A 60948-nucleotide genomic window follows, 5' to 3' on the forward strand; every position below is an offset into this window, starting at 1 on the left:
TACAGTTGACCTCCCGGCTTCCCACCACTGCCACTGGTCGCTCCCGGCCTCCTCAGGGAAGGGACAGATCCTCACGCACCTCCCGGCATCTGCTGTCCCCTCTGCGGGGCCCAGCTTTCCCCTGTGGCTTTGGAAACACCGGCAGCAGCTGCCTGGCGGGGTCGTGGCCCCCTCGGCAGCGAACTGCGGGCGGTACCCACGCCGCGCAGGGACACGCTCTCCTTCACAAGGAGACTGAGGGTGCACCCGTTGGGAAGACTTCTCCCCCTTTACACCTCAGGGGGCTGCCGGAGGGGAGCAGGTGACTCTGAACCCTTCTGGTTCAGTGGGGTGCGTTTAACAGAGAGAGGCTAAATAAAATCGCCCTGTCGTCACCGGAGAGCTCCGTGAGGGGGGAAAGCACTACCAAAACCTGAGCGGGTGGCATACCCGAGAGACGCCAAGCCCGACCCGGCCACCGAACAGGGCCGAGCCGGACCCCTCGTCTATTTACAACGGCGCTGTGAAACCAAGCTGCCGCCTGCTCCTGTCGCCGGGAGCTGCCTGTGCTGCGGCAGCCGGAGCTGCCCGGTCGTAGGGAGCTGGCTGTTCCCCACCGACGGGGCACAGACGTCAGGCAGGGACCTGCTCCCTGCAGCGCGCTCCGTCCAGCCCGCTCCTCTGCCCTTTGCCAAAGCCAGAGAAGCCGAGAAGGGGCACGGCCCGCCCGGCGCGGCAGGCTCAGAGGGCGCAGGGGCTGCTGAAGCAGGGGACGGGGCTGCCAGGCTGCTGAGGGGCCAGGGACAAGTAATTTTCGCTCCATACCCTAAGATATTCAGTTACACATGAGCCCAACAGCTGCTCTGGATGAGGATCCGCACCCCGCACCCCTACGCACCGCGCAGCCAGCGAGGCCTCGACTGGCGCTGGGGAAGGGAGGGGACATTTAAAACTTAAGAAACAGCTTGGGACATCGCTCTTAAGAGCGTGTCGAGCGCACATGCAACAAAAATATCAACAACAGGAAAGTCAGGACGGTTTGGAAACCTCGCGGACTCGAACGAAACCAGACGTGGGGCAGGAAGGTGTTGGCAGCGCTGCGCGGGGAGCGGAGCAGGGCGGCGGGGGCCCTGCGGGTGGCCGGAGGTGGACCATCCCACCTCACTCGCGATTTTAGCAGAAAACCGAAGCGGTGGGAGGCAGCCGGCGATGCTGACATCAGGCTCTGCTGCTGCGGGTGTCTGTGGAGCCGGGCTCCGTTTCCCCGAGTGTGCCCAGAAAATGTCAGTGCCTTCTCTTCCATAGGTGCGGCAGATCTTCCCCGGTGCCTTGGCTTTGAGGAGTGGTTTCAGTGGGAGAAAAGCAGCAGATGCCTTTCAGCTTAAAGGGGATATTTCTGGGGGAAGGGCAAGTCTGACACAGGGAAAGCGACGGTCTTTCCCACCTACACGCTATTACTTCGAAATCTGATAGTTATTTCTGTCAGTCCCTGAGGTGCTGTCCCTGCGGGGGACCTCCGGAGGTCGAGGGCTGCCAGTAGCTCTCACCATAATTACTCTAAATCAGGTGTATTTGTTACCTCAACTGGTGCTGGGCCATCGCAAATAAAGCCGCCTTGACACAATCACCCAGGCACTGCAGCCGCCACCATTAATTTGAAACAAACCCCCGGAGCCCGACGGGGAAGGGAAGTACGGGGCCCCGCACGGGAGGCGCGGCGGCTTGGACCCCAAGGAGAGCCTGGTCCTTCCTGAGGTGCTGCGGGAGAGGGTGGCGGAGGGGCTGCCCGACACCTCTCCCCGCATGCCCAGCGGCTGGGAAGGGGGCGCAGAGGCCGGTTCCTCCCTCCTCATCGCCCCGCTGGGGCAGACGTCGAGGGGCACGACGGAGAGCAGCGTCCGTAGGGTGCAGGTTCCCCTGCCTGCTTTTCACCGTCGTTGCCCTTCGAGGCCACAAAATGCTTCCGCAGTCGGTGTGCAGTGTAGGGGGATCCCAGTCCCCGGTAGATGCCCAGCGCCGCCTCGCCTTCCCCTTCCCCGCGGCCGCGCCGCTTGCATGGCCTCGTTGGAGCAGGGGCAGCCCTGCGAAAGGCAGAGAGGGGCTGCGGTGTTAGCACGAGAGAACGCTTAAGTCTGATGCCTACCAGCTCGGTTGGCATGCGTTACCATTTCGATGGTATCTCGCTTTTGGAGGCATTTTATGGATGGGGGAAATCTAATCCGGTAAAGAGAAAAGAAGAGAATACTGTTGGCATTGAATGAACTCCGTGTGGTAATCTTCGGGAAAATGTGCGGGTTTGCATGCCAAAGCAAAGTGTTTTCTCGTCGAGTCTGCTCACACTCTGAAGGGAGGCGAAGACACCATTTAAGAAATCCAGCTGGTTGCAAATCATACATTTAATCTCTCAGCTGGAATGATTTAATGGATCAGTATCGAGTAACAGTCCTGGAAAAGTAGCCTCCTAAAAAAACAGAGATAAATCCTGATTGCATAATAGTAAATGAAAACCGTGGATTACAGGGACTGCAAGACAGTATTTTCCTTGCCGTCCTCGAAGGATGACGCTTCAGAGGGGCCAACTGAGCCGACGAAGCCCAGCGTGTCGTTTTGATGTTGGCAGGGCAGGTCCCGGCACCCTGCAGTGCCCCCCTTACTGCCCTTGGGGCAGACTCTCCCTTTTCTTCTCATGTCCTGGGCACCTTCTGAAACGGCATCTCCGCGGTGCAGGAGGCAGGGACACAAGCTTTCCCTCCGGCGCTCTGAGGCCGCGCGAGCGCCGACGTGCCCGGGACAGAGGAGCGCCTCCGGTGCTGGGCACCGGCAGGGGCACCGGGTGGCTCTCCCCGAGGAGGCACCGGCAGCCCAGAGCCACGGCGGCGGCCTTACTGAAAGCCACCCCTCTGCCTTGTGCCGGCACTCACTGGGATTTTTTTTCATCAGGGAAGGAGCAGAGGCTGGCAAAGAAAGCGTTAGGCCGGTCAAAGTGGCATTTTATTCCGAAATGTGAAAAGCGAAGAGCAAACCCTTTGCCCCTCTCTGTCCTTTTGGGACGTGCTGGAGAGAGAAGCAGTACCAAAGAGATGGAGGGAGACGGGGGGAACTGGGGACAGCCCACCGCCCGGCGTTGTCGCAGCCCGCTGCCGGTGGGGCCCGCGGGGGTCGCTGGCGCGGCTGGGGCAAGGGGGCCCCTTCGGTCGCCTGGTCTGCGGGGGCTTTTTAACCCTCCCATTGCCGAAACTTTAACCAGGGTGTAGCAGCTCGAGCAAAGCCTCCATTAAAGTAAAAATCTCGGTCGTGAGATGCAAAAGCACTTGACTCACTCCCCCACTCCGCGCTTAATTAAAAGCACTTCCTCGCTGGGCAGGTGCTTTCCTTGCGGCAGCCTCGCAGTCCCCCACCGGCCCCTCTGTACCCTCGCTCGGGCCTCGGGGGTGGCTGCCATGCGGGACCCCGGCCGCTCAGCCCCAAAACCCCGGGGAGCCTACTCCCGCACCTCGCTCTGCCCTGCGATCCGGGCGAGAGGAGGAATAACCCTGCGGTGCTGGCGGCTGGGCCGGGCAGGCAGCACATGCCTGGCCGCTCCACGCACACTCGTGGGTGCTTCTCCTGCTTCTTCCCGTCTCCCCTCGCCGACCCAGCGCGTACGGCGGGTGCAGGGGCCCCGGCGGAGCTGCCCTTCTCCGTTCCGCGGCGGCTTTGGGCTGGGTTTTATTTGTTTGCTTTTGGGTTTTGAGTTTGTTTTTCAAAAAAATCATCCCTTTAGAAGCTCGAAGGAGCAGGAGTTTTAAGGGGAGAGGTGGGTTTGTTCTAACGTTTCCCGGCGTTTCGCGTGACCAAGGGTGAGGCACCAGCGGAGGGTGTCTCTGCAGTGGATACTGAGCCGCACACACCTTTAGGGGGACAATACACCTTTGCTTTAGGTTATTTTACTCGCAGCCAAGACAAAAGGGCAGCGAGGAGAGGGCAGGAAGGGTCGCCGCTCGGCCGGGCCGCCCCGCAGCCCGGCTGCCTGGATCAGGCAGCATCACCCGTACAAGGAATGTAATGCAAAGGCGAATGTCGTGAGCACAGCATTAACACATTTTTGTTATTAAAACTACTGGAGCCGTAATAGTTGTTTATATTTACAGGGCATTCTTGAACGCCAATCACATGCTCGAATCCTCCCTAGATGAATCTGGAGTCAGCGAAAGTCCGTACTTCCTAAGGACAGCTTTGGTGACAAGGGCAGCCCGGGGCAAAATCAATTTAGTTTGGTGTCACTTATTTATAGAGATGGAAAAATCTAAATAAAGTTAAAGAAATGAGACGTCAGGAAATCTCAGAAAGTATTGTGACTCTCAATCTATTTTTTCTTCTTTATTCACATCATTGTACATTTTTTTCTCATCCTGTTCCTAAAAATATTACTGTATATATGCTGTATATTGATATAAATTTCAACAAATTTAAAACGACTTCTCCATTTCAAAAAACCCCTACAAAACTTTTTAGCAATTTCAATGTCTTACAATATTTTTACATAGCAAGGATGCTAAAATTCTCATTTATTTTTCTACAGGCAAGAAGGAGTTTGACAAATGGGTATTTCATGTTTGCTATTAGTATTTCCCGTATTGCCTTCAAATTAATTAGTATAAGCTTTTGGAAAAATCTCCACCTGTTCCGTCTATTGAAATCATAGCTATTGTCACCCAGCTCACTTCTATGAGAAAAGATTAAAAAAAAAAAAAAAAACAAACAAAAAAAAACAAAACAAAAAACAAACAAACAAAAAAACCCCAACTATTCTGAAAAGAAAATTGTTCATGTGCACAAATGAGAAAACTGTTGGTTTTAAACACAAAGGACTCAAAGATGCTCTTTAGCACGTTGCTTTCAATCTGTGCAATCTTCATACGATTAATTTTTCTGTTAAGTGACTAATTTACAAGAAGCATGTAAGCAGATACAAGTAAAATTTCTAGGAATATGCTTTAAAACATAGATTCGTGAGTGTTTAATATTATTAAGAACAGTATAGCTAGAGAAATTCAACTAATAAATTATTTCTAAAGCATTTGAAAGGATTTGTGTCTTTTCTTTGCATTTGTTTTTTGGCTGAGAGCAAAAGCCTGGCCCTGTTCTTTTCGAAGACAGTGGCAAAGTTCCCACCTACACCCCAAGGGTCCATGAAGTCAGTTGGAGTTTTTCCGTGGACTTTGGATCAAGCCCATAGCATGAGTCAATTTGAGAAGTGATTACTTCTCTCTTATAGAAATGCATGTTGCGTTTGCTTAGATAACTGCATCTCATGGATTTTTTTTTCACCCTCATATTCTAGGATCTTAAATGAGGAAGTTCTTGAGTCAAAATTTCCTTGACACGAGTCCAACTCTCCCTGCCCCCACCCAGCACACACCTCCAGTTTGGGACTTGCTCTTGGTGACACCTCTATTCTTGTAAAACCATTCTTCTTATCCTTGTTCACCTTCTGACCTGCCTTCCCCACAATCTTTCTGTTTTGTGAAACAGAGAACCAGGAGCTTCTGGAAAAAGAGACCCAGGAAATCAGTGGAAACCTAATGGCAGCACCAGACACAGGGATGACATGGAAAGAAGGACCCATTTCTGGCACTAACCACCTCACCTGCCTCACTCCACAACCTATCCAACCTCCCTTTAATGAACACACTCCAAGATAAGTGTTTTTATATCAGTTGCAATGGCTTTCCTGCCCTCTCTGCGAGTGACAGAAAACCCACCACCCATTAGAAAAAAGGGTCACAGTGGAACTGTTTGGGGAAATTTGGGGAAATTCTGGTAAAGAAAACATCTGTCTCTGACAGGATCATCTGCTACAAGAAAGATCCTCCAAGGACAACAGTGCCTGCAGCCCTGCAGCCAGCACAGGCAGGCACTACATGGGGGGTGACAGAGCCCATCTTGCAGCCCAGTCACCCCCAGGTGCCCTCCAGCAGCTGGTGCACATTCATATTTGCCATACCCAGCTCGCTTAGCTCAGCAGCACCATGGGGGTGGAAAGGTGAGCCCCTCGCCATATTTCCAGCTTGCTGTCAGTCTGCACTATGTGTAGTTTGGCTGGACCCCAGAGCCCGCCTGGGAATCTTCAGATCACATCTGTGTTTGGTTATGTCTGTTTGCAGCATCTGTTTATGTCTATCTGCGGTATTATAAAGGAATCTCCAAGGCCTGTACTGTTATGTCATGAAGAAATGAAATGGTGTCATCGAGTCAGCGTTGCTGCACAGTTAGTGACCCAACTATCGACGGAGCAGACTGAGTGTGAAGGCAGAATCATGGCACAGGGATGGGCAGCCCCCGGTGCAAAGCTGAGATGGGGACACAAATAGGTGGGTGGGTTTTATCCACCCCACACCAGCCCATGGACCCACTGCCAGCAGCACTCACTGACATTTCGTCTGCGAAATCTGCTCGCCCTCATGTGTGTCAAGAAAAGACATTTGGGTAATTAATGTTTCCTTATTTTTGCAAATCCGTATTCTCCAAGGAGTGAATAATGCTGACTGCAGGGTAGGTCAGAAGAGTTTGTGAGACATTTGTGTGCATTTCTCAAATATGGACTTGGAAACCTGTGTTTGCTGGTCCCAGTGCTCCCCGCTCAGGTGTAAACCACCAACACTGCTGTCTCCAGCTGGTGCAGCAGCATAGGCTGGCTAAGGCTGGAGGGGACAAAACGCCAGACAGAGCTTTTAAATAGTCCAGCATTTTTTTAATGGCATAATAGCAATGAATTTTGCCTTTTAACTTCGTTACAACTGTGTCTAGTTTCTAGGTATATTAGGACAAAAATAAAATTGCTGCTTTGCATACAAGCAGATCACTGACATTGATATTTATCTAATCAGTTTTACTCTGTCACTTACAAATAACTAAGTTTTATTCAATTGAAATAGGTGGTAGAAGGCAATGCTGCTTTTTACTTATGATTGTGTCAAAAATAGTAGATTTGCCAATGCAGCGGGTTTTTTTTAACCAGATCTGGGGATCTAAATTAGAATGCTTTAAAAAAATTTAAAAAAATAAAAACAGGGTAATGTATTACTGAGATCCCAGTGTGACCTGCATGCATCAGAATACTCATACAGAACCTGTAAGTAAAAGCAATATAAGTGTTTTACAGCTGAACAATCTGGGACAAGGAACAGACTAGCAAGCCTGGAAATCCCAAACCATCGATAACCGAATATTAACTTAAATTCATTTTAAGAATCAGTTGTAGATCCAAACTCTCAAGCAAAAGAGCTTTATAAATCTCCTGGTCATCTGAGAAAGACAGGTGTCACCAACACATTTCATTGTGTCCTGGACCAAGTCCAGCATCTATTACCTGTCAAGTGTAGCCTCCTCTATCAAGGCTAAAATTGCCTGTGACTTCTGAAGAAAGTTGCTATTGATTAAACAGTTTTGTTTTCTCACTCTGCAAAGTTGTAAACCTGTGTTTTACCTGTCGTCAGCATTTTCATCTCAGTATGGTAGTAGTGCAGGTTTTGTGATCTGATATGACATAACATAGCATACAGTAAGCATTTAATCAGAGCTTGTTCTCCCAGAATCACTTCATCAAGGAAATAATGTTCGTGGCAGAGTTTCATGGGCAAAATGCTATCAGTAAGTCAGTTACTGGTCCTGCAATGACAAAATCTTGCCGGTGATGTACATGATCTCTAAAAAGTGCTAATATTATTTATCTACTGATAAACTTACTCATTCTAGAAATAAATGTGGGCTTGAGGGGAATACTGGTTTGCCACTTTCATTTTATTGTGTGGAATCCACAGATTAAAAGTCACCTGTCATAAGCTTATCCTTTACCTTTCAGTCTTATCAGTGACTGAACGGTTCATGTCCAAAATTAGAGAGGAGTCACCCATAAGTCTAAGTAAAGTATAACAAGCTATAGCAGAAGTAGTGTCCAGTGCTTGTATTATAAATCTTGTTGGCCCTATCTTCAGAACTGTCTAGGTATCTGTTTCACGTGTATAGGATTATATTTTACATTCTTCTGCCATTACTAGGGAAAAGGCACATACCTTGATTTGCTCCAGCCAAAGGCTAAATCCCCATAAATACATCTTACATTTTATGTAGTTGCATATATATACATTTCCGACTCTTTTCTGTTAAATCTCAGGTTGCTTCTGTCAATCTCTCCTGAAGTTTCTTCAGTTTGTCCCTACTGTTCATATACTACTGTCCTGAATTTAACATAATGTGCAGCAGAATAAGATGACATGAGAGCTACTGTAACTCTATGGCATAAACAAATATACAGATCAGTTATCACACTGTGGAGTGGCACAGCAATGTAGTGAAAGGGCATATGCACCCATCTTTCTTATAGGCCCCTTTTAAGTACTGAAAGACTCATGTCTGGTGCTACTCTGTGTTTTCCGGTTTTAGTTCTGGGAAGAGTGAACCAGTCCCTGCATTCTCCTGCTGGTTGGAGCACATTCATCGTGCAGGAGCTTTACCATTGTCTTCTCCAGGATACCCGTCCATGCCACGGTGTTCTTCCTCTTCAGCTCCTTCAGCAGCCACTTTCACAGCACATTACGTGAAATAACGCACGTGGGGGTGAACAGTATTCATAGTAAATACATAATGCAAATATTTGTCACGTCACCCACCCGTTCCCGTGAAGCCAGCCCTCTCCTCACCCACTCATTCCCCCAGACGTCACGCTGAAATCCACGCCATCGCCCTTCCTTCGCTTCCAGCCAGCTGGGCAACCGCACCCGGTGCCCTCCCCTCCTGCCGCCGCCCGCCTCTCGCAGCCGGTCCCGCAGCAGCCCCGCCCGGGGCGGGCGGGCATCAGGACCCGGGGGCGCAGCACGGCCCAGGGGCCGCAGGCGCTGGCCAATCACCAGTCTCCGCCGGCGACGCGACGGCAGCGCGAGCAGCGGCCCCGCCCCCTACCCGCGGGCCCAGGCTGAGGCCGCGGCGCCACCTGCTGGCCCGGAGGCGGCTCCCGGGCGCGTCCCGACAGCATCGCGGCGGGAGTCACCGCAGGTGACTGGAGACACCGCCGCGCGTCTGACGCTGTTTGAGAGACTACGGGAGGACCACTGCTACTTCTAATTTATCTCCAAGCGTTACCAAAAGCACTGTTAAGATAATGAGAGCTTCGCACTTCTAGAGATGGGTGGCATTTTATCGTAGAGAAGCGAAACTTTGCAATTCTCATTCTCCTTTATTAATAAATACCGTCTTTTATGACAGAATGATACTTTATGACATTAAGTGTAGTGAACTTGTTGTGTTCAGAACAGTCCCCGTGTTACTTAGGCACCGCAGGTTTATAACAGCAGGGACTGTTCCCCACGAGGGCTTCAGGCTTCCACGTTGCACGTGCCCAACATCCCCTCAAGTGGGTCTCAGTAGCAGCAGTGACAGGTAAAAGAGAAATGATGAAAGGGCCTTGGTTCTCATTTCACCTCCTCCAGTTCTGGGGTTGTCAAGCAAATCAGCTTCAGTGGAACCACTCCTCAATGGCCTCAAGTTGCACCAGGGAAGGTTCAGATTGGATATAAGGAAGCATTTATTCAGAGAAAAGGCTGTGAAGCATTAGAAAAGGCTGCCCAGGGAAGTGTTGGAGTCACCATCCCTGGAAGTGTTTAAAAGGCATATAGATTAGGCTTTTAAGGACATGGTTTAGTGTCAGAGTTAGGTTATGGTTTGATTCAATTTTAATGGTCTCTTTCAACAGAAATGCTTCTATGAGTCTATGATTCAAACCAACATGAAAGAGGAGCCAGCATCGCAGGTTTTCTGTCCCAGTGGTGAGGTTTGAGCTTGTTAAAACAGACAGGGCAGGCAGTGCTGGGGAGAAGGACCTGTTTCCAGTTCTGCAGCACTGGAGGCTGGAGAGGGAAGACACAGGGGCAGCCTTGCTACAGGGCGGGAAGGAGGGGTCAGGAACTGAACACAGTTCAGTGCAAAATGCTGCCACTTTTCTCAGGTGAGAAGGGTCAGCACCTCCAGTCTCACTAGATGGTGACTCTCAGAGCTGTTTTCTAAAGCACTTTTTTCCTAGGAACATGGGAACAGGCACACTGTATCAGATTTAGCATCCACCCAGTCTGCTGGCCTGGCCTTGACATGGACTCATTGCATGTTCTGCAGAGAGAGGTGTAAGTACCTTCTTGTGTCAGCACCCTGCAAATACCTGCCTCATTTCCATGAGCTGGGCAGCAGCTAGACCCCAAGGCAAGGGATTTATTCTAATCCATTATAGTAACTATGGATGTGCAGAAGAGCTATAGTGCTATCCAGTCCCTATCTGAGATTGATACCTATGGTTCTAGCTTCTCTAGTTTGCTCACGGAAGTCTAAGAAAACTTGAGTTCAGGCCATTTGTCCACACTCTTTTCAGCCTGTTTCACTAGTTTCCCAGCAACAACAGCAAATACTTTCTCTGTTGCCCATTGAGTTGCTGGATTCTCATTCTATCACCCATTTTCTATCCAGTGGGTGATGGTTCACATTGCACACTCTGGTCTTAAAAGCAGAAACAGATGCTGTTCATGCATATTTCATTGAGCTGACCTGTCATGCAAACCCAGGCAGTGACTGATAAAGCTTGCAAATTCCTTTGTCCATAGGTTCATGTTGTGCCCTACATTCTGCTACCATGCTGCTGTACACATTTCAGCTCTTCAGCTAAAAGTAGCTTCTCCTTGAACCTGGCAAGTGTGACAACTGTTAGAATATTTTACATTATCTGCAAGAGTCACATGTTCCGTCTTTCCAAATGATCTAATGCAGCTATGGTTTAAATTTTTTTAAATAATCCATTACCTGCTTAACTGATTAGGTGTTGACATTGATTTCATTTGAGCATGTTGAGGAGGTCTTGTCAGACCTTGTTAAGCTAGAAATGCTTCTGCCACCACTCATACATGACAGCAGCCTTGTTTTCTAACTTAATGGCATCAGCTTTATTAAGAGTGCATTTGCCATCCTTCATCTGTCCAATCAGAGCTCTATAGCACTTGACAGAAACTGTAGCGGGGAACATTTCTCTTCTTCTGTAGTAATATGTAGGTCAGTCAGACAACACAGTATTTAGCCTCCACTGGGACAGGTACAATGTCATGAAGCCAGCTGCTGGCGTTTGCTCTTACAGGCAATTTGAATAGAGCTGAGTACCCCATAGCCCAGCTATGCAGAAGTCTTAGGACCTCAGGTCCAAAGTCATAAGCATGATGAGTGTCTAACACCATCCTTCTTTAATGAAAGATGAATATCTCAAAATACAGTATATGTGGTGTTGGGTTATAGGAACTTTAAGGGATTACTTTCTTCAAGATCAATCTCATTTCCTATAAAAAATAGTCATAACATCTACTTTTTTTGATTCATAGTTCATTTTCTAAAGCTTGAATGGTTACGGTCCTATGAGATCTCACCTCAATGGTGAGTTCCCTTGCCCTCTTTTTAGAAAAGCAACTTTTTAACAACAAAGATCACCCAAGCTTTGCATAGGTCTTGTGAGATTAGGATTGGCTCCAGCATGGACCTGTTGTCCTTTCTCATCTCTCATGCTAGCACTCTCTGCACTCCTCACCCCACATACTTGGAGCCCACCCCAGTCCAGAGGGAAGAGTGGTCATGTAGGTATGCGACTTTCCTTAGATATATGCCAACAAAGTCAGTTTTAGCAGATACCATCGAACACCCTGATGTGCAATAGAAGATTTCCTCTTCACACTCCAAGCTTGACTTAGCACCCTTAACCAATGAATAAGGGCTCATCAAAAATATGTAAAAGGTCTTAGACACTTTGCTAGCAGATACACAGAAATAAGATGAAATGTTACAGATGAAACTTCAGTAGATCCCAGGTCACAAAAGCCCCTCCACATTCACAAAAAAAAAAAACCAGCAGACAATACAGTCCTTTGGTCAAGACACAGTTCAGGGAGGTTGGGTAAGTCAGCATGTGGTAGCAGAAGAGCATTCACAGTTCTTGCTAGATTCAGGTAAGAGCAAGGAAGACAAAGTGTCACAATGTGAAACCTCAGAAACGTTGCAGTCTCAACTGATGCAGACTCAGGATACTAAACTGCAAAATCTTGGACCTCTCTTGACACAAGACCAAAAGACAGACTGGGTTTTCCTGTGGAATCAATGTCTCCAAGACATATTTTGTCCTGAACACTCTCAAAGCTTGAACTCAAAGCTACAGACTTAAGTAAATTTTTGTTGTCTCCCTTTCAGTACTCAATGTTTTACCTTTCGTCATGTGGCCAACAGTTTGGTATCTTCATTAAAGCTGAGAGGATAAGCCTCTTCAGAGCTGATGTCTATATTACATCATACATTAATTAATGAAATGTTTGACTAGGAGGTGGGGTGAGCTTTGTAACTCAATACAAATCTAAATCCAAGATAAAGGTATCAGGTGACAACACTATTGGTAGTCAAATGGAGCTGAGTGGGAGTTCAGAAGACCCAAGGCACAGGACACCTAAATCCTACTGAAGTATACATACTTCTGTTACTTTGACTACTTAAAAAAAATGCCAGTCTAGATTCTTTGAACTAGATCCTGACAACCTAGCTCAGGAATGTATTGAAGTCCCAGAAGAAATCCCAGGTCATCTGTTTTCCAGCACCACTAGACCCTTAGGGCACCTCTGTGTTGTGCATCAAAGCATCCTGTCAGGCTCTGTATATGCTAATGGAGCAGAAAAAGGGCAAGAAAGAAAGGGACAGGCAGGAGCAAAGGGCAGGTGAGGGCTCTGCCCTTCCAGCTGAGCATTCTGCCTCTAGTGTGGGTCTGCCCTTGCTCTTGCCATCCTTCCTGGCCTTGTGACTCTGCATTCCCGGTCATGCAGCAGGCCAGCTTCAGCAACAGTGTGGCACTGGTATGAATGACTGACAGACTGGAGGTAGATTCTGGGATGTAGGGTGTCCTGGTTTTGTTAAAAAACAGGTTCTCTTTTAGTGAATTTGCCTGTCAGCTAAAGCCTTCTTATTAGCTGCATTTTCCTGAAAAGCTACCTACATGTTTTGGTAGGCATAGCAATGGAATGTGAGGTTACTGATAAGGATGGGTGCACATCTCATGAGAGTGAACTGAAACAGGTAACCAAAAACTGACCAACTAAGTATCCCATTCCATTCACGTGACACTTCATACAAAAGTGGGAGATTACGGGGACCTCATCCCTTTTCCTTATGGCCAACATTAGGAGAGGACCTTGCGAGTCATCCCTGCAAACTGAGGCCTAGTGACAGACAGAATCCAGTTGCGGCTGGCTGCAGAGTCCAGTCCAGGACTTCAGGTGCCAGCCTTACATCCACCGGAGCAGTTGCTGAGACTTTCAAGATTGGTTTTGTATATTTTGTATTATTTTCTCTATTTTAATTAGTAGCATTAGTAAAACATTTTTAAATTTTCTAAGTCTATTTCTCTGTCCTTCTTTCTCTCCCGATCACCTGTGCTGAGTGGGAAGCGGAGAGAAGGAGAGGCTGAAGGGGGAAGACAGGCAGAGGGGGTTAACGATGCATCTGCCACGGTCTTATTGTCACCCCACAATCAAACCTCGACATAGAGTCACACCGCTTCAACTTGGTAATGTCTTGGGGATGGTTTACTTTTTGTGCAAATGCCCTAACATTATGATCTAATATTTTCTCTGAGATTTTGGCGGGGGGCGGGTGGGGTGTGGGGTGTGGTGCTGACATCCTTCTTCACCTATAATCTCAGTGAAGCATTCTTGTTCCCAGGCTAATGAAAGAATCTGCTGTCCTGAAAGAGGAAGAGTTTTCAGATATTCTTCTCCCATGCATCTTGCATGTTTTGTGATTTGGCCCTTCAGAGTTCCCACCCAACACGCCAGCTTTCTGGATTGCCATTCAGAGACTCCTGCTTCCCTCTATTAACTGTATGCTTGGTCTATCTGACTCATTTAGATGCACTGGGTCATCTTCCTGGAGCTAAAGTGGCTTGTAGTTAAGTGCTGCTGTACCTATATTAGGTGATTTGGATCTGGTCACTTCTACAAATTTATTCTATTAGTTTACCTCCATTAGGATCGACTACTGCCTTGCCTTCCACTTGGAGGATAATGCTCAACCTGTCTAAGGAAAGTTATTTCAAATTGTTTATGGATTCTACCTCCCTATTGTAATTCTAAATAATGGCCCAAATTTACCATGAATTCAGGTTTGTAGTACTGCCGTCTTCAGTGACATTACACTGTGGGATTTTCATAGGAAGCCTATGAAAACACTTTCTTTATGTCAAGGGCTAAAGGTCTGGGAACTCACACTCTCAGAAATATCTTCATAAATCCTACATGATGAAAAGCCTTTCAGAAATACGAGCCCCTTACAAAGAAGATGAAAGTTTGCCAGGCAATGTTTTTCTCATTTTCGGGTGACTATGACCAATGAACAGTAAGGAGCCAGGAGAGGCTTGTGATTAACACTCAGCAGACCTTGTTCACTTCCCAGTTCTGTCTCTTATTTCTGTACCTCTCGGCCAGTCCAAAGGAAGTAACTGGATGTGTCTGAGATGTGCTGATCCGCAAAACATCCTTTTTGTCTGGGAGCTCTTGATGGTTGCCAGACAGCCAGAAATCCAGTAGATTCCTGATGGAATCTACATAGGGCAGTGGGCTGTCTTTAAAGGCGGTATAGTCCTACCCAAAGTGACATATCTGGCAGGTCTGTATTCCTTGTCTGACTGTATGCATCATATTGTATGCAAAATTTCTAAAATAGGGCCAGTTCTGAAATTTATAAAATAGGACAATAATCCTTTTTTTCTCTCATGTACTCAGGTTATACACTTTATTTCACAGGAGACAACCGCGTGCTACACCTACTATGGAGAACCTTGATCCCATTTGGGACCTCTAGATGGTACTGTAATATAATAATATAATAAACTGACAGATGGGTACTTCTAAAAAATGTTCAGTTTGCAGGAAAATGCCAAAAAAAGAATAACTGGGTTAGCCAAGTTCCAGCTCCCACGGCTGGACTGTATAAAATATATGCAATGAACAAGCACAGCCAGAAGGAGGGATTTTTTTGTTCATCAGACTTACCTGGCGGAAAGTCTAAACTACTGCTAACCTTTTCATGTCTTACATATTTGCTCTTTGTACCCATCATTAAATACCTTCTGGGTAAAAATACAAAACAACAACAACAAAAAAAACCCAAAACAAAACAAAAACCAAAACAAACAAACAAAAAAAACCCACCAAAACAAAAAAAAACCCAGCCAAGCACAGAAATAGGCCTCTTGTTATAGGAGGCAACGTATGTCCAATGGGTGACACAAACTTCAGTTTTCCCTCTGCATTGCAATGGGTTTTCTCTGGCAGACCCTTTGAAAAAAGGTAACTCTCAGCAGGAAGCTATCACACCCTACTCCAGACTTTCTGAAGAAGGAATGTTGGAGATTCAAAATCCCTGAGAAGGGAACACCCCTGTCAAGGGAAGGCTTTGAAGTGACACTAAACATATATTTATAATTACAGATGAGGTGGTATAGTATGCACAAGGAATAAAGACACGCAGCATGTCCTACGGGCATGGCAGGAGAGGTGACATGCATCATGAAGCCTTGTTAAACTGCTCACTGGGGCTGAGGAAACCTGAGGCTGGTGCTTCCTATCACTTTTCATGTCACAATGCAATCCTTTGGCTTTCAGGAGTGTGCACACTTCACATGCACTATTGATATCCCTTAAATACGACATAACTCTTAAGCCTACCTCAAGAAGGTAACATAATCTTGTTTGCATACCCAGCATGGACACCAGAAAGGATGAAGGGCAGATTTTTAGGTAGCTTAGTTCAGTGTGTGAGAGTCCTGAACTCCAGCAAAAAAGCCTCAGAAGGCTCGCTTGAAAAGAGTCAGAGCCTTGCTGCCATTTGCCTGGGAGGCTTGGAGAGAAACGCAAAGCCAAAATCAGCCAGAACATGTACGTTTCTATTTAGAGATACAGTTGTCTCCATCCCTTCGTGTGTGTGCTCATATGCATGCAAGAGTGATTATGATTTCAGGATGAAAGTGATTTATTAAAGCAGTCATTTGTTTTTCTAGTAGGAAAACATGTGTATACATGTATATATATATAAGCATACAAATATAAATACTTGTGCACAGAGGTTTTCCATGTATTAAAGTCTGCAGCACTTACTCCCCTATTTGAGAAAATTCATGGGTGCTATTTTTTATTGCATGGGAAGCCTGAGTGAGTGTCCCTAGACAGTCAGAGCCTCCCGATATCTGTTGGAGAAGGGTGATTTACCTCTTCTGTAACTGTGCTAGTAGGTACTTGGCTCCAAACCTAATGGGTAGGTAGATCCCTACTTACACGTTCAAAGATGATTTGAAAATACATGTGAATGTGTCCAGTTGTCCAGATGACAACTTTCTTCTATCCCACTAGGTAACTACAAGAAAAAACCTGATCTACAGCTTTTAGACAAACTGAGCTATAGATATGGTGAGTAAAAATTCCGGTAGATTGCGTTAGAGTCACAGCATTTGTCTCACTGAGAAATCTGCCTGTGTCACCGGCAGTGATTTCCCTTTCCTGGAAATGGAGAAGGCTGCAAATAGAGATATTTAGCTTCAGCAGCTAACATACATCATTATTTAAATCATGCTTTCCCAGTGTGCTTTATTCTGAGGGAGAGAAGACACACGATGCCTGAAAGTGATGCATTTCCTGTGTGAATGTGATTATAGGATCAATTTGTGGACATCTGAACCACACATCAACCACCACTAAACAATAGATGGCAATAATTCCTGACATATTGCTACTTCTTATTTATGTTTCATACATTCCTCTCCACCCATAGAGTTTAATTGACACTGCTCTTTGTATTTTGCCTGCCAGTTTTGATCAAGCCCATATAAAGAAGGATGCATGTTTAAACTACCACAGCATGAGTAATTTGAATCAAATACAGGTTTGCATTAAAGCTTTGGTGTATTATTTGATTGTAAACTTGTTCTAAATCTTCAGGGCTGCCATTATGAGGTGGGATGCCACATCCTGGTTAGAATAGTGATTGAATCTTTATGGAAATCATCCTTTATATATCAATGTTTTCCTCTCCTCCTCTGCGCATGTGGAATATATTTGTTTTATTTTGGGGTTCACTCAGGCTACAAGATTTTCTAATCATTTCTTTGCAGTCACATACGACCCTCTTCCAAGAAAACAAAGGCCACACCATCGCCCTCTTCATTACTTTCCTCTCCTTACACAACAACCACACTGAGCACGTTTACGCCATCTTCCTAGCAGGGTTCAGGCAGAACTTCCTATCAGATAAGCAGCCCATCTACCCAGTTTATTCTCAGGAGTAGGTAGGGTTTATGAGCAACTCTTGAAAGCAATAGCCTGTTCTCCCCAGAGGAATAGTTAAGCATGACCCAATTTGCAGCATGGATTAGCCCTATAGACTTAAGGGAGATTGGTCTAGTAACCTTCAAGGCTGTTTGGAAATGTTAAGTGGTAGACACCAGACAAAGAAAGTTAACGTTGCCCAAGGAGTCCTTCCTGTTACCTATCTAGCAGGGAGAAAGAATTCAGAGGAACCTGTGCCCATAGAGGAGCTCCATGCATATGAAGTTAGGTCTTGGGAGAAATATGGTCTTCAATATATTTGTGGGACCACACAGCTGATGCGTAGAGCATACATAACCCCTGCAGCTATGCTGCTCATTTACAAGTTTAGTGGCATGAGCAAGGATGTCATCTATGTTTTCATACACAGGCCTTTTTCACAATATACAAAATAAACTACCAAGAGGTGAGTGCTCTGCTCCCTTGGCACGTTTGCATCAGAACCTTCCGGGGAAATCTGGAGTGTTCCTTTTGTACTCCTCCCCAGAGGATATCTGCACACACTATTTACACAAAATTTTTCATCTGGGATGTTTTACTGCATCTGGGAAAGTCAGAGCACTGAAGAACCAATCAAAATGTTTACGGAATAGACACAGTGAGTAGATTCTTCCACTTGAGGAAATAAGGGCTACAGCCTGCCTAAGGTAAGTCACCAAAGTACCATTTCAGGTCTTTGGCAGAGGCAAACTGTGACTGTCTGACGTAGTTATTTCATGAGTCTTAACTGTGTAGTGTATGAGCACATAACGTATTGCAACTCAGACTTGCCATCAACTAGTAAGAAGGTGCAGAACAGACAGGACCTGGATGCTTAGCCCTTTGGAGCAAGGCCATGAACAAATGTCCTTGAAGATCTTTCCCAATCAGTTTCTGTGATTAAAATATCCATATCAAAATTTGACTCTTATAAGCAGTTTACCACATATGATGAATCTGCCATCATTTTTTGAGAATGCTTCTCTCTTATTTTTATACTCTATGTGCTGCATGAGCCTTAGTAAGGGAAAACAGCATCCTGCAAACAAAAGACACAATACTATTTTGTAATATGCCTATTTAGAAATCCTCTGTTAAGATGCCATGATTGCAGCTCTGTTGCACAGTAGTTTTTAAGCAACTTTATCATAGATCTAGACTCAATCATTCAAATGAGCTACAAATGTGAAACGAGATTATAATCCCTTCCCAAAAGATTTAGAAGAAATACTCAAAGGTTGTAGAGTGTAGACTAGAAAGTGCTGTGAAACAGTCATAGTGGGTGCAATCTACCAGAAATCAGCATTTTTTAGCCTCCTTGTTGATTAGTGAAGCTGGAACCATTTCTAGCAACTGCTTAGTGAAAGAGGAGCTGGTTTAAAAGCCGTTTTTCTACAACTTCCCATCATATATATTTTCGCATTGTATAATCACATTTCATAATATTTCTTTAACAATATTGTTATTGAAAATTAAATACAAATGTTGTTCTTTGTAATATACTGGTATTTTACTAACCAATTTGAAAAAAAAAAAACTAATCCCACTTTAAAATAAGCACAGCCTACTTCTATTAAAGTAAGTTTTATCTTTTGATCAACTCTAAGTATAATAAAACAGCTTTCAAAGCATTTGAAATAACAAGTCCTACAATGTCTAACATAGCTGATGTCTGATCGGAAGCAAACATCTAGTTGTCTTAGTGGGGATGATACATTAATTATATGACATTATCATGCTACTTTGATTGTACCTGAAGATCATTTGGTTTGATCTTTTACTGTGGCTGTTTTCTTGCTCAAACTACTATATCCGTAGCATTGTGTTTCCAGCTGGTAAACATTGAAGGCCCTTACATCACTGGCTTAGTTGTGTGTTGCTTCCACCTTCTCTCTCACCATTTCCACATATTCTGCCTACGTCTTTGTACCAGTGTTAGTATTTTTGCATTACCCCGTGTGTATGGTGGTTCACTGTTCCAACTGGAACCAACCCTGTAAAAAACAATTTAAAAATTACTTTTCTATTGAGTATATTTTTGTAACAAGTAAAACTAGCACATAAAAAAGGAGGAAGAAGGTCAAAGAAGCAGCCAGAAACTAAATGATCCCAAGATGATCACAGAACTGACTTCTTGTAGTATAATCTCTCTGAAAGTAAAGCTACATCTACTTATAGCTGTTGAGAATCTGGCCCTGTATATATATATATATATGAAATGCTTTCTCTGCATAATTCCTCTGATCACATTTCCTCATGAGGTTTCTGATTCATTCTGGATAATATCTAAATCATCTCTCTTTTTTTTTTTTTTTCTGAATTCCCTACTCTTCTTTGTTGGATGTCTGTGCATCTCGTTACTGGCTGTATTTCTCTAATACGAGAATGCTGCATTCCCATAAGTAAAACTAGGGGAGTGATTTATGCACTTTTCTGCATGAAAAGATCCCTTGTGTGCTGCACATGTAAAGGCAGAACAAAGCCGATCCCTATGAACATTTGTTTTCCTTTTAGCAGTTATTGCCATAAAAAGAGGTCAGAATGAAATGAAACAACTTAATGTTTTGTCCCTTGTCCAGCTCTGGTGCCTGATCTGGTTTCAGCTGAAATAATTATCAGTCTCTCTCTGAATACATGAGAATGGACTCTGGGCCCCAAAGGATTACAGCTTGCTCAGTGCTTCCCACAACTTTGGACCAACTGGTCCCAGTCCACCAAGTCAGCCATGTGTAGGCTTTGCTTCTTAATACTTTTCAGCCCCAGGTGCAAAGCACTCATGATGGCCTCAAGGACCACCCAGGATTTCTGCACTGCAGCAATGGAGCCACTGAAATAAGTAACTTGACAATCACACCCTATAATAAATGGATCTCTTTGGCCAGGAACTCCAGCACAGCTGAGCTAGTCAGATGTGCTCATCTTTAGGCATTTCAGGAGCAGTCTGAGGGGAGGCACGGCTGGCTTCGCTGTCTGGTTTTGCTCCTAGCTGCAAAGCAAAGCCAAAAGGCAAATAGTTTTTTTCTAAATAATATTATATGTTTTCTAAAAATTAAAAGGACATTTCAGAATCTTCTAGGTAAGTGCTGGCACAGTGTACTTGAATGTCTAGTCTGTGAGGAACATAGTGACTGAGGAAGAGACTGATAAACCTTCTGCTTGAAACTGTCTCTTTGATCACAGAGCAAATGTCACAGGGAGCATCTCTCTGTCACATCAAGGTGCTCCCAGAACATCTGAAGAGTCCATATGTGGGAGCCCGGTGTCAGTCAGGCTTTCTGTTTTCTGAAGTCCTCACTATCCAGGTAGAATTGATAGGCATTGAGGTGCTGATTGGAATGGTGGTTTGACAAGGAGACAACTTTTCCAGTACCGAGGTACTGCTGACTTATTTCACACAACACTCTGTAAGACCTGAGACCATCTGCACTCAGTGCCACCACAGCCAAATGCATCTAGCTAAGTCCCATGACAATGAACTCCAAAGAATATTCGAGAGTGTAAGAGTTAGATCAGGTACATATTGATCTTCTCCCTTTTGCATCTACCCACCGCTGGATAAGCAAATTTGTGAGTTCAATGTTGCATTTAGATGATTGTTTTTAAAACCTGCCAGTATCATCCATGAGGGCACATAATATTTTTTCAGACTTCCTTTGGGGTATTGCTATCTACTTGCATCAACAAGTTCCACAGTTTAGTTATGAATTGTGAGAAAAAAGGGCTTTCTTCACTTGGTTTTATATTTGGCAAATATCTTCACTGGGTGTCTCCATGTCCCTGGGATGTTAGAAACAATGACTGTATATACACTTTTCACCTTCTTTATGCCCTCCATCCTTTTACAGTCATCAATGCAAACCAAGGGTCTTTTCAATTTCTCGTTAAATAGAAGCCATTTCCTGCTCCTCATCAGTCTTTTTACCCACCCTCTGTCTTTTTTTGGATAAACTACATCATTTTTTGGTACAAAGAAATGCCAGAAATGCATGCAATATGTGAGATGCAGATGAATCACAAATTCAAACTCAGACACAATTACATTTTCTGGTTTGTTCTCTCTGTATTCTTTCCCTAATAACTGAGTTCCTAGTTTTGGTTTTATCTGACATAAAAACGCCTCCTGCTTATGCTGAAGTTGATGGTGGAAGTTCTGATCTGATTCCCATGAAGGCAGGTTGAGCCCCTGGCCCACAGCTCACCCAGCAGTGCTGCACTAATCTTCTGAGTTATCAGGCCACCTATCAGGACTCTATTGTTCAGCCTTTTGTTCATCTGAGGAGTAGGTCTGCATGGATTCCATGACAGATCAATGACTCTAGGCTTCTCTTGAGAGAAAGGGAATAATTTATCATTGCTAATGGTCTGTTTTCTGTATCGATCTTCTTGCTTCCTTCTGACATGCAGCTCTGCTTATGAGGAAGTGCTCTCAGAAACATCTCCAATAAAAACCACTTCATTTCTTGACAGAACTCAATATGTTGGATGTGAAAGTTTTAGGTCCTTATGATCAAGTGGGATTATTTCTGGCTGTGCTCTGACTGTTTTTGACCAACTAAAAAACTGTTGGTAGATGTTAGTGTAGTTCTTAAATAAAATGCTATAGGCAAAGCAGTAATGTCAGAACATTCACCCTGTTTTCCACAGTCAGGTGGCATTGTCCACTTCAGCAGTCTCTTGAAATTTGAAATAACTGAACTCCAAATATGACATTCACATGATGACACAAGAATTACAATGTTCATATTTAAAGCAATCGTCTTCACTCAAACACATTCTTATGTCTCAGAAAAATATAAGGATTAAAATGAACAGTCTTCCTCTCTGTAGGTTTAGCCTCCAAAGCAGGTGTGTGTTTGAGCTTTTGGGATCTGCAGGAAGGTGATATGGGGAATGGCAAGCTAGCTTTGCTACAGTCAGAGACACAATTCCCACAACTTCATTATGAACATGGTTTTACCCACGGGCTTTACCAGCTATGCAACTGTTACTGTATTTATGTACAGCTAGAGGATGTATGATATCAAGTGCCAAGCTTTTCAGGTAATTTTTGCATAGTGTCTGCACAGACATATATAGGAAATGTCACAGTGGAGGCACAGTCTTTGATTGTTGCATTTGGGTTAGCTATTTTGTATGTGAAGGTAGATGATAAAACAAATTGGTTTCTTCTGGGTCCTAACTTTGTTCCCCAGAGAAGCGGATTTCAAGGGGATTGTTACTATTAGCAAAATTACTCACATGCATATATCTTTGCAGGATCAGCACCTAGATTTGTGCAGTTCTTCTCACAGAGCAATTACTTTTCACATTCGATTTTAACAATGTTAGCTCCCAATTCAATTAACATCACCACTATTTTCCCTTGACAATTTCATGGCAAGTCTATAGGGATCCCATTAAAATGTCATTATATTGCTGCTGTGTTGTAAGACTTCAGTGGGAAAACAATTTCAGTGCAAGTCTACAGAGATCTTGTTATGAAGCTGTTAGAATCTGAAATGCAAATGGCATCTATTATTTCAGTGTGAGCCTGTGGAGTCCAAATACTGATGTCATCGTGATATGAAGTTAAAAAACAAAACCATTCCAGCCTTCATGTATGGCAACACCAGGATGATGTGAGAATTAAGGGAGAAAGGGAAAGAGAGGAAGGGGCAAAATGCTTTTAATGCATTGTTAGAGTGACGTGGGTCATATGTTATGGTCCCAGTATGACCTTGGCAACCCTAGTCTTTAACCTTCCATACCTACAGTCCTCTAATCCCATATGTGGAGGGTTTATGTAACTAGATTATAGTGATAGGGGGTATTTTTAGATCCCTACAAAAAAAGGATCCATTCCTGATGCACATATTTTGAGCAGAATGTAGTTTGGCACACCTAAGTTTACTCTGCACCACGCAACACATAAGTGCCCCTTAAATTCATGGTAAATCTAATCATGTCTGTACACTTCATCTGTGTAATTCTCTAGAAATAATTAGAAGAGAAGGATCTCCAAGCCCAGAGGGTGAATCCCCACTGTATGCTAAGGGCAGCTCCAAAGCTGCCTTGATACTGGGTGCATCAGTCATGCAGACAGCAAACCCATGAAAGGAGGCTCAGATGCAGCTTGACTGTGCCCTATGGAGCACATCTGACATCGGACTTCCCAGCACATGTACCCAGGGGGGCTGCTTGGCTCTCTGGACACTGCCTGCATGGAAGTTGCCTGGATGGTCGCTTTCCTGTCCTAAACCCCATTATTTCCTAGTGTGGGAGAAAAAGCCACAGGGTCTCCGTGCATGAGGCGGGGAGATGGCTGATCATGCAGTGCAGGTTTATTACTGTCTGAGTGAAGACAGTGGGATTAGCCCCAAAGACAAGAGCTTGGTGAGGTTATTTAAGGAGGAGGAGCAGTCACTGTGGGAACAGATATAAACAAGATGAATATGTGGAAGATGTCATTGAGCACAGTGTCTAAAATGCTTCTTTCCATGCTGTGCCAAGCACAGATTTTTTGGTGCATAAAGCCTGCATCCCCTTATCTTTGTGCAGTTGCGCTCCCCTCCATTTGCAAAAGGTCTGCACAAAGTAAAACTAAAGTAATGGTTAAACATAGTAAACTTCAAAAATGCTCCAGGGTTTCAGTCAGTCTCTTTGGACTTTTGTCCAAATTTATGTAGTCAATGATAGGCTGCACAAAAATACTCATTTCACCAATATGGGCCAAGGAATTTGATGACTGTTACCTACTCTGCTGTCACAAACAATATAATGAGTCTGAAAGGACAGATCTGTCTGATAGGACAGGAAATCTCCTCAAGTCCCTGTCACAAATTAGTATTTGCTTTTCCAGAAAATGTTCAACATTGTCAGCATCACCTTTGACTAGTCACAAAACCATCAAGGGCCTCCATACACACCCAGGAATCCATGACTGAATGACAAATCAGTTTTCACCTTTTCCTTCTTTTTTCTCAAAGACATTTAAGGTTTTACCATTCATAACTGGCCTTCTGTGGATAAAATGACATCTATGAAACCCATCAGAAATACAGAACTCCCGAATGGCTAGATCTTAGAACATGTCTCAGGTTTAGAAACTGCCCTAGGAGAGTTGATGTGACTGTATCTGATGTGTTGGTCTTACTGCCTACATGTACTTATGACGGCATTTCATAGGAGACTCACAGCAGCGGTAAATACTGCGTTGCACCCAAAAAAGTCCATAGTAAGTAATTCTTTAGATGCCACAATGCTGTCAACATGAAAAGGCTGAGTTAAAGAAAACATTATTGACTTATGTTTCTTAATATCTGTTAAATGAACCACATTTCCAAGCTTGTTTATACTTGCTCCGAAGCCAGGTATTCTCTGAAAGCTGGAAGTTGGCGGTTTTTTTTGGTAGGGACAGGTAGTTACCAGAAGACTTTCTGCCTCACTCCAGCATGACACTGGTATCATCTACCTGTAGTATTCACTTCCAGAACTATTAGAAAGGAATAACAGCGTGGAGATTGGGTGGTTTATTATTCCTTTAAACTTCCCAAAGTGTGAAAAGGCGGGAACTAAGTAACACCTCAACATCCTTCTACTATTATGGCCAAATCATGGCCAGACTGTGGTGTGTTATGCAAGCGGCTACACTTTGCCAATGCTCAGAAATCTCTGTTTGCAGCTCATCTGTATGGGGAGCACTGGACGAGAGTATCTGTTGGGAGTTTTGTCTTCGTGTTGTATCTACTAAAATGCACTGGAGATAGTGGCTTGACTGCAGGAATAGAAGATTTTTACACTCCCTTTTCTAAGTTATATCAACAAACATGTGATATCCTTTGCTATTATAATGGTAAATGTTATGCTAATCTCCCCAGCTGAGCAGCTACTGCAGTTGGTGGCAGCTGCTGTAGCTGTGAGTTACTCCCAAGAGTAACATTTTGTGGGCAGCCTGTGTTGTTCGTATGTGGATAGACAGAGCTCAAGGGAGTCTGCATCCTGGCCATCTTCTTTCTCCACTGCAAATAATACAGGCTTATTGAAACATTCTTAATCTGCATAATCAGGACAGAAAATGAATATGAACAGACTCACTCATAAATTTTCTTTCTCTCCTGCTTCTATAGTCCCAGACCTCCTCTGTGAACACTCTCTTCTGCAATGTTTTTTGCTATTTTTGGGTCTGTTCCAAGACAGAAAGCAGAAGAACACAAACACTGCTCTGGGTTAGCTGAGTTAAAAAGCAAAACCCTGAAAAACAAATCTCAACAGGCAACCTAAATTGTATCTGAAACCAGCTTAGGTTGCTAGAGATTACTTAAGACAAATCAGTTCAGCCACCTCCTCCCCCATTTAGCTGCAATGTTTATTTTGCACAGGATTTAATAGGGGTGATAGGTGACAGCTCTTTGCAAAATATTTACGAGTGAACCAGCATCCCAGATACCCAGAGCTGGTATTTTAAGTTCAGCTTTGCAAACATATTTGCAGACGGAGGTGGCTTGTTGAGCCTGTGTTAAATTCGGCAAGCTCCAGTGGCTATAATGAGATTAAAGGCCAGTTAAGAGGTGCACTGGCTCTGGATAGCTGGTTGCCAACAGCCACTTTGGCTGCAGAATAGAAGAAATAAGACCAGAGGAATGCCTGTAAAGGGCAGAAGGGAAGACAGCAGGAGAAGGAGGTTGGAGCTGCGTGCCAAGGTGAGAGATGGAATAAACCCATTGGGTGAAACACTTCCTGCTCCTATCAAGCAGAAGAGGATAATATCCCAGACACTTCCCTTTCCACAGGGGTGATTAGCCCCGCTATCTACTGCTAGATACCTCCTTCCTCTCTCCCCTTTTCCCTGGCATCATGAAGCACATGTTCTGAGACTGTTGGCTGGGACAATGACGCAGTCCCACTCATATCCACTCAGACCTGAAAAGGGTTGAAGGGGCAAAAAGGCACAGCCAGACTGGAAATCCTGCCCCAGGGCTCCTTGGTGCAACCCCAACGCAGCCTGGGTCCTCCTCAGGTCAGATGACTGTCATGGATTCAGTGTGGGCCTGCTGGGACTAGATGGCAGGTCCTGTGCTCTCTTGTCTTACTACAAGGCTCAACTTTACATGAAGTGATTTGTCAGTATTTTCCTGCTAGCATTTGGCTTTTCTCTTGGCTTTGCTCCTCACTGCTGTTAACTGTCCTGACAAATGAAAGTCATTCTGAAACTATGTGGCTTCGCAATTATCATCTTTGGTAAATGTTTTGAAAGCTGAAGAGTTGCTGTTTGCTCCCTCACAAGCTGGAAATGCTTGCCAGAAGTTCAATTTAACTGTCAACACCTCTGCTCACGAACTTAAATATTTTGGAGTCTGTCTTTATAGTGTACATACATTAGCATGTTCTGCTTTCTGTAGGACAGACAACTGGTTGCTAATAAGAATGTATTCCTGTTTAGTCATGTTCCTTTATTTAAAGCTGATGTTGAACTCATTTTCATCTCTTTGTGCTAGTATTCATGTCGGAAATAGGTTTTCTGAGTTCACAGCTGACCGTAGCCCTCCAGGATCCCAGTGTTTCAAAAAAGAAACAAAACAAAACAAAACAAAACCACTCATATACACACACACACACACACACACAAAAAAAACAAAACCCAAAAAACAAAAAACACAACACAACAGATCCTGTATCAACTCACGACTGACAGCTTTTTGAAGATTCAATAGTGATACCTGGAAAAATGTGTGATAAGTCCCTCCCATTTCCATGAGCACTTTCATGATAGAAACATGCTCAGTAAATTCAGAGAGGGAACTTGTGAGAACTGAACTAGGCACATTGATAACCAGTTGAAGAAACAGCTTGAGAACAGAACTTTAGCACACATATTCAGCCTGTGTTAAACAACTCGACCCCTGTGTTTCATAGCAGTAGATGGCAAAACACTGTATTCTGTCCTGTGGAAGCCAGCCAGGCTGTATTCGGTACTAACAAGAAATTGGTACCTTGGGCACTTTTGAAAATGTTCATAATATTTAGATCTCCACACTGACGCTCAGCTCCCATTGACTTTAGATAGAATTAAACACCTGTGTGGTTTTGAGAATCAGACCCACAGAAAGATTTTTGAAAATGCTGATGCACCTAATTGCATTTAATTTCACGTGAAAAATTGAATCTGCATCTTTAAGCTCCAGAAAACTGAAGAAATTCTATCCCTCTTCATTCCTTTGGATCCTCTGTCCTTATAAGGAGCAGGAATAGGAGTTATTTGTGGTGGAATATACTCAGACCTTGTTGATTTTGGCTCTGTTATTAGAGCAGGCTAAACAGAATTTAGTATACATCCTTAAAATATAACGGGAGGTGGGTATGTCCCTTCCTGGACACCCCAGTAATAGCCTGCTAACTCTATATTAAGCCCCCCTTCCTTAAGAGCCCTGTACATTCGCAAATGATTGTTCTTTCACCCTAACTGGACAGTCGTCAGCCACAGTCTGCTCTCCATGTGCAGAAGCAGGAGAGGAAACGATGTTAACAACAACCGGGTAGAAAGAGTATGCCCCCAAATCCTCCCATGGTGAAGAATGCTTGAGCATGACCACAGTTCCTAGGGTGGGCAAAGGTGGAGGGGGCAACCCTCTCCTCCAGGGTTCATGCACATTAATGGCCCTATTTCATACTGTGGTCCCTAAGGAAATGACCTTATTTTCAGGGCTGCATTTACACTCCTCTGAAACTCACTCCTGCTTAAGTCTAGATATCTACCTTTCATATCTGCCTTTAGGTTCTGTGTGAGAATCCCATTAAAAAATAAAGTGTTCATTGTTCAAGATGTTCCTCTGGATGCCACCAGCAAATTCCTTAAGAGATGCCACAGAAAATAACTATGTCTGCTAACACAGTCCCTGGAATGATGAGTTATTAATTAGGCCTTTTGTCTCACATGTCACCACCTAATCTGTTACATTACATCCCTCTACATTTTCCAACAAAAATAAACCTGCTTTCAGATTAATTTTGGACTCTGTCATAGGAGGAATTGGGTTTGCATTCTTTGTTGGGGCTTTCTGTGTGTGTGTGTGTGTCAGAAACCAATACATTAATGAGACCTCAAGAGCAAAAAACTCTTTAACATGGAAGAGAAATAATCTCCTACGCAGAACAGAGCACACTGATGCATAAATAGGACAAACTGCACGGCAGTAAGTACGAGCAGCTGGTCAGAGCAGATTCACAGACGGAGTGGAGCTGTATGGGGATAAGAGATTCATTTAGCTTTAGAAAGTGCCTAATGTGCCAAAATAGCTCAAATGATAGCATTTCCCTAATCACCACGGACAAATTTTGTGCCAGGGCTGAGAGGCCCATTGCGCTAGCAGCTTTAACCCACCCAGGTTAGACTGTGGTCCTGTGAAAGCTCAGAGGACTCAGGCTTCTGATACTGCCTTTGTGCAACCCCTCCCCATCAGTATAGATTTCACCTCAGAGCCACTCATGTGCAGCACTGGTGCCAAAAAGTAAAGTGAGAACTAAAGTCTTCAGCAAGGTACTTCAAATGTGAATTGTTGGACAATGGGGAAAATAATCCCACAGTTCAGATGTACAGCTAGGATATGTTTATGAATGTGCTTGGAACTTGATTTATCAAAAAAGCAGTGACACCTGAAGTGGAGTTTTAGAAGTATCAAACAACATTGCCACCAAGACATTCTAAGAGAATATAGCAGCACATGGAGCAGGAAATTAATATAAGCATAAGAATAGTGTTGCCTATAAGGGAGCATCCTGGATGAGGCAGAAAAAAAATATTTTTTTAATGGAGAGTGCTCTTCTGGAAAGTGGTATAAAAAACATTTTTGCCATGACAAAGAGTGGCAGCAAATAAGCAGAAAGACTAGAAGAACTGTTTCTCAACATCTAATTACAAATTTAGTAAACAAAGTGACTTGCCTGGAAAGGCTGTGAAAGATATATGAAAGGCTATATAACTCTGTTTTAAACACCAAGATGATAGTATTGAAGGAGGAATTGGTGACAGCTATTGTGAGCAAAAGAGGTGGTTCTGGTGACTAGATTAGGATCACTGGTTTCCATCTACAGTCTATCCCTAAATAGCCCTGAGCAGCCCACTTAGGTGCTAGTGCTGCACCAAGCCTCAAAAATCACTCTCCAGTCCTCAACAGGGACAAGAAAACCTGAAATGTAGAGGACTCAGCACATCTACATGAAGGGACTGACCCAGCAGGGGAAGATAGCTGAGTGAGCTATGCATTAAGGACACAGTGCCTGCCCTGCATGTCTGTGCAGCCTCCTCACGCCCCACCACAGACAGCTGCAATCCTGCGCACAGGCATTGGTCAACTTTGCAGGCAGAGAGATGGGGAGAAGTGACTTCAGATATTTTCAATAATAAAAGCACTTTATATTTGTTCATGTGAAACCTTTTTGTATGTGAAATAATGTTATTCATTTTCTCAGGAATAAACTAAGTTTCTATAAATGCAATTTCAAAAGGTAACAGTGCACTTCAGAATATTCACCATGTTGAGGCTACTCTAACACAAGATGACAAAAAAATGGAAATTTTCTCTACAAGCACCTTTCAGTGGCTAGCTCTCCCACAGGAGGAGGGGTGAATTGCCAGCTTGTGGCAGACACTTGTGTACTTGTGAGCTTGTGGCTCCCGGTCACATCAGCCCTATCAGTACAGTGGCACACTACATACTACCGGAGCTGTCATTTGCAGCTTGTACTCACCATTGTCAGGCACAGAAGATGAAAAGTTGCCACAAAATCTTTTTGTAACACTGAAGCTGTACAGCCAGGTGCCTCTGTACGTGGCTTACTCTGTGTTGCACAGCCAGGAGAGGTGTACTGAAGTGGGATACATCATCAACGGCGAGCTGGAGTTTCCCTGGTCCAGTGCTCTACTGCTACCTGCTCCCTCCCAGTAGAAAATCCATACCTGTATTTATATCTGAAGTGGAGAGATCTTGATATATGGAAGAATCTTCTCAAAAGCAAAAATAATGGAGATTTGACTTCAACAGCACTCATACCTTTTGCAATTTTACCCACTGTTAGTGTGCACGCATGTGTTTTGCACTGATATTCTCAGTTTGGTGAACAAAAAATAGTGGGGATACTTCAAATTTGGAAATTTCTCGATTAAATGCATTGAGAGAAAGTCCCCAAGCCTGCAATGCAGATACACATACCTCCAGCCCCAGCAAAGCTTGAGAAGAGTTGTCTGCATGACTTTAATCTGCCCAGTTAATTTCTTAGTCTCTCAGTAAAACCCTTTCTGAGACACTCTGTCTTTGCATGGTTCTCTAATATACTCATCTGAAAGGTGTCAAAGAAGTGCCAAATGTCAGTGTTATTCTTGTTGGCAAGCATACCTGTGGAAGACCCCTTTCTCATCTCATGCTGCTGCTATGTGTCTGTTTTTCACACACACATGTACAGCTCTGACTTTTGCTTGACTCTCCAGTGGAGAGAGATGCTGAAATGCCCTGTTCCAGATGCACGCTTTTGCACAGTGTATTTAGCAATGCTCATTCGCCAACAGAAACTGTACTGTCACCTTCTAGACAGCAAGTAACCAGAGAGAGGAATGTGTCAAGGAGTGAAAGTCTTCAGTGCCATGGAAGGAGTTTCACTGCCACCTCCCAGAACCGGCAGGCTAGGTAAAGTAACCAGAATCAATATAATGTGTATTAAAAGAGGCATGGATTAGGCTTTTGGGGAGTATTCCTTTATCATGTGAGCCAAGGAAGACACCTTCAGTCCCTGGAGCCAATTTCTATCAGAAAGCCAGATCATTCTTCCCTGGTGCTCCTCCTGAGCCCTGGGGATTACACAGCACCTCAACACCTTGTTCCTTTTACAGATCTGTTAACATAATCAGACACAGTGGCCAGTCTGGAAACACCTATCTGCCAGGGTGCCCTGCAGTGACATGTTCAGAACTACCCAGTTTGTTGGTGGTAGCCTCACTGCTACACTGGGAATAGTCTCAAGCTTGAGTGCCCTCAGACAGTGAGGCTGTCCTGAATGCAAGGAGCTGTCTTTCTTCATTTCTTCCCTCTTTCAGATTTAAAACATGAAAGAATGTACATTTCAGAGTCTCTTTAGGATTTCCTTTCATCTTTTCTCATGTCATAGGGGCCAACCTGTGATATAAAGTGTGGGCACGTGATGTCAGATGATGCCAGGACCAACAGGTGATGAGCCTGCCCTGTAAATCAAGCTTACACATCAGTTCCCAAATGTGATTTAACAACCTTACTTCATAATCCAAAATGATATTTTTTGCTTTATGGTCTTTGTGCTTCCTTCCACCTCAGCAACGTGGCAACAAGGATATTGCCTTAAGGAGGTGCAGTAATAAATACTCAGCTTAGGTAGTAACAGGACTAAGTCTGGAATCGCATCAGAAGACAAAAAAAAACCCTTAGTACCTTGAGGCCTTGTGCCAGGCTCGATGCCAATGCATTATTTGAACAAAATTTCCTGACCGTTGACATCTCTGTCTATATTTGGTCTGGCTGAGAAGGAGTTAATGTTCCCTACAGCAGCCCTCATAGTGTTGTGCTTTGTATTGGTAGCTAGAAAGGTGTTGATAATACATCAGTGTTTTGGCTACTGCTGAGCAGAGCTCACACAGCACTTAGGTGGTCTCTCTAACATCCCCCCCTCACCAGTAGGCTGGGGGTGGGCAAGATCTTGGGAAGGCACACAGCCAGGACAGCTGACCCAAGCTGGCCAAAGGGATATTCTATACCATATGACATCTCCTGGGCAATAAAACCTAAGAGAAAGGAACTTGCAGGGGGGGCATTAATTACAGCATTTGTCTTCCTGATCACCTGCTACACATACTGAGGCCCAGCTTCCTGGGAAGTGGCTGGACATCACCCACTGATGAGAAGTAGAGAATAATTCTTTTGTTTGCCTTTACTTCCACATGCAGCCTTTGCTTCTGCTTTATTAAACTGCCTGTATCTTGACCCATGAGGTTTTTTCCAACTTATTTTCTCCCCTCACATCCTACTAGAAAGGGGAATGACAGAGCAGCTTGGTGGGCATCTGGCATCCAGCTGAGGTTAATCGACCATAGCGGGTTTTGGTGCCCAACATGGGGTACAAGGAATTTGAGACAAGGGTAGTAACTGGGAGAGGTAACGGACAAAATATGAACTGAGTAGAGCTAAAGAGAGGAAAGCGGAATAATTGTGGGGAATTTCAGTTGTCATAATTGTGGTGAAGGGACAACGAGTGGATTGTGTGTAAATTTTCCACTTCCATTCAGTGTTGTGACTATGTTATTTTCATTTTGGTGTGGGGAATTTTTTTGCTGATGTGAGTGAAATTTTTGAAGATTGTGAAGATTGTGTGATGAGTGTGGATTTTAATGATAATTCTTAAATTGGTGATTTACAGAGGAGAGAGGTGGAATGTATTGAGTTAGCATGGCAAGGTTTTAGTAGCAGGAAGGCTACAGCAGTGGTTTCTGTGAGAAGTTGCTAGAACCTTCCTCGGTGTCCAATAGAGGCAACTCCAGCTGGCTCCAAGATGGACCCATAGCACCTCTGTCATAACATATTTAAGAAGGGGGAACAAGATTCAACTCACCACACTGTCCAACCTCAGTAAAATGGTGTGATTGAGATGAGCTCCAGTGCCAGCAAATGAATATGGTGCAATGCTCAGTCAGTGAGTACCGTTTCTGCAGTTCACAGACCCCAGGACAGCTTTCTACCCGAACATTCAGTAGCCACACACCTGAATGCTGCTGGGCTCTTCTGAAGCTTCTTCGCTGCTGGTGAATTATTTCTTAGAATGTCCAGAACCACAGATCCCAAATACGGTCAAGATTTTCATTATATGAATTCATGGGAACTATCTTGTGTCCAAATGTCTCACAATTACTCTTCAAAATGTTCATGGCCAAATCTTGGCCAGGTTATTAGCAACTCTCTTGTTAATCCACTGGAGACTCACTGATTCAAGTGCAGTAATTAAATGGATGAAACTTCCAAATTCAACAATGGAAGAAAAAGTACATACGATTTGGAGCTCTTGGCAGTAAGGCACGCATGAAATAGCCTGAAATATGACATTGCCCTAATGCATCAGTTCCTATCTCAGGTGATCATTTGCCTTCAGACAGCAGAGGAGGATGAAAAGAACTACTGAGCTGTTGGATTGTTTAACAGCAGCTATAACCACTGTCTTGACCCTAGCCCTGCGACAGTCTCCTTGCTTTCTGGCTCTTGCTGACAATGACACCATGGTAGCTTGTCTCGTGAGTAAACAGATTCGTCAGTCTGGTTATGTTTGCATGTATTAATGCATTTAGAGAGTTCTATAATCCATCCCAAGCTGAAACTGCAATTTGATCCAAAAGGTTAATGCACTGCTTTTACATAGTGCAATGAGTAAGCTGAATTTGCATGTTATCACTCACAAATACACAGTGCCTTTCAGACAGGAACTTCAAAATGTTTTTCCAATAAGTGATTTAATCTCACAATGTACCAGCCAAGCTGGCAGATACAGCTTTCCTCTTTTAGGTAGGTAAACTGAGGCAGAGAATACTCAAACACGGATGTCCAACATGGTTTATTTTCAAAGACACCAGCTTCTTACAGCTGCCATTGCTTTAGGATTCCTACACACCTCTGAACTTCAGATAACATTTATTAAAATAAATTATGAAGTGAATAATGAAGTGAACAAAACATGAATAAAGACAACAGTGTATTAATATATCTTCCTGTCCTTTTTGCGATTCTTTAGACCTCATAACTTGTTTTATACATGCAGATAAGATGAATGAAAGGCCAGAGGTTTGGGAGTTATTTTGCCAGAAGGAATGGTTTGTGTTCCCTAACAAAAACACCTAATTTTTAGCAAAGGCTGAAAAGAGGAAGAGAATTCCATACCACTGGTATTATATATCCCCTTGTTTGTGCACACTGGCCTGTCTCCAAAGCAGAGTGTGTGGAAACCATATGACTACTATTGAATATGTGCCTAAATCAAATTTACAGTATTTTTGCTTGCCAAGCACATGCCTCCAGTGGGTTTAGATACCATATGTTACGTAGCAAACAGGTTGCAGTTTTATTGTGTACCTTTCCACGTGCATGATGATCTTGCCAAACTGAGTGACACCCAATTGTGCAGAAACTCCGTAACCTTCTGCTTTATTCTGAGCCCATGCAAATACCACTGGAATGGTTGACCCAAGCAGCCATCTACCTCTTCAAAAGCAGTTTCTGTAAGCAGAGAGGGAAATGAAGAGGGTAGGGCTTTGGATCTTTCCTCCATCTGAACTTGGGAAAAACACATTTGCAGAAGAGATTGTTAGAGAAGGCATCAGGAAGTAACATGTACCCTGTACTTCAAAACATCATTTGCTTTACAGCAGCACTAAAAATTTCAAAATGTGGTTTTGTTCCTTGTTGGCACAACCCCAAATCTTTTAGAGCAGTCTGTGTTGTAGATCGAATATCTGTTTTGCTGCACATGACTCCAGGCACAAATGGAATAGCCTGGTCCAGCTGCCACATTCAAAGGAAAGGGGTTCAAATATGGTTTTCTAATTTTGGCCATGAAACTAGAATGGAAGACTGACCACTGGACAGTTGTCATTTTGTTTAGAAATATGGAGTCTTGTAACATAACTGGTAGGAATGGCTGTTAGGAATCAGAGCAAAGATCCATCCAGCCCAGTAACCTGGCTCTGAGAACAAACTATCAAAACCGTGGTTTGCTGCTCAGGGACTTCCAGATCCCAAGTAATCTGTATTTGATGGACATTGATGGATGCACTCCTGTTAATTTTCTCTGTCTCTCCCTGAAACAAGGTCAGCTTTTGCCATTCCCAGAAACACTGCTAAACAATAGTAATAGTCTGGTAGTAGATATCCTCACAAGGAAAATGAAAAATATAAAGCAGAGTCATCCAAGTCCTGAAAAAAATGTGACCGATGACTGACTATATTCAGTGAAACCAATTTAAGGCCAGTAGGCAAAGCTGGGAAACCCACAAAATAAGAGGAGCTTTCTCACCAGACACATCTATGACTGGTGCTCTGGAGAACTGACCGTTGCTGAACAGCAGGGCACTGCAAAGCACAGACCTGATTGCCATATGCCACTAGTATGAGTGTGCAAAGAGAGAAAATTGTCATGTCTCCTGTAGCCTATGTAACTGCTTCTCTCACAGGTGAAACTGAAAGGAGAAGTAGTCATAGGAAGGGACATGGTCAGGTAACTAAGGCTGCCTGTTTTCTGTTTACCTTGGCTCTCTGACTCATTGGTCTACCTGAACACCTAGAGGAAAATATCAGATTGGATGAGAAGAAAGTCTGATGGTGCAGTATAACAATTAACCTTCCCATTTGCACAGAGAATATGGGCAGGAGAACTCAAAGTCTGCTTTGCTTGATGCTACAGCCTAGTAATGCTATGACTAGATGGAAAAACATGAGAACTAAATGAGCACCTCCTAAAAGACTGGAGAGAAGTGCTTGAAACAGCCCTAAAATTAAGCAGATTGGATAGCCTTCAAATCCTTTTCTAAAGCAACAGCAAAAGGCAGCAGCCCAAGCTTTGCTGGGAAGAACATGCCAGAAATGTAGACATGTGACCATGGAGAGATAAAGCTGAAGACAGCTCCAAGAAATAACAAAGTAAGTGGTTGGTTGACATGAAGGTATAAGCCAAGGCCTCAGGTAGGAAAGTCAGAATAAACAAGGAGATTGCGCAACAAAATGAGCTGGCATGATGTAAGCCAAGAAAAGGAAAGCAGTGACCAGATGGAAGGTTCCCAATGTCAGCAATAATATAAGCAACATGAGACAAGTTCATGGAAGAATTATCAATCATATAATCTGTAATAGGCTGCTGGTAAAAGAACCTCTTACTGGGGTGCATTGATACACTTGAGTGACACAGTGAGGGGTACAATTAACATTTGACATGGGTCTTACATTCTTGTGACATCATACCTGTGTTCCACACATTTGCAGTGTATTGATTCTTCTTCTGGTTCACAGTCTTATGGGGTAAAACAGGGTAATTGGATTAATATTTGATAGGCCACCCAGTTGTGCCTGACACAGGGGTCTCTGGGGTTATGGCATATGGAGATCACATTGCAGGTCTATGACTGTGACTGTCTTCCCAGAGGTTTCAGAGAAACCCCACTGAAATGTTGGATCTTTGGCAGCAATCTCCTTCTCCTCTTTCACTACTTCCTGTCATACGATGGGACATGTTGTGAGAATGAAACCATGCCTGCAAGAACAACAACTTCGCAGTCAATCTGTAACTTGTGCAGGATTTCCTACTCCAGCTAGATCCCTATAAGTCGATAGGGCCTGATGGGATTCATCCAAGGGTGTTTAAAGAGCTGGCTGACGTCACAGCAAGACCTCTTTCCACGATTTTTCAGCACTCCTGGGAATCTGGAGAGGTCCCAGTTGATTGGAAGCTGGCAAGCATTTCATTCTTCAAGAATGGCAACAGGGATGGCTTCAGCAACTACAGGTCTGGCAGTCTCACTTCTGTGCCTGGCAAAATTACAGAGAAGATTATTCTGGAAGTTATTAAATAACACATGAATGACAGTGTAGCCATTGGTCCCAGTCAGCATGGGTTCATGAGCAGAAAGTCTTGCTTGACCAACTTAATTTCTTTCTACAACAAGGTTACCCACCTAGTTGACCAAGGGAAGCCTGTCAATGTGATCTTTTTGGATTTCAGTAAAGCCTTTGATACTGTCTCTCACAGCATCCTCCTGGACAAGGTGTCCAGCATACAGCTGGATAAACACACAATGCAGTGGGTGAGTGATTGGCTGACGGCCCAGGCTCAAAGGGTTCTAGTACATGGGGTTATGTCAGGCTGGTGACCAGTCACTAGCGGGGTTCTGCGGGGATCCATCTTAGGGCCAGCGCTCTTCAATGTCTTCATAAATGACTTGGACACAGGACTTGATGGAATACTTAGTAAGTTCACCAATGACACAAAATTGGGAGGAGCTGTTGACACTCTCAAGGGCAGAGAGGCCCTACAGAGGGATCTGGACAAATTGGAGAACTGGGCAATGACCAACCACATGAAGTTCAACAAGAGCAAGTGCTGAATTTTGCGCCTGGGACACGGCAACCCTGGCTGTACATACAGACTGGTGGGTGAGATGCTGGAAAGCAGCTCTGCAGAGAGGGATCTTGGGGTTCTGGTCAACGGCAAGTTGAACATGAGCCAACAATATGTCCTGGCAGCCAAGAGGCCACCCGTGTTCACGGCGTGCTTCAAGCACAGCATTGCCAGCCGGGCAGGGAGGTGATTGTCCTGCTCTGCACTGGTGCAGCCTCACCTGGAGCACTGTGTGCAGTTCTGGGCACCACAGGATAAAAAGGATATAAAGCTACTGGAGAGTGTCCAGAAGAGGGCTACAAAGTTGGTGAAGGGTTTAGAGAGGAAGCTGTACAAGGTGCAGCTAAAGTCACTTCGTTTGTTCATCTTGGAGGAGACTGAGGGGAGACCTCATGGTGGCTACAGCTTCCTCACAAGGGGAGGAGGAGGTGCAGGTGCTGATCTCTTCTCTTTAGTGACCAATGACAGAACCTGAGGGAATGGCAGGAAGATGTGCCAGGGGAGGTTTAGGTTGGACATTAGGAAAAGGTTCTTCACCTGGAACAGGCTCCCCAGGGAGGTGTCACAGCCCCAAGCCTGACAGTGTTCATGAAGTGATTATACAACACCCTCAGACAAATGGTGTAAGTTCTGGGGTTGTCATATGCAGGTACAGGAGTTGGACTCAATGATTCGTGTGGGTCCCTTCCAATGCAGGACATTCTATGATTCTGTGCAATCCTCTTCTGCTATTGCCCGCTAAGCAGTACATGAACAATGCCATTTTTCCACTGGACACCAGCTCCAAGAATCTCTTACAGCAGCAGTGCATTTCTGCTCTGGTCACTCTCACGGCCTTTGTTTTGGTACCAATACTCATTTCCACATAAAATGCACATGTAGAGAGATTTGGCACCATGGCAAAGGCAACTGAAAACTAGTTACCATTTTTAACAGTATGTTCCAAACATTTGTTTTCTCTGGATTTAAAGCAGGTTGGGTTAGAACTCCTTAAATGCTACAAGCTTTAATTTTAAAAAGCAGTATTCCTTTGGACACCATCAGAGCAATGGAAACAACTATAGAAAATACAGAGGAATCAGGTATCACTTGTGAGAAAGTAACTAGGGATGTAGTATTCCATTACACGGGATGCATTTGTACCATTTTAGCTCGCACAGATGGAAATATAGTTCAATGTTTCAACATCATTTGACTTTCACATGTTAAAATATTGATAAGTGCTGCGCAGGATAATGCCCCTATGGTTTCAAGTAGTAACTGGAGCATGATGTTTATTGAAGTGAAATACAGCAAAGCCTTTAACAAGTATTTAAAATTCTGGGAATCATTCTCAACACTGTCATAGATTATTTCTCTATTTTTCTCCAGATAATCTTTGTTGATATCTTCTGGTTTGTGAGTGCTAAAATAAAATCCATCTTCTGATCACCTCTGTGCTTGTGTTACAAAAAACTCTGTAGAAAAAAAAATCCTGTTTGAAAACTAAAATGCTGCTGTCATACATGAAATAGCAAATTCCAATGAAGAAAAACAATGCTACATAAAATAGGCATAAATGGGCCATAGACTCTCTGTTCTAAATATTTATGGACCTTTATGTTGCAGCAAGAACATCTGAAAGCCATAAAACACATGATTATCCATATTGCTCAACAAGGTGTAACTTGTATCATGTCAAAGCTTCAGTTCTAAAATGCACAGTATTTCCTACATCACTTATGATTGCTAAAACCAAATTAGTCAAAAAGTAGCCAGTGGAGGTCAGAAAAGCAGTCACTTTAATATATTTGAAGGTAACATGGGCCATGTAGCATTTTTTGAAAGTGCATATCACAGAGGTAAGACTGGCTTTCATTCCAAATTCATTTCTCCAGTCTGCATCATCAAGTTTAGCAGAGCTGCTTTGGTCCCCTATGAAAGCAAGGCTTCACTTTATGCTCCCCATTGGCACAAGCATGGAAAAATTAAAGAGGAGAGTAGTTTACCAGATACAGTTCAGGTGAACAGGCTGAAAAATGTTTTAAATTGAATGTAATATGGAGGAAAAAGAAAAGTTTTCAAGCACTTGAGCAACCCTGCACGGGTGGTTCTTTAGGATGTACTGTTTAATCACATCATCTCCAGGACAAGGCTCTCATATAAACACTGAGTAGGCCAGATCTACATGGGAAGCCCGAGTCATTCCCACATGAATGTTCGGTGCCAGGAGTAGGGTTTGCAATTTATGTGTGAAGGTGCATGGCAAAGCTCCTCTTAATCTAACCTCACAGTAGTGTTAGATACCAAAGACCATTGTGAGACTGTAAACAGGATATTGTTTTCCTCTTCTCAAAGCAAAATAAGAAAAACAAATCCTATTTGTCCCATTGCACTTTGTCTGATTGAGCATTATAGTTAAGGTGTTCTTAAGATCCTCAATATCTCAATAGTTCTGCTCTGAATACTATTTAAATTAAATGCAAATTCCCTTGTTTCATAATTCATACACATATTTTATCACATAAGTAATAATAATAGGAGTGATCAGTTTCAGTGTAAATTATTATTTTGCAGAGCAGTCAGTCTCCTATCCTTCTAGCCACTTTATTATCTGATAATTAGAGCCAGTTATAAATGTTTAAATTTGTCAATTTCAATACCAGTTGATGAAAATTCTATGAATATTCTTTGTAAAGAATATCAGAGCGTTTCATTTCCAAGTTGTTGAAGTGTTTCACTTTGTTTTTTTAAATTAGATTCATAGAGAAGAAAATTTGAAGTTATTAAGTCAAAAGAAATCCATATCAGCATGGAGTGTTCCAGCTTTACTGAGAAGGAACATTTTGGTAGCTCATGTAGAAATTCCAAAGTATCTAAAATTCCAGAATTTCACCATTTTGTTGTCCTGAAAGAAAAGTTTGAAATGTTAACATTTCCATATAATAAAGCCCCTCAGTTTTTAAATCTGCTAATTATGTTGAACAGTAGGCATCGATTGACTTCAAAGTACCACTTACATGTTGGTACAAGAAGTACTGCAAACCATCTCGGAAAAAAAGAATTGTATTACTATGAATTAGTGATGCAGCAAGATGTTCAGGCTACTCATTATGTTTCACGGTGTCATATGCTGAACATTATTTAAAACAACAATATCATAATTTTTTCCACTGGGCTTTTCAGAATCCCTCTTGATGTCTTCACTTATGCAACATTCTGGATCATTCCCTTGAATAAAAATAATCTCTTATTTAATGAATGCCAGCCAACAGTCTCAGCACAAAGCTTGTTGCCATGATTTCTGAATCATTCAGAACATGCAAATTGACACAAACCTTTCTCATCCACCACAACTCAAGCTGAGAACATGCCTCAGCTGTGTTCTCTGTACACTTGCATCTCAGCCACAGAGGACCCATATGATCATATGTTATACTGCCCAAAAATAACTGTCTCTTGTGCAGAGAGGCATTTAACCAGACATATCGTGTAACATCTTCTATGGCCATCTGTTCAACCTAGTTGGCACAGGTATTTTAGAGCAGCACACAGGTTAAATGCATTCAGCAGCTAGTTATATGCTGCATTACAGCACTATATTACAATGCTTTAGTGTATTGTGCAATTGTAAGGGAAAGTGGCTATCAGATTAAAAAAGTGAACATGGTCCACAGCTGTCACATGGATGCCATACTGGCAAAGCAGAATGTACAACATATGTGTCTTTCTGTTTTTCAGCAGTCCTGCTAAATACTTTAAAATATAATGTTCTGTTTATAGGGTGATGTTGTTCATATATGTTGAGACAGAGTCTCTATGGACATTCAAACTCAGATGAACAGCAGTAAAAGAAAAGTGGGTGTCAAGTAACTTCCCAGAGTGGCTAGCTAGTCATTTAGTAGTCAAAAGCTGTCACAGCTGTTTCTTAGAGGCACAACTGGCACTGCATTACTTAATCAAACAAGCAGCATTTAAAGATAGAGTAACACTCAGAGATTTTGGAGATAGATACACCTCTCTGCTGGTTTGTGGGGGCCTTGTTCTGCCAATCAACATCTCAGATACCTCACATCAGGCCACTCCTCTGTTCAGGTCTTGTTTAAGCCGCTTGTCAAAACAGGCAGAGTGTGTATGGGATGGCTACATCTACATCTTCAATGTAAAAATGCACATTGTAATTCTTCATATATCCTTAAAAAGATTTGTATGCTTTGTCAGATAGTGAAGAAGTTGAGGCCAGATGGGAATCCGTAGGTCAGGGCTTTATTCCTTCATTAGCTGTGTAATTGTAGGAGTGGTGTTTCCTCTCTGAGTCTCAGTTTCCTTGAGTGGACACCATGCTGGTTAACCTTGGCATTTCAGAATAAGGCAGGGGCAACTTCAGCTCTCAGCATTGCATCCCTTGTGTTGTTGGTGTTCTCCTGCCAAGCGGAGTTTTAAACTTTGGGTTCTTAAGCTCAGTTATGTGGTGATTGCTGGTACCAAATGGCAGGTGTCCCAGAAGCTGTGACGCGGAGCCTGGGGATGGCTAAACCAGTCAGGCAGAATTATGAATAGAGAAAGCAAGATGACTCAGGAAGGCTACTTCAGAAACATGTCTCCAAAAGACAAAACCTGAGACATTAAAGGAATTAGGATTTGCCTTAGTCACTGCTCAAGAGGGATGTGGCCCATCCAGTCAATGCTCTTACTCAGGAGTCCTTTCCTTAAGTTGCATTTTTGTCACATGGAAGAAGAAAGGTTTTCTATGGTTAACTGTCATTATACCCTGCCTGGTTTGGAGTAAGAGTCAGTACCTTGCTCACATCCCAGGTGACAATAGAGGTGGCAGTATTTTTGAGAGGATAATTCAGTCCCCCTCGAGTGAGACTCTGCAGGTGGGCTCTGGAAGGGGATGCTTGACCTGAGGTGTCTGCTGGGCCCAAGTCTTCTGAATGCCCTCAGAACCTAGGCAGCCACTATACACTGTGTGCATTGTGGGTGTTGTGGAGGTTTTGTTAGAGGAATCACAGAGATGTGAGAGACTTAGCTCAGGCCTTGGTAGTTAAGTGATAATTAAGCCCTCAGTGGATCTGGCCCAGGCAGTCTACGGGTGGAAATTGTAAGTATTGCTCTAGTCATTTAACCTAAACACACATTCCTTTAAGAATTTTTTTATGTATGTGGTGTGTGTTTTATGGGATAAAATTACTAGATGGTGTCATCATGTCAAATCAGCAGTCATTTGGAAATAAACAGACAATGACATGAGAAGATACCTCAGGGAAAATGCTTCTGCTATGAAAACAAAGTACTTTGTAGAGAAAGTGTTGACAAAATACAGTTGAAGCCACACTGCTGCTAGTTACGTAGTATGGCACACGTCCTGCCATGGTTTGAGGGTAGAATTCACATGTGTAGCAAAGAGGCAGAAGGGAGTAGGGAAAACTTTGGTAGTAGCTGCCTTGAAATATGACAATGGTAATGATGTAGGATATCTAAAACATTTTTTCTGGAAAATAAAGGGTTGTTCTTCAAATAATATTAGTGAATCTCTTGACACCAAAAATACGAAATAACTGCCTTCCTTATGTAAAATCACCTTACACCTGGAGCTAGAGCAAAGATACATGCACATGCTTAGCTGCAAGTAATGAGTATAGCTCCACTGAAGAAGAGTTTTCCCTGTGCTTAAAATAAATGACGTGGCCACCTCTCAGTGTAATTGGCGTCATTATCACGACTTTCTCTATTAAGCTGCGTTTCCCACTGTTTGCCATGTACCTTTTTCTTCTCGACTGTGAAAACAGAGGAAGGTTTCAGGGAAGAAGGGATGGCTCAGAGCTGTGGGACCAGTAGATGGCAGCAAGAACACGCTGAAAATGCTTTCCCTACCCAGCCGGTCAGCCTGGAAAGTGGTACAACCTCAAATGGATTCAATATTTGCCTTTCATATTTGGAGAGCGAAAAGTATATGTGACAATTAGAGGGTAATGCAATATTACAGTGCAAATAAGAGAGTGAAATGACTGTGTAAGCACTGAACAGTTCCCCGATTTAATTTGTTTGTACTGACCAAACTTCGCAATTGCAAGCTCACCTCTGACGGTGTGAACAGAGGGATGGGAGATATGACTCCTGCCAGTCACCAGAGATATTTTGGAAACTTCCCTGGCCCGTCTTCTCTATAACACTTACTGTGCAGGATAGAGGTGAACTAATAGTGCTTTCAGGCTGAAAAGTCGCAGCAAGCTTCGAAGGAAGGAATACCTCCCTTAACCCAGCTGTCATTATTGTATTTCTCCTCCATAAGGGGTTCTACTCTCTGCTACAGACCCTTCTGAAAAAAAAAAAATATATATATATATATATATATTAAAAAAAAAAAAAAAAAGAAGTTAAGGGGTTAATACAAACTCCAAATATGTACATACACAAGTACGATTTTTTTTTTTTTTCAAGGGAAGCTAGGGTCTGGGCTGACTCACTGCATATCGCAGTAATTGCAAAGATGGAATGCAACAGCTCCAGAAAACTGCCAAGAAGTGAACATAAAATCTAGGCATCCAGGAGGCAGCTGGGCTTCTTAATTATTGGCAAATATATTTATATATAAATATTTTGCCAAGCGTGATTTGGCTGAAGAGTTCCTGTGAAGTGACCTTTTGCTTTCCTTTGTTTTGTGTCTGTACACATGTCCTAGATAGATACATGAGGAGAGAGGCAAAGATGCAGAAAGATAAATAAACGGATTTCACACAGCCCTCCAAAATCCCAAACGATGCCTAAATTAAACGAAGAGGGATATGAAGCGAGACATAAGTGCAAGCACAGATTTCAGAACTGTGAAAATATGTCAGCAGAGCATCATTTTTTAGTTCAGACTGATAATCACTCCCTGCTCTCATTATAAGATCAGAAGGGCCATCTGTCCTCTCTGGATAATTCGGAGCTCAGATACAGTGAGCACCCTTGTTAGAAAATGACCCTCCTACTCTCTGTAATCACAAGCACTTCCAGCCCTGGGCTCCGCATTTCAGCCGGGGAGGAACAAATTGGTTCCAGATCAGTATTGATTACCTACAGATATATGGTTTATTTGGTACTCTATTTTGGTAAGAAGATTTTTATTTTGGAGAGATGATGTGGCTTGTTTCCTGCCTGCATTTTCCAACCTGTCATCTTCAGTTCTTCGAACTTTTCTCTTCCTTCTCGAGATGTAACGCTAGGATGTAGCATGAGACCGAGGAGTATCTTGATTCTGTAAGAAAAGAAGTATCAGTCTGAACAATACAGCTCTGAAAGCTGGTCCCAATACACGATCCCTATTTGTCTGCAGTGAGCTGTTTCCCTTCTGATATATGGTAATTTTCGAGCGACTGACTCATTCACAGCCGCAGCAGAGAGCTGTATAATGCAAGGCTTCTTCAACATTTGCTCTGGATCTGCAGATAAAAACAAGTCCTAGCGACTTCACTGACATAGGACAAAGTCATTAGACTAAGGGAAAAATCTTGGGAAGGAAGCATGGGCTACCTTCCTCTTCCGACTCAGATTCAGTGACCAAGTCCCGTGTCTCCCGCGAAAATTACAGTTTCTAGTCAATGAGACAACTTCATCATCGGAAGGACAGGAGCGGAGTAAAGGTACTCTTTTTCGGGGAAGAGTCCTTGCAAGAGTATTTCATCCGGAATCATTCTTGCAGGGACCAATGTGTATTGCATCGCTAATAGCAGAAGATTGCAAACAGGACGAACAGTTTTAGGACATCAGGACACGGGGAAGTCGCAGGTGGAAGGAATCCGATTTTAGAGCTAAGAGCTTCATCGATTCTAATGACCCGCTATAAGAAACGTGAGGTTTCAATAAGTAGTTTATTATTATTCTGATGGTAGCGTTTTCTCCTCATTTGTAAGACAATTATGTTTAATATTCACCGAGGAATAGTGAGGTGGCATTTGAAACCCCCCCGAGCCGGGGGCAGGGTTGCCGTTTGCACAGAACTGCGGCTGGCAGGCTGCGGGGCGTCCGCAGGGGCCGTTCCCTGGGGGTCGACGGCCCGGGGGGGCCGAGACCTGCGTCGGCCGCGGGGCCGCTCCCGCCGGGCCCGGGCCGGGCACTTCCCCGGATGGCTGCAAAGCAACCCTGTCCTCGGGAGCAAACAGATATTAAGCAACGTTTCCGAACCCAGACGACTTCAGATCGTGTTGTTAGAGCAGCCGACGAGGATGGGCGCTGCCTCACCGGCGTCATCGCCCCCGGCTTCGCTGGGTTGTTGGGGGGCAGCACCCCCTGGTTGGGGGCGGGCAGGGGCTGAGCACACTTGAGGCGAGACTTAGCAGGCATCCCAAGACCGCTTTGTTTTGCGGTTGCCATCCATAAAACCCATATGCTAAAAATCAGAACAAAGCCAAAGCGAGCAGCGCCCAGGTAACTCTCGCTGCAAATGCTGGCTGGCGCAGAGGAGGGATACGTTTTTGGGCAGTCAAAATAATGTCTCAGTTGATGCCAAATAGGTCTTTTTATTGAGCAGCTAAATAATTTCAAGTGCTGGTTTGGGTGTTGTTTTTTTTTTTTTTTTTTTGGGGGGGGGGGGACAGGGGAGAGGGCATTTGATTTGTTTTTTTGTTTTAGTTTTTTTTTAAAGAGTCCGGATCTACCTGATCTTTCTCCTGCCTCTCCCTCTTCCCGTAATTTTCCTCTCTAAGGAAAGCTTTTGTATAAAACTCGAGCATATTGTGGAGAAGGAGAGAAAGTAGGTCCAGTACATAAAAGCTATAACACCAGGTAGCCTCAAATGCGTGAGTGATACATATATGTTTATTCCCACCGAATAGTTCTGCATCGGGTAGTTAAGGCGTCGGGGTCTGCATCTGTCTACCTCGGTGGAAGAAAACCCTGTGAAATCGCGTTGAGTCTGCCGGTGCGTGTATATATGTGCGTGCGGCTGTGCAGGCAGACAGGTAGATAGATTGCACTCACGTAATCTGCTCGTGTCTCTCTAGCTGGGAGGATTAGTTATCTCTCCATCTATTGAGAATTAACAAGGGTGAGAGATTATGTATCAACGTAAAGACAACGGCTATGAATATGAAACACATAGGTAAGACGGATTCAGTCAGCCACTCAGCTGCAAAGCTGTTCTTTAGGGCTGCTCTGTCTTATCCCCTCAAAGCCCACAGACAGTTTTCTCGGCGTGTCTCCACCGGGGGATAAGGAGGAGCAGGCTTGGTGCTGCACACCCCCGCTTTTCACATCCAAAGTCTACAGAAAATTACATATATCACCGCCGTGTCTGGACTTTGCTGGAAATTGGCAGCCTCCCCCCACTCCGCCACACGCACCTTTTGTTCCGGCCAAAAGAAACATTTCGGAGGAGCTGACGAAGGGTGTTGTGCCAGAATGGGAGAGACGACGGGAGGGCCGCGATCCCCTCATCCCCACCCCCTTGCTCCGCGGACGGGGCTGCTCTCCAGGAGCCCGGCGGAACAGGCTGGGGCCGGGAGTACTCCAGGCGAAGGGGTCCTTACGGCGGCGGGAGGGGAGCGCGACCGGCCCGCAGGAGCGGCCGCGGGGGAGGCGGAGAGGGCAGAGCTGGGGGCTGTCGGGCCGGGCCTGCCGCGCCGCCAGGTGCGGGGAAGGGACCGGGACTCCAGCACGGGGGCACCAGAGGCAGGCGGGACCTGAGGGACGGGAGAGGGGGATCTGTGCGATCGAAGGGGCCAGGACACCGGGGCCAGGGCAGAGGCCAGGGCCGGGGCAGGGGCAGGGGCGGCGCACGGCGAGGTCTCTGCGCCGCGCAGGACCGTATTTTGCGGCAGAAACTCTCTTGAGCGCAGACAATGGGAGCGGGATGTTTACTGCGGGCGGGAAGACAATTAGCGATTCATCGGGAGAGATGTGTCACCCAAATGTCACGGGGAAGCTAACATGACATCTGTTTTAATGGCTCCGTGCTAATAAACTCCTCTCGAAGGGCGGCTTTGTGGGGACGTCAAAGATTATTTACAGAATGAGTCAGTTTCCAAACGGGCTGAGGCGCCGTCGGTGGCGGCGGGAGCGCGGCGCGGCGGGGACGCGGCGCCCGGGCCGCGGCGGGGCGGGAGGGACCCGCCGGGGAGGGGACACCGTACCGCTCCCCCCGCACCTGCGGGCAGCGCCCCGGCAGGGCCCGGCTCATGGGGGGCGATCAGAGTGGGGCTGCACTCCCTTACCGAGCCCAGCGCCCCTTGCCCCGCTCAGCCCCCGCCGAGGGGAAGCGGTACGGCAGCCCCGGGCGGGCATCCTTTCCCCCGCCATGGCCGGCTGTACCGCGGGGGGAGTGAGCGTGCGTGTGCTCGGGGGGATGCACGTCCACCTCCAAGATTCGCCTTCTGCTTAGCTTTCCCTGGTGGGTGGGGGAGCCCCAGTCCCGGGAAGAAATCACCCAGTGTGAAGCGCCCCGAGGCAGCAGGGAGCGGGTCCCCGTCCTGGGACAGCAGCCGGGGGGCGCTGAGGCGGGCCGGCCGCAGAGATGGAAGTTCCTTGACACCGGGAAACGGCGAGGACCCAGAAGAGCGGCCGGATTTACACCGAGTGCCACATCCTGAGTTATTGAACGAGACACGCTGCAGTAAAACACATAAGTAGACAGACCGAGAGAATCCATTTAGAACAGTTAACACAGTCTGACTCGCTCACAAGCACACAGTGGGGGGAGACAATTTAATTTCCGTCAAATCCATCCGAAGATTCTTACATTCAGATTGTTGTTCAGATGGCATGAAAGGGTTATTTAAAAGACAAGGAGAGGACAAAACCTTTGAAGCCTCTGACCATTGGTCTGTGTTCTTGTGCGTCCTCGATTTCCGGATACTGGAAGGCCAGACTGGGGGGGGGCAAATGGGAAATACGCGACTGTGCTTGCAAATACCTGTGTATATAAAGCGAAAATGTGTGTGTTTATATATATATACATATACACGTGCATGTGTTTGTCTATCTGTAGAGATAACAGACACTGAATCTTAAGACAGGCAGGGCGAGCCAATCCAAAAATCTTCACTCGGGCAAAACCGTCACTGAACGTAATAGCAGGTTATTGTAAACCTGTCTTCAGTACTTATTAATCGTCTAGATCAAATACATTAATGGACAGAGAGAATGAAAACAGGCTGAGAACCGTCAGTCGTCCTTTCAAGGACAACGAAAACGCGGCACTGACACCGGCTCTGAACGCAACAGCGTGCTCTGTAACCTGGAGAGAGGGAGGAGGTGGGCCGGGAAGGGGGTGGGTGAGAGGAAAATTGCCGTTGTCATGAAAACTAAATGTAATTTTAAGTGGCCCACATGAGTAAATAAGCCATGGATCTTTTTTGCCTCCTTCTGTCTCCATGGCTATTGTACTCCCAAAGAAACGCCGAGGGCAGGCGAGTGCCAGCCCTGCACGTGCGGGATGACCCAGGGGACAGAGGCGCGGGAGCAGGGGCTCGGCCAGCCCTCGGGTCCCCGTTCTTCCGATCCCACCGTGGCAGGGGCCCGTCTCCTGCAGCCTGGCACAACTTTTCCCGGTCCATTACAAACCTCGTGGCGCGCATCTGCTTCCTCGGGCTTCGACGGGAGCGTCGGTGTCCTCCGGGAAAAACACACCGGCCGCTTCCCAGGACTTACAGAGGACGAGGGGGGGAACACCAAAACTACATACCCATTACTTACACGGATGTTTGTACGTATCTACCTGCACACACCATTTCTGTGCAGCTGTCTGGTAGGTGTGCATCTGTGCGCCTGACTTTTGGGGGCCGCGGGTAAGGCTCCCTAGCTGCCCTCTCCTTTTAAGCACTTGCTGGCTGGGTGTCCCCCCGGCGCGAAGTGCCAGGCAGAGCCTTCCCGCTGCGGACCGGCCCCGGCAGGGCAGGGACGGCGGGCAACGAGCCCTAGCGAACGGCGGGGAGCGGGGCGGCCCGCTTGGACAGCCCCGCCGCCGGCCGGCTGCCGAGGCCACACCGCTGGGAGCAGGGGGAAGCAGGGGAGGGATCCCGCTCTCTATTCCAGCTATTTCCAGAGCCCGATAAACAAAATGCTTTTGCTATCTTCTCGCGCAGATAAGGCAAGAAGTGGTTTTCTTTAATAATATGATTGAAATGTTAGGGGTATGATGCCTCCTCGTTAGTAATATTGGCTTTGCATGCAGAGCACAATCCCATCCCTCTAGACTGCTTAGCCAAAACAGAGCGTAAACTCTGTAATTAGTAACGTGTTCCATCATTAAAGAGCCCTGCTGAGAATTTCTATTTAATAATGGTCTTAAATTAGTTATGATGGTAAATACTCATCTGGAAATTCAACATCTAAAACCATCTACAATCTGGAAATGCTCCAGTGTTGCTGTAATCTCCTGTAACACAGAAATGACTATCACATTCAACCATCGCATTAGAAATTCGCCTTACCGTTTGGTCCACGAATATACAGTATGGATGTGTTAATTAGGTTAACCCATACACTGTCTGCTTCACAAATATTTAGAAATAAACAATGAAAGCTCCTTCTTAATACGACACAGCCGGGGAATGGGCAGGGGGGAGGGCGGATTTTACTCTCACAGTTGGAAAGTCTTTTGTTTTCAGATAAGGTGGAACTACAGCGTCCTCGGGCCTAAGAGGTCACCAACACGCACCCACGGACACGCACCCACACCTCCGCGCAGACGCCACCTGGGCTGCGCTCAGCAGCTCCCCGCGACGCACAGCAGCAGCACTCACGGCTCCTCCTGCAGAATGTGGCTTTTGTCGCTCGCCTCCCGGCTCAGGCGGATCAATTCATAGCACACTCTTCTTCTGCCCCCCGCCCGCCTTTTAAACTGAAAACAGCTCGCTCCTGCTCTGCCGTGTCCCCGGTTATACAGCGGGGCTTGGCTCCGGCATACCTTCCAAGAGAGCTTTAAAAATAGTCCGAGGAGACGCAAGGAAGAAGCAACGAAAGAGTAAATAGGCAGATAGATAGATAGATAGATAGATAGATAGATAGATAGATAGATAGATTATAGATAAAGCTGGTTTCCCCCGCGGCTGCAGGTGGAATAAAAGTTTTGCAGATAGACTGCGATTAAGGTATAAATAAGTCATTCAGGTACACTTATTCCCACTGGGATATAAAAGAAAGTTACTTGTAATAACAATAGAAAATACAATAGAGATAGTTGAGGGTTATGGTAGGAGGAAAGTGAGGGGAATTAAGTATATTTCTGTATTTACCTAGACGTCTAAATGTTTATCCTCTCTAGCACTAACCTTTCATGTTTAATGAATGAATCTGCATTGCAGGTTTTTTTTCCTCCCTCCATGTGCCGTCTAGTTTTAAATCTGCAAGCACCACAAAGAGGCCGTGATCCCATCTGCCTATGATTCCAAATTAAAGTTCAAACGGACGGCTTATACACTACTGATCCTGTATCATAGCCTCTCGCGACCCTTCAATTACTATTTAATAGAATTACAGTGTAAAATCCCAATAGTCTTAAAGAATGTTTTATCACAGACTGAAAAGAAAGAATATACAGACACCTCCAATGTTATTGAACTGTATTACTGACCTATTTAGATATTAAAAGGGAATAGTGTTCTACAAGACATTACAAGAGCTACTTTAATCTCAAAACATGCGTATGTCTACAAATATGTCTGTCCACATATACATGTGAGTGTGTCTGTAGACATTATGTATATCAGTTCCATCCCATCAGCAAGTGCACACAGCCACGCTGTGTGGATGTGTGTGCTCACCCGTGTACTTACATACACACAAACACACGCGCTGCTCCAGGCCTGTGTGGAAAACAGAGTACTCTGGTAAACTGCCGTACTACTTTATTGTTGCCAGATATTGCTAAAGAGGTTATTCCAGTAGGAAAGCAATTTTTCCTCCACTCATTGAAAAATACTCTTTAATTGACCTTATTATTAAATGAACTTCCCCTGATGATGTTTCTATGGGGACAAAAAAGCAAATATTTGCAGTAGAGCTAAATCTCCCTCTAATAGCTAGGACTGGAAATAAAGTCAGTCGCAGTCTGCCTTTAGATACTGTAAATCTTGACTTCCTATGTAGTTTTCTTCTTTCTTTTTCGACCTGTTCTGCAATAGACCTGCCTGCTGCAGGGAGAGCCGATACTGCCACTTCCTCTGGCTTTCAGGGAGGAGATTCTAACCACACACTTCCAGATATTTCCATCTACCCTTTCTTTATTCATTACACTTTTGCAGATCCCGAAGTGCCGAGCCGAGCCCTGGTCTGAAAACACCTTGCTTCCAAAATAAAACAGAACAGCGCTGAAAACATAACTTAGCAGCCATCCCTCCCCTAGACACAGCAACACAAATCCCTTTAGTGTCATTTAATCATGGCTATGTCCCCACAGCCCCTGCCTTTTTTCATTTCAGTGCCAGAAGGGAATATTTAGTCTACAGTCGGTAATATCCTCAGTGTTTTTTCTTCCCAACTCTTTCTCCCTCACCTCCACCTCCCCAACGTCTCTATCCCTTGGTCATTTTGTATCTGGATGGTTTGGTTCTTTTTCTCCCTCTTGTATACACCATTTACAAACTTGTGTATCGGAGTTCTCGCAGGGTCTTGATGCGGCTACAGGCCACGAGTGACCTCTGCATTTTGGACTCGCGTTGCGTGTTTGTGCGTGTGTCACCCTACACACTCGTGTGCGTGTGCTCTAGAAAAAAAAAAAAGGCAATGTTTGTCTATCCCCTCCCTACACGCGGAATCCAGGCCAGTGCGATGTGGAACTCAATAAGAACCTGCATGAATAAACACGAATAGAAAGTTGTGCTCAGCTAACCGAAGAAATCAGAGCAATACCAGGGCACCAACGTCCACATTTCTTTTCACTTCGGGCCGGGGCAGTAACCTCATCTTGGGTATGCTAAAAATTAAGGGCAACCGGCAAGCAGATTCAAGCCCCTCGAAAAGGCGGCTGTAATTGATCGGGCAGAGGGAGCTGGGGATGATCGAAGCCCGCGCCTGGACGCGGAGGGCCGGCAGCAGCCGCGGCCCAGCAGGAACACAAAGAACACCCCAGCGTGCTAAAGGGCTCGGGCCCGGCCCTTGGGCAGTGACAACCGGGAGGGAGGGAGAGAGGGAATGCAGGCAGGTGACTTCGGTGGTCTGCAGACCTCCAAGCCGAGGTACACGCGCGCAGGCGGAGACGCAAACCGGAGCTCCTTGGGGATGAAGGCAGCGGTCTAGCCCCCACGGCGAGCAATGGGAGTCGGTGGGGGGGTAACCACCTTCTCCAAATTGCTCCCGGAACCGGCTAGTCTCGGCCCGACTTCCGACGGGTGGGGCGGGGCCGTGTTCCCGTGGCCGTGGGGCGGCGGTGCGGGACGGCGCAGGCCGGGGGAGCGGGGCCGCCCGGGCCGGCTCTCGGGGAGGCAGCGCGATGTGCCGCCGGGCTTCGGCCATCTGCCTCCCGTCCTCCGGCTTTCGCTTAAATATTGATCAAACGCACTTCAGCTTCCGAGTAATTTCATCTTAATCAACGGCCGAGCTCGGCTCGGATAATAAACTAATGCTGGAAAGGGTCTGTCGATAATGCTCGGCTAGGGGCAGGGAGGAGGCCACCTTCCAGTTTGGTGGGGCTCGATAGGCCCTATCTTCCCGGGGCAGATGGACTTAGTGGGTGAGAAGGCTTAAATGCAGCTTTTCATAGATTTACACCTCAATCAGCCATTCAGATTTTTAATGCAAATCCTAAACCAGCATCATTTATCCATTAGGGAGCCAGGCTTTGAAACAGCATATCATTAGCTGCACCCTTGGCACCCCGAAACCGCGCAGGCATCGGCGCCCCCCAAATGTGTGTCCCCCATGCCGCCTGACCCACACAAAGGCCTGTAGGCTCCAGGGAGAGGTGGACACCTTCCCCGGGGCCAGGGTAGGTCGCTTCTCCGGGTTTGGGTTGGGGATCCGGTAAAAGGGGTAACTTTTTGAGGACAGGAGTGGCAAATGGCATGGAAGCAAAGGCCCTGTTTGAGAAGCTGGAGGGGAAAAAGGCTGGAGCCTGAGGCCAGGTGGAGTAAGGCTAAAGGCGATCTCTATGGCCACCCTAACTGCCACAGCACGGTGGGGCGATCTTCTGGTGGCTTAATCAGAGGGAAGACAAATCCAAACCTATCAGTGTAAGGCTCAGCTGAGGTAAATTATTGCTGCCGGCTTGATGCCTTCTAGCTGCAGCTTCCAGACACGAAAATGAAGGAAGAGAAAGAAAAAAAAAAAAAAAACAGTCCCAAACTTTCACGCCTCTGAATCCTTTCAAATATTAAATCTTGTTAAAAATAAAACCGGATGAGAGCGACACTCCTACCAAGGAGGTGCAGAAATATTGCACTTAGAAATACTGTACTGGCATCGAAGATCTCCTTTCTACCCAAACCTGGGGGTGACTGGATGTGCCGAGATTTTTCCCTATAAAGGCCTCTCTGCTGCCTCGCTGCCGGGGGAACAGAAAAGGCAGCCCGAGATCAAGCCTGAGACCTGTGCGAGGGTGCCGGCCATTTGGGAGCCTTTTATCCCCTCCTGGGTAATACTTCTGCCCTCTAATACCCGCGTGGGGAAAAACTAAGTCCATTACGCGACCTCCTTTTCCCACCCACGCATAACACGGGGGCCCTATTGTCTGTGTTATTCCCCCTCAAGCAATTCCCGTCCATTCGCGTTTCGCACAAGCGGGCGTAATTTTCTTTTAACCTCCCGTTGGCGACGGGGCAGTGACGCCGCCGGAGTTGTCCGTGGGGAGACCCACGGCGGAGTCGCGCGTTGAACGAACCCCGACGGGGCAGGCGCTGCTTGAGGCCGTCCGTGTCCTTCCCCGCGGTGACTCCCATGGGGAGCCGGAGGAGAAATCCGCCCGCCAGCTACTAGGCGGGTCTCCGCAGTTCGCGGTCGCTCAGCGCCCCAGCGCGGAAAATCATCGATACCCCGGCCAGGGGCGGTTCCACGGGAGGAACACATCCCCTTCGTGCTCGCTGCACACAGACGCGCGGCTTTTCCTCGGGGGTACCAAAAGTGTATGAACCTATTTGAACACCAGCTTATTTCTTAAAATTCCCCATTAGTGGCTTGCTGTAAGATGTCGCACCCTAGGGGTTCCCCCCAGATCCCTAGGTGCCCTCTTGGGGCGACGGGACGCGTGGGGAGGTCCAAGCGGTTCCTAAGGCTTTCCGTAAACCTAGTTCGGACTTGCCAAAAAAACAGGAAAGAAGGAAGGAAGGGGGGAGAGGAGTCGGGCAACACGAAGGTAGATCGGAAGTCCAAATCAGTTTGGAAATGGTGAAGAAACTCCAGGCACGTTTCTCCCTAAATCCCTGGTAAGTTTCAAAATTGTATTTTCAAGTAAAAACAAGTTTAGAATTTACCCTTCGTTAATTCGCGTCTGAATAATATGCCCAAGGGCAAAGCAAAAGTTTAATGGAAATAAAAAGAAAAAAGAAAAAGAAAAAAGAAAGAGAGGAGGAAAAAAAAAAAAAGGAAAGAAATAAAAGAAAGATGCTGAAATACTGCTAGTCATGCAAATAAAGGCTTCTTTCAGCACATTACAATATACTCCGGATTCGAGGGGAGGAGCTGCAGCCCGCTTGGGGCGAGGAGTTTATGTTTTTGTTTCCATTTAAAGCTACAAAACAAATCCCGAAATGTCTTAACCGCTCTCTGCAGACACTCGGCCCTGCGTACGGGCGGCCAGGAGAAGCCTTTCAGCTCGGAGCGCACAAAAAACGGACCTGGGGGGAAAACGCTGGAGCCCGCGGTGGCGGGGGAGGGGAGTCCGGAGGGACACGGCCGTGCTCTCGGCCCCGCCGCTATCGCAGCCCGGTGTCCCCGCTGCCGTCTGCAGCCTCGGCTCAAGGTCCATCCGTCCCCCAAATTCCCTCCGGGGTGTCCCGCCGAGCCGGGGAAGGCGGAAGCCGGCGGTGGCGCAGGGGTCGCGCAGCGCTGCGCGTCCCGCGGAGCTGCGGCGGGGCAGGGCGAGGCGACCACGGGGAGGGCGTGTTTTTCCGTGGTGGACAAAAACACCAACATCGCTGGATAGATAAGAAAATGGAATACTGTATTTGATTTAGAAAGTTTGTACATATAGATAAACACGCAGTTAAGGAAACAATAGTTTAAGCGTCCTACGTGGAGTTTTAGAAGAGACCCCCCAAAGCTGCTATGAAATACTCAAAATAGCTTTTGCATAAGATAACTACAGTTGCACCCTAAGCATTTTTTTTTCTTCTTTTTCTTTTTTTTTTTTTCTATCGCTGAGGTCCCTTTTGAAAACCTAGCACGTCAGATCTTGACAGCTAAGTTTGTGCAAGGAACACCGAGTCAAGGAAAATAAAAAGGAGAAAGAGAGAGAAAGGGTGGGAGGGAGGCAGACGGGGGGGAGGGAGAAAGAAAGAGTAGAGCAAATATAATATACAAGCATTTCTACACATATATTACAAACTGGGAAAATGACCGCATCATTAAGATATACATAATTCATATAAAATTTTGAAATAAAAATAAAAATCTGTTACAGTCATAACTATTCTTTTTCCACATTTATAACCAGTACCCACACAGGCAGTGACAGAAGTGTAGAAAAAAAGGTGCTTACGAATAAAATGATTGTCTGTTGAACAAAAAAACAGAAAATTGCATCTTGGCTGGACCATCACTTAGACTTAAAAAAACAAAAGAAAAGAAAAAAGAAAGAAAAAAATAAAAAATAAAGCCACCACGGAGTAAGGGAGTAGGAGGGAGAAATAGAGAGAAATAGGACCAACAAAAAGGCGATAAACATTTGTTATTTCCCTCTTCAAGGAGTTCCTTTTAATTTTTTTTTTTTCAATTTTTACTTTTTGTACAAGTTCGATCGGAGTTTGCGTTTGTTTGTCTGGTTTCTGTTTGGTTTCCTTTACTATAGAGAATATTTTTTCCCAGATACAAATTTAATCATCATCATCATGCAAGTGGGTGAAATGCGTCCATGGAAAAGCGCAAAGGAGAAATCGTGCTTGTCCTAAAAAGAATACAATTGTCACTTTTGCTTTGCTGCTTTTTTTCCTCTTTTTTTTTTTCCTTTTTATATATATATAATAATTATTATTTCCCGCCCCCCCACCCTCCCGCTGCAGCACCAGCGTTTTGTGTCTGTTGAAGTTTTAGCTCCATCTCTTGGTGGTGGTGTTGGCTGACGGTGGTGGTGTTGGTGGATTCTCTGATCCCTGTCTGTTTGTTTGCTATTATGTTTGGGTCGGGTTTGGCCTTTTCTTTCCTCCTGGCTGTGTGTATGCGTGCATGCGTGTGCGTGTCCTGATTCTAGGTTGCCTCGTTCTGTTTTGCTCGGGTCGGGTTGAGGGTGCTTGGCTGTTTGGATTTGGATTGTTTGTTTGTTTGTTTGTTTGTTTGTTTTCCGATATCATACATCACATTCCGAGTCGCTGGAGGTTACCGAGAGGATGGAGGTGCCCGTCTCGGCTCTTTCTGTCAAACTGGAGACGCTGGTGGTCGGGCTGGCCGCCGTGGACGGAGACTCGGCCGAGCTGTGTGTCGGGCAGCCGGGCTCTGCCAGCGACCGCATGCCGCTCTGTCCTATCGCCTGGTGCTGGAGCCTGCATCGCGCCGGGAGACAAAACAACAGCACAACCCCTCTGAGACACCGGCCGCCGCCTGCCAGGGGACGGCGCCCGCCCGACCCCGTCTCCGCCAGGAAACCGCCTAGGCCTCGGCCGGGAGCGGACCCTCCAGTCCCGGCCCGGCCCGGAGCAGAGCGGAACCCCCGGCCGGCCCGGTTGCCTCCCCACAGCCCCCCGCGGAGCCCGGGAGCGGCGGCAGGGCCAAGCCGTGCGCCCGGGCAGCGCTGCCCCAGCTGCCGCCGCGCCCGGGCCGGCACCGCGGCTTCCCCGAGACGCCAGGTCGGGCCACCTCGGGCGGGACGGCACCCGGCGCAAATACAAAGAGAAGGGTCGCGGTTCGAAAGGGGACTGGGCGGAGCGGGGGAAGAGGTTCCCTGCGCCGTGGTTTGAAAAACACAAGCAGAGTCTTCCGTCCCCCTGGATAGCCGTGCATCCCCGCTGCACCGCGGGCCTAGGAGAAAAGCAAGTCTGTGAGAGCTCCTTAAACACTTGGGCCACTGCGGAAAGCTGCCAGGACCCGTCTGTAGCGGGAAATAAATGTACAAGATTCTCATTTGGCGAATATCTGTCTAAATATTTTCCAGGGGACAGATAAATACTCTGGGGTCTGCAGCAGGACTGAAGGATGGTCCTGTCCTGAACAGGCAGCGCTATCAATAAAATCGAAAAAGGGCCATTGTGGAACACAACGCTTCTCTTCGCTCGAATTTTAAGTCTCTTTTCCACCTGAAAGCAAAAATCAGCTTTAAAGCGCTGGTCCTTTCACCGTCAACAATTAAGCATACATTGTCGTTGAACATTTTTTTTTTAAGAGTCAATACACCATTTTGAGGTTCTCTAGCGTGTTGTAAATATTAATCTACGCCCGTTTATCTTGCTCGAAACCCGAAGAAAGCCTGATTCAAGGACAAGAGCTGAAAGTCCTGGACTGAGCAGCCAGGCGCAACCTCCAGCGCCTAGCTACTGTGAATAAGACTACAGCCTTCGCTCCACTGCTTCTCATGGGGCTATTTGCTATTTAACTGCCTGCAAATAACAGAACAATGCAGCCGATTTATTCTACATTTCTCATTTTTTAAAGTTGTCTAATTTCAATGTCTTTTATTTTTATCCCATTTACAATTCCTGGTTCATTCATCTGCTGTCAACAGCATTGAGTCAACAAAAGCATCCGTAGGCAACTTCTGTTTATTTACAGTTCTAAGCTGATCTCTTTTCCATTTAATGGAAATTAAATGGCGAGGCACTTTTAGGTTGCATTTCTCCTACAGAATCTCAAATCAATAGCACCAGTGCTATAATTAGGAGGAATTCAAGACACAGCGTTTACAAGAACAAGAAGTTTTGTTTACATGCTTACAGTGGTAGCTAAACTTAAAATAAAAACAGTGTGCCAAACTGGATTAAGGATCGATTTTCATTTGCGAAATAAGTTTTACGAGGGTGACAAAAAAAAAAAAAGAAGAAAAGAAATAAACAAAATAAAATAGGGTGTCCTGCTTTTATCATGGCAGAGTAGACATAGATAAAAATAAAATAATTTTTAAAAAGAAAAAAACACGGAGAGACACGCAAATAAATGCAGGGCAAATGCACAGACAACACGCGACCAGAGGGCCAGGTCGCCATGTGGTGTAAACAGAGAAATGGGGACGGGGAAAAGAAAAAGAGGCTTCCAGATCTCCTAAAGGCTTTTTTGTTGTTGTTGCTTTTTCTTTTTCTCCTTGAACCGAACGGCTCTGGGTGTGCGCGTGCTGGTTTTGCCGCGCATGCAGAGGAGCACGAACAATTCGATCGGAGCCTCCTGCTCTGCAGGAACCCTCTCTTAATTGCACCGCCCGCCTCGGCACTTCAGTGGGGGAACCGCGCCAGAGCCCGGCCGAACGCAGATCCCGGAAGGCCGAAAGCAAAACCGGAGCCCACCGACCCGGGGCCGTGGGGTTTCCCTTCCCCCGCCCGCCGCAGCGGCTTAGAGGAAGGAGACAGGGAGAGCCAGGCTCTGCCCCGCCGCAGCCGCTGCGCCCCGCGCCCGCACACACGGAGCTTCCCACGCCCGCGGGGGAGCCCCAGCCCTGCCCGCACCCCGGGAGCCTGTGCGGATCCCCGGCAGGGCTCGGGGAGCGCCAAGCAACTCCAAGCCGTTCCTGCCCCCTCCGCATCCCTGCCGCTGCCGGGAGGAAGGCAACCCGTTTTCTCCCGGTGGCAGTGATGGAGAGGAGAAAGAGGAGGAGGAAAGAGAGGCAGAGTCGCGCTGCCGGCCGGGCGGTCAAACGAGCCACGGCGCGGAGCGCGGCCGCCCGCGGGTCCCCGCAGCCCACCTCGTCCGTCCCCCGCCCCGGAGCGGGGTCCCACAGCTCCACTGACCTGTTTTTAGCCGCCGCTGCTCTGTCTCTTTGCCTTCGGTTTTTGAACCAGTTGCCTACTTGCGTGGGGGTGAGCCCCGTGGCCTGAGCCAGTTCCCTTTTCTTGCTGGGGTTGGGGTAAGGGTCCTGCAGGTACCACTCCCTCAGGAGGCTGCGAGTCCTCTCCTTGAAGCAGTGCGTCTTCTGCTCACCATCCCAAATGGTCCTGGGCAGCGGAAACTTCTTCCTCACCCTGTATTTATCAACCGGCCCCAGCGGGCGACCCCTTAGCTTCTCGGCCTCCTGGTAGTGCGCTTCGAGCCACATGGCCTGCAACTTGCCGTGGGACTCCTTGGTGAATTTGTGGTTCTCCAGGATGTGGTAGAGGTGACTCGTGCTTGTTGATGGCCTCGCATGCCCCCGGCGCCACCGGCAGCGACCAGAGGAACCTCCCCAGCCTCTCTATGTCTCCAGTCTCCTCCAGCGTCTCGCAGACACTGGCCACTTGCTCCGGGGAGAAGTTGAGTGTGGGCAGTTGAAACATTGACAACTCTTCGTGGGGTGCCCGGGAGCTGCCGCCTCCACCGCCGCCGGCACCGGGGCTGCAGCCCGAGCCGCTGCCGCTGCCTCCGCCGCCGCCGCCGTTAGCGAGAAGGAGGGAGCGGTGGTGCGGGTCGGCGGCGAAGTTTGGCAAGAAGAAATGGGTGGGATAAAGCTCTAGCGGGGACCTGAACACCATGGGATGACCGGGGAGAGGGGAGATAAATCAAGGAGAAAAGAAAGAAAGGGAGGAAGAAGGGAGGAAAGGGCACACGCACCGCGCACGCATCCACACCCGCACACGCACACACAGCCACATAGAGGCACGGGGGCACACACGCACACGGGGACACAAGCTCACACGGGGACACACGCACACACACTCGCACGCACACGCATACACACACGCACTCACACACACACGGCCCCGCGCCGCCGCCGAGTCAGGATTCAGTGATTCAACAGCAATCGCCCTAATGACAACAGCCTCATAATATCTCCCCTAAATCCACAGTGAGTGCAGCGCTGAAACATTTTGTTTCGCTTTTCTATTGGTCTTCTGAGTGTCGTTGTGGCGTTGCCATGGCAGCCCCTGCCAATCACTGTCAGCCCTGCCAATCATTACGGAGTACGTAAGGAAGGTTTTTACCACTTCGTCCAAATGCACGGGGGGGGAGAGAAGCAGGGCGGTTGGTGGAAAAGCCTGGTTGGCTTTTTTTTTTCCCCTTAATCTTTGCAACTCCTAATCTCAGCACTTCCCCTTCTCTCTGTCTCTTCCCCCCACCCTCTCCACACCCCTCCTAAATAAGGGATCAAATAATGCGAAAAGCAGTGTGCACATATTTGTTGAATGGGATGAGCAATTAGAGGGTGGAATATTATTGTGATCTTAACGAGCCTCGTTAAAGCTAAAGGAGATATGGGGGAAAGTAAATGGGC

General features: G+C 45.9%; 1 protein-coding gene and 3 long non-coding RNA genes across 4 annotated transcripts; all 4 read right to left on the reverse strand.

The window, feature by feature from the left end:
* Nucleotides 1-7740: 7740 nt before the first annotated feature.
* LOC135579108 (uncharacterized) lies at nt 7741-8795 on the reverse strand. Its single transcript, XR_010471565.1, has 2 exons — nt 8661-8795; nt 7741-8540 (listed from the first exon to the last, which is right to left on the reverse strand). It is a non-coding gene; the product is annotated as an uncharacterized LOC135579108 (long non-coding RNA).
* Nucleotides 8796-44547: 35752 nt separating this feature from the next.
* Nucleotides 44548-47384, reverse strand: LOC110362192 (uncharacterized). The gene is made up of 2 exons (XR_002419308.2): nt 46820-47384; nt 44548-44736 (listed from the first exon to the last, which is right to left on the reverse strand). It is a non-coding gene; the product is annotated as an uncharacterized LOC110362192 (long non-coding RNA).
* Nucleotides 47385-48162: 778 nt separating this feature from the next.
* On the reverse strand, nt 48163-50933 carry LOC110362186 (uncharacterized). Its single transcript, XR_002419298.2, has 2 exons — nt 49038-50933; nt 48163-48387 (listed from the first exon to the last, which is right to left on the reverse strand). It is a non-coding gene; the product is annotated as an uncharacterized LOC110362186 (long non-coding RNA).
* Nucleotides 50934-55548: 4615 nt separating this feature from the next.
* On the reverse strand, nt 55549-60546 carry SIX3 (SIX homeobox 3). The gene is given in 3 exon segments (XM_065058227.1): nt 55549-57103; nt 59492-59857; nt 59859-60546. Coding segments are annotated over 3 exon segments (909 nt in total). The 5' UTR covers nt 60209-60546; the 3' UTR covers nt 55549-56910.
* Nucleotides 60547-60948: the final 402 nt, after the last annotated feature.

This window comes from Columba livia, chromosome 3 (genome assembly GCF_036013475.1).
Source record: "Columba livia isolate bColLiv1 breed racing homer chromosome 3, bColLiv1.pat.W.v2, whole genome shotgun sequence".
Lineage (NCBI taxonomy): Eukaryota > Metazoa > Chordata > Aves > Columbiformes > Columbidae > Columba > Columba livia.